The following is a 69,606-nucleotide window of genomic DNA, read 5'->3' on the forward strand; positions in this document are numbered from 1 at the left end:
AGTTAAATTTTGATCAATGCCAATTACATAAAAAATCACAATGTAAACCCTACGAGTCATTTCAAATTTCAATTATTACATCAAGAATTATTAAATTAACTTCCTACACAAGAATTTTAATAATTATTAACGGATGAAATAAATTTGTCAATAAACATAATTTTACCATTGAATTTTATAGATGAATTTTATAATTTAAATTACCAATAGATTTTGTCGATAATTAATTCGTTATAATTAAAATTTGTCGCTAAACTAAAATTTGTTTACATATAAATATTTTTGTCTATAATATATTTGACGGTTAATTTTGTCAATAAATTTCGTCAGTAATATATCGATGATGAATTCTATTAATAATTTATTTTTCTTCGATAAATCTATTGGTAAAATGAGCAACAAATTTTCAAGAAAAAAATCTAATGATATTGTTTTATATATTAAGAAGAGATATATGTGAAAAGAGAAAAAAAAAAGAATAAAATGAGTAATAAAATGAGGAGGGGGAAGAGGAATATTAAGAGGAGAGGAGGAGGCGCCATAGATACATAGACTTGTTTGCAATGAAAGAGGAAAAGAAAAACCAATATATTATCATTAATTAGTTGATATTCTATTATTCATTTTAATTTATTAATTTGTTGCTAAATATTTAAGATGATTTGATCACTTATGTTTTAAAATTTAGATATTGATTAAAAAATATTATGTAAATTGGATACGAAACAACTTAATATCTCTAAATTCTAATAACAGATTTAGGATTGTTATTAGGTTTAGTTCATGCTCATGTTATTATAGATACAATCTGATAATTAATTAAGGAGTTGATTATTAAATTACAGATCTTAGGAGTTTTGTTAATTTAAATTAATCCAATAATTATGAGGATAGGAATAATCTGTAATAAATTTATTTTTCCTTTACAAATCACACTAATATAAATATATCTCAATATTTTTATACGTGTGTATGCTTTGTTTATTTTATTTTATTTTTTATGAAATGACTTATTTATTACACATCTATTACACGATATTTTTTATTGTGGAATTTCCTTATGATGAAATTGTCGTTTTGTACAAATAGTTCAAACCTTGTAGTTGAATAATTGAAAGTAACTTCTTCCGTCTTAAAATGGGTGCCCCACCACCCATTCATCTAAAATCCCAATCAAAAACCAAACGCGTCTCTCCTAGTTGGCTCCAAACCCTAATCAATCATGAACACATAGAAATCATTATCCCTTTAATTTCGTGGGAGGAAGAACTTTCGACAATTATTTTATTAACAATAATCACAGTTACACATTCCTACGCGGTCCCATAATTCAACGTGCCCTCGTAAAATAAAATTAAACAATTGCATCGTGAATTATCAAAACTTATAACATAAGCAGAAACCCACTATACACACGTTAATTGCTACGTTATTATTATGACATGAAATAACAATAACAATAACAATAATAAATATAATATCTATGATCATCTCAAGCACACGAAATACCGATAGCGGCGGTGGCCATAAACCTCTCCGACGCCGACTTTCTCACAAACGAAGCGATCTCCGGCGAAAGCACAGCCACCTCAAATTCCGGAAGTTCAAATTCCGGAAGTTCGGGAATCGTGGAGAGAACGGGTTCCGATTTGTCGTAAACAACGTAGAAACGATCTTTGTTGGAATATTTTTCTGCCACTTGGAAAGTAGTGTTACTGGTGGGGGTGGTAGACCTAGAACAAGAAGTAGAAGAAGTCCTTAACTTGTTGCTGGACTTGAAGACGAATCGAAGGAGTTTGTGGAAGGTTCGAGAGATCTTGAAAGGCTTGTTTTCGGACATGATGGGTGGTTGAGGATGATGAAGTTGAAGTGAGAGACAACGTTCGGGTAAATGAGACATGGAAAGGGTTCTTCTGTTTTTCGGGGAATTCGCTATTGCCGTGTTCAATTCCCGTTTCAAGGAGTTGAGCTCGAAGGAATCGTATAGGGTGCTGCCACAATCCCAAACGTTTCCCTTCGAAACCTGGTTAAGCTTTTCTTCTCTTGATTTCTTCTCCATGTGCTACAAAACAATGTTAGATTTTTCTTAATTTTGGCGAGTGTTGGAACTATATGTATATAGAAGAATGGAGATATGGATATGAGTAAATGGAGAAGAGGATCGGAGAAAGTGACGTTTGACCACTTTTATGTGATGTTTGGTGAAGGATGAAACGCGTTAGTTATGACTTTGTGACTCGGAAAGTGAGGGTTTTTATAATAATTAGGGTTTCATCTCGCAGGGATATTGACCACCATTACCATTAAATCCGTGAGAACACTCTTCTTTTTTCAATTTCTGTGCCAGCGTTGCATTGGGAACATAACTAAATGAATGTGCAAAAAAAAAAAAAAATGTATACACATGATGAAGATAAGTGGGAAAGTATGGGACACTGGGACGTGGAATAAAAGTGGCCCCTTGAAATCTTGAATCATGTGTGTGTAACAATTGTGTCGTGTCGTGTCATATTCATACGTACATACTTGGCTGTGTGCCATTGAGTACAACCTTGGATTATTTTAATTTACTCGAAAGATTATTAAATTCATAATCACGTGGGTGCATGCGGTGGCATTGCTTATACTATATCAAAAATCAACACCTAAAGTATTTGGTTTTCATTGTTTTGTTGGAGTGCTTCTCCATGAAGACAGGAATTATGATGATCCCTTGAAGCATAATACATGTACATTTTTTTTAATTAACAGATCCATATCGTGAGTTTTAATGTTGTTGTTCGTTATTTCTGGAATTAATAAAGAACGTTTAATCGTTGAGTTTCTATGATATATTTTCTCGGGATCTTTGGTGGAATAATTTAGTTTTGATACACTACAATGCATAAAGTTAATATAGAAGTTTGAGCTAACAACCCTAATCTTTGACTTACTAAAAAGAAAAAGAAAACTGATATCTTCTTATACTTTTTGTTTTTTGTTAATTAAGATATTATCAAGTTTAGGTTGTTTTTGGGAGTTGAAATCTGAAATGGCCACGATATCGAGTTAAGAAGGTAGAGTACGCAATAACCTTTAAGCATACGTGGAAAGATGCAAAACGCAGTTATCGGTTTCCAGGTGTATATGAATTCGTGATAAATGTGGCATGGAAAGTAATAATTAATCTCAACAACTGAACGTGAAATAGGAACTTCATTTAATTTGAAGTTTGACTAGGATTAAATAATTCTGACATGAAGTGCAGTTGGCTAGGTTTGAGTAAAAAACTAAATAGGTCATGCTCATGGATATTTATTTTAGTAGAAGGTTACTTTTAATCCTTTAATCACTTTTATGGGAGATTAATGGAAGAAATATTTTTTTTTTTTATGTTTAAGTCGATAAAATATCTTATGAACTTAGGATTAATTTTAATTTTGAGTAAAATTTGAAATTAGTTTTAAATTTTTAGATTAATTTAGTTTTTTATTTTTTAAAATTTTAAAATTTAATTTTTTTAATCAAATTTTATTAAATTTATTTAAGGTTATAAATATATTTCTCAACTAATATTCAAGTAAAAGTGTATAAATGATGTGAATAAGTTAAATGTTATCATATTAATATCGATCACTTAGTTTTCCTATTGATATGAGCTCGGATGTTTAGACTCTGAATTCCTGCCATAGTTATACCGTTAGATTTCAGTTACAAATAATTTAGAATGTACAAACAATAGAAAATACTAGGTATGTTTCTTTTTAATGTTTGATGATGATTTATTGTTGAATGCAGTAATTAACTTTGTCAGGCAATTAACATTAAAATAATTTGTATCTTAAAACTACTTAATTAAATGACATAAAAAGTTGTTGCTTGTGTCAACCAATGCTATTTAATTCGTGAGGAATTAAAAAAGTGTTACTAAACTTTATCTCATGTTTAAACAATCTAACTTCAAAATTAAGGTTTGATCTAATTAAATACATGAAACTTGTTGTTACTAATTAATACACACAAAGATATATACTTGAATTATTTTCAAGTTATTAAAATACATACACTAACATACGAGTTGTTAAAGTACGCACATGTACACGAATTATTTATGGTCTATTAATATTTAACTCATATGTAAACACTTGAGTTAATGTTAACTAAAAAAATCAAAAATAGCGTTTCAGAAGTCAAATTAAGAATATAACTCAATCAATACTTACGCCTCCTCTATATCTCAAATTAAGAATTTGAATAGAATCTTTTCTAATACCTGTTCGAATTAGATATTTTATCAAAAAATCAATTATTTATTTTTCATAAATCCTTAGGAAATTATAGAAGACTAAATTGAAACAAAAAATGTAATGCAGTATAACTCTAAATATTATGAAAGTTTGAAATTAGATATAAATTCTTAAATATTTATTAGAATACATTAGTTGACAGTGTAAAGGCTTTTTGCATTGATATTTGTTAACAGAACAAAACATTAACTCATAATTTGTCAATATTAAGCACTATGCATTGAAGTTTTTAAACATAATTCTTTTCGTTAACGAGTTAATATTTTACTTTTCACGTGATTTATGCACAAAATCAAACTCTACAAAATTTGTAACGAGTTCGCAAATCTTGTAGGTCAAACACAGAACCAAATAAACAGATTGCAAGGTGATTCCGTTGATTGGATCTTGAAAAATGTACCCATATAAGAATACTAACAATTTTCATCTCCAACTCTGATTTTACTGGACATGCTAGTTGGGCTTTGTAGCCCGATAACATTATAAGATTAAGGTCCTTTCTTTTTGTAACCATTGTTTTCCTTCCCACATTTTTGTTGCACATTCTAAACCACCGCTGGGAATGGATTCTTCTTAAACTTCTGTTCGTTATTTTGAAATTTACAAGCTCTCATGAGATTAGTGTATGTTACATGTTTGACAAATTGAAAGAACTTTTGGTCAATCCACAACATCACTGCTGAATAGCTTAAACTGGTTGGCATCAAGAACCAATTTCCTTATGGAAGAGAATGCACCCATGATTCCAACACCCGTGAACACCACTATAATTGAGAGGTTGATCCAGTAAGTTAAGGATGATTTTGGAGGCTTGTATGTCATGTTGTACAGAAGCATTGGCAGAATGAAATCCAAAGGGATGAAACCAATAGCACCAACCACACCATTGATGTCTCCAAAAAACGGCAACATGGCTGCCAAAAACCCACAGCATATCATGTAAATTGTTCTGAGAATGATCCGAGGAATGAGGTTTCTTTTGGAAAACATCCCCTGCCTCACATCAGCTGATTTCTTCTCCATTATCTCATAAGCAACTTGAGAATAAACCTGTGGGACAGACATTGTTAAACCTTTGCTCATGACAGTTTTGTTCATGAAATTTCATTACAGAGAAGTGTGGGGGAGCTTACGAGGCCAATGGCAAAGAGCTGAAGAAGAACAAAGATGATTGCAAGTGCAAGAACCCAGGTTGGGGCCAAAGAAGGTCCACTATCTGGTAGCAGACTCTTTAAAATGTTTGAGCTGGATTTGTTTCCAAACACCCAATATCCAGAAACTGCTGCAGCGTAGAAAGTCACAAAAATTGCTGTGTAACACATAATAAGGCCTTTTACCATCTTCCCAGTGGCAGGGGGAGCCAGAGTTGCCTGTGTATTTGCAATGACAAGGTCAATGAAACATTCAAACAAAATATTTAAACTTAGAAAGAGGAACATTAGATACTTGTATCTCGGGTAATATGCCATTCCCAAATATTGCTGCAAGTATGGAGAGGGACGTGAAGGCACTGAAAGCCCTTGCAGACTTCTTAGGTTCTAAAGAATAGTCCCTTGGAGGGGCATTTTTTGACGTACCTGTAACATAGAATTGTTAACTTCATAACCTTTGAGTTTGTGAGAAATTAAACATTCAGCAATGTTTTAGTTAAAAACTCTATTATTGTCTAGTTAGCATTTGACAACAAATTCTAAATTGTGTCAAATTAACTCAAAGAGAATATACCTGCATGAATACAGGCAACAACCACGAGGAGGGTATAGCCAAGGGCGAAAAGTAGTGAACAAAAGTTGATGTGTCGCAGGGAATGGAAGGAAGGAAGCTGAGATAAAACTATCATCACCACTGTCACCATTGCTATAAAGTGGTACAATTTGAGGGATCCATGAACTGAAACATTGGAGTACATGATCTTCCACGACCAAAAAAAAAAGTCAATAAATTTTTCAAGTTAACAATTAGAAAAATGAAATACTTTAACAGTTGACACGGATATTTAATACTCCAAATAATCATATTCTCTTAAAGCAATAAGCAGTAACACTAAAAGATAATGCAGAAGAAAAAGATTATTCTAGAGTTATCGGTCCAGGCCAAAATGCGTATCATTATGACGTGTGAGCAAAATTTCAATGTTTCAATGAGCAGAATGCGTGACTCAACAAATCACAATTATCTCCCTGTTGCGTTTGCACTGCACTTAACTCCTAGCCTAACTTGTGAAAAAAGCAGTTCAATAATTTGCTATTATTGAATTTGTATCTTTCCATTTTCTCTCTCTTCCTTCATTGAAACTTTGTTATTTTCTCATTGACTACCCTCTTGGCCAGTTTCAGTTTGTCACTACTCACTGTAACTCAACAATTCGGCTAGACCCAACCATGGTTACGTTACGTTAGGTAGAGTTTAAGTTCTGAGTGGAAATTTCCATGACGACTCATCCTCTTAACACTTTAGACGGTACAATTTTTATATTGGAAGTTTGGATCAGTTCAATAACTTATGTACGAGTTAGGAAAGCTCAAAAAAAATCCAAAATAGTTCACAACTTACAATGTTTTAAGTACAATGTCTAATCAATAAGTGAGAACTTGTTGATAGGTTACACGAAAGAAAAGAGGCATAAAAGAGTAATCAGCACTTATTGATAGGTTACACGAAAGAAAAGAGGCATAAAAGAGTAATCAGATGGGAGTAAACGAAACTCTTAATACTATTATATATAATAACACAGGTATACATAATTATAAGCAGTTGCTTTCATCGGTGTAGTCTTTATAATTTCTTTATATAATAATAAATATATAACCTCAAGGCATTCACCCGCAAGCAAGATTGCTCCAACGCCAACGCCAGTGTTGATTGCCGTTTGAATAAAGATTACAAAATAAAACATCCATCCTGACCCTGTTACAAATTAATACTTGTTTTATAATCTTACAAAAATTAATAAAAAAGTGCATAAAATATAAACCTTACATACACCTATGATGTAACCTGAGAAAATAGTATCAGTTTTTATTTTGAGGAATAAAAAGATACAAAGAAGACAAAAAAAACTCCTCATACATTATTTTCCGAGGTATAACATGTGTTGCTTTATTTTTGCGAAAAAATGAAAGGAATTAAGTTGAGTAATAAAAAATATATGAGTCTGTAAGGGATGAATATATGGCTTTGGAAAGTATTCATAGTTAAAGAACAAAAAATGATATACAAGTGAAACAGAATCAGAGTAAAATTTCATTTAAAAAATGTAGACACTATTATCTTAAATTTTCTGATTTAATTTCATACAGAAATTTCAATTGATCCAAAAGATAAATATCCCACCAAACTAAATCTGGGATGGGTGTACAAATTCGGGCCACAAGTATTTTGTGAGCACAAATTATTTGTACAAATTTGTGTAAAATAACCAGATATAGCCCGAAATTTCGCAGCCAAATAATAAAAACAAAAGACCTTGGTAAATACTAAATAAGAAGAAAAAAAAAGTTACCAAAATGTATTATCTGTCTTCAAAATTAAAATAAGAAAGAAAAGGAAAACATTTGACCGAAAACTATCAAACTAAACTTATTTAATCATTAATGTTTCAACAAGTGTATCATAAATGTCAAATGACGTGTAAAAGTTATAATTATCTATATCATATCATACCGTTAAGTAAATATATATTAAACTTTTTATAAAACTGAATTAATTTGCTTACAAAATATTAAATATATCTAATAATGTAATAATGGTCAACATAATATTACAATCAATTATATTTCTCCTTTTTTTAATGTCTCAAAATTCAACAAGAAATAAAGATATTTTAAATTAGTGTAAAAGAAAATTTATTTCTAACAATGAGAAAAAGAAATCCCATAAAGAGAGAGAAATCCATGATGTAGAATATAAAGAATAAAACTGACAAAATATAAGAATTAAAAAAACTCCTATATCAGTTCACCTTTAAGATCATTTTAAATTTGTCACAAACCTCTCTTTACTTAAATTAAAATGTGTGGTTTGTACATAAATTAACATTTTAATCAAGAAACTCACACTTCAAGCAAAGATTATTATTAAAAATTAAGAGATTGTACAACATATATGAAGAAAATTCTTTTGCGGATAAAAAAATAAATAAAAATAAATAAATAAATAAAAAATAAAAAAATTTCATTTTACAATTTTAAATAAGAAACGGTATCACATTTATTTTATATAGTTAGCTCAAACCCATTAGTGCTTAACCTCCATTCATTTATAACTTTCAAAGAAGTATTAAAAAGAGAGAGATAGAATACATGTGAAGTGAACGTTTAACATCTCAACGGAAAAGTGATTTAAAAATAATTAATAATTAATTATTATTGAAGAAGTCAACAAGAGAATAACTGAGGAAGGAGAAAAAGCTCCGGAATCAAGGAAAATGACTGAGAAACAATAAAGACTTGGCGATGACAAGATTAATCAATTAAAAGAATAAAATTCTAGAAAAAATTGCGTCAAAGAAATTCTCGTAAATTAATCACCTAAAACATCAGCGGCTAGCTCTCGGAAACGGATGTGTCGGCGACCAGATTTTTCACAGTAATCGAGAACTTTGGACATGAGGAAGTAGGAGTAGAAGGTAACCACTCCCATCGTCGTTAGGCCTAAGAATCCAAGTCCCCACCCTAATCCTCGGAACGCGTAAGGCAGAGTCAGAATAGTTGGTCCTACGATCGCCGTCGTTAGGTGGAATCCGGCGTGCCACCACTGACCTGTCAATTGGTGATTTCTCGGAGACTTTATCAGCCATGCATGAATGTGGTGGCTACTTTCGATTAACGCAAAACCATTTAAATTCATGAGTTCTGATGTGAATGGTTGTTGAATCGGAGTTGTTTACCTTTGGATTGGAGAACGAAAGCAGCTCCGGCGTCTGCATCCTCGTCGTGGCGGTTATGGATATCGGCTTTTGGTGGTTCCGTCATGGATGAACTGGCCGTGAGTTATTAATTAAGGAAGAAGGAAAATGAAAGCTATACGTGAGTGTGGATCGGTATATATATTAGGTTAGTTGCTATCCTATTATTTTAAATTAATTAAATAGGATATTAATTAATGGGGTTAAATATGTTTTTGATCCCTTAACTTTTAGTGAATTTTGGAATTAGTCTCCATTTTGAAACTTTAGACCAATTTAGTCCTTCATCTTTCGGAATACGTGGATTTAGTCATTTTAATCAAATTTTGTTAGGTTTATTTGATATTTCGTACGCATATTAGGATTGTATTTGAGTTGTTTATACTGTTTGACACATTTTTGCTTTAATGTTAAGTCAAATACTATTGTAAAACACACTTGAAATGTCAAATAAACTTTACAAAATTTGATTAAAAGGACTAAATCCACGTATTTCAAAAGATGAAGGACTAAATTGGTTCAAAGTTTCAAAATGGACTAATTCCAAAATTCACTTAAAATTAAGGGACCAAAAACTAATTAATGAAATAGGATATATTTTGTTTTTTTACAATAAAAAACCAAAATTTTAATATAAAATTTTAAATCAAATAATATTATTTGAATTTTTTTGAGTTAAAATAATTGAATTTGTGATTGATATTTATTAATTGTTATATGTATTTATTAAAATTATGCATAATTAATTTTGAAGAGATTATTATAAATTTTAAATTTATAAAGTAAAAAGATAATTATATATTAATATTATTTTTTTATAAACCATAATAATTACTGTATTGTACATGTTATAAAATATCTTGACTATTTAACCTGAGATGATTTCTGCTTATCTCCAATATTTGACAATTAAATTATGTCTAGATGACTTAGATATCTTAAGTTAATACCATTTTATGTTGGAACACAGAAATAAATTATGGTGAAGAGAAGAACTAAAACATGTTACCATAATATTAAACTAATTAGGGTAAAAGCTAATAAATATATTATAAATAACTATTTATGAGATAAATTAATTACATTTATTATCATAATATTTATTGTTTGTTAACGCACATCTCAATTTGAATGTCAAATTGTCTTTTGCAAAAACATATTTCTCTTGAATCTTACAACATTTTGAATTCAAAGTTAACTAGTGTTAAAAATAATTGCTCGAGGAGTCTTTGCAGAATATTTTTCAATTACCAAAAATATTTCTATCCTAAGAGTAATTTATTTTTAGAAAGTTTAAAAGTAATTTTGTTAGGTAATTAAAAAAGTAATTAATAATTTAAATTTTATATTAATTAGATTCAATCTCCAATGTATTTCTATATTTCAATAACTCTACAATTAATAATTAAGATATGTAATGCTTAATTAATTGATATCACAATGACAACAAAAGGAAAATGTTCACCTTCTATCAATGTGGGTAAGAAGAGTTTATAATAAATAAATATACAGTTAGACTTATGGGTCCTGTGTTTTAAAAAATATATTATAAACATTAGCCTTTTATTGTGTTTGTTAAAAATATGTAGAAGTGTGTATTTGTTAAACTCAATTTGTAATTTGTAAGGTGTCATTTACATTATATTAATCCAATAAATAACAAATAAAGTTTTTATCTAAGTTCTATTTTCAATGATTGAGGTGTATGAAAACTGGGTTGCACGCCTTCTTTCGATTTCCTCATAAAGCATATTTTGACACCGACGACGGAGAATTTCTTGTGTTTGTTGTTGTGTACACACTTTCCAAATCTGTCGTCTTTCAGATTCAAAAAATTTAAAAACAATAATATATATTTATTTATTTATTTTCACTCTAAATAAATATTAAGTAAGTGTTGATATATTTTTATGCTCAGGAATTATTATTTTTTAAATTAAATAGTTTATCCGAAAACGTTCATCAAGCCACCCATCTCGGTCTATCCAACTTTGAACAACTTTTTCTTATTTCTTCATTTCAACTTCTCCACAAATGAACCACATCAAACCAAGTTGTCACACAGTGTGAATATAGATGTTTGATTTGACAAAAAGATTGGTCTCTTTGAAAACCGAGAAAAGAGTCTACATTTGATGCTAAAAAAAACATCACAAAAAAATGCAAAAAAAAAAAAAAAGTTATTTGTTTGTAAATAGGCATCTGGGTAGGCGCAGCCCAGATACATCATCTTACACAAGATACTCAGAGGTGACCATAAAAGACAATGAATTGCATTCAAGAGGCACTACACACGACAACACTCTGGAAAAGTCAAAGGTGTTATTAGCATTTATGGCTCATGTTTGTTGAAAAGGCTTCCTTGCTCAGATAACAACTCTTCAGTGTCAACAAATAATGTTAAATAAATGCGTTGCTTTGGAAAGAGATATTCCACATGAGTGATGCAAACAACTTCTAATTGCATTTTGTTTATGTTAAAAATATTTTAAGAGATTCTTGGAATAGAGTTAGCTTGTAAACATGATTAGGATAACAAAATGAAGTTAAGAGAAATTGGCAGTAGTACTTTTAAATCTAAAAATGAACCAGACATGATTGTTCCATTTTCTTTACAACTCGTGTAAAGAAAATTACGGGTGACAACAAGATTTACGACTAAACTTTCAAGATAAGCATATTCAATATAATTTGAACATGCACTACGAGATTTTTTTTTTCTACATTTATTCTTCAGTTTTCAGCTCCTGGTTTGCAACTGCAGAAAGAGATTTGTTGTATTCCTCCATCTCCTTCTTGTACGCGTCCATTGCATCAGATGCTTGGCTATTCCAGAATTGCCTATCTTCCTCACTCAGTTCCTAATCAATGATAACAAAATCAAATTGAATGATTGTTCTAAGCAAAACCTATATTGATTGTGGAACAAGATATGGTGCAATACAAACAAGATATGGTGCAATACATACCTTCCACTTCAACGAGACAAGTGCACTAAGGGTTGATGTGTTGATTCCTGGTCTTTCATCTTGTAAAGTTTTCCTTGCTTCTTTGCTGAGAGCAGAGAACAAAATTTCAACTTTCTACAACACCATATACAATACTTTGTCAATTTAGTTTAACTTGCAAGTTGAAGTTACCCGAATAGGATGAACGATGATGGAGGCCTCTTAGGCCTGTTTGGATCAGAATTCTTGTCTTCCTTGTTCTGTTTCTTCTTCTGACGATTCTGTTTTGTTTTCTGGCCATGATAGGGTGGGTTAGCATTAGTATAATGACAAGGGTTTAATTTGAAACTGAAAGAGAACAGAAGAAAAATAAAAATACCTTGATTATGTTATCAGTTTTCTCCTTCTTCTTCAGCAGTTGCAAGGCTTCTTGTTTCTGAAGTTTCATATGCTCCTCCTCCTCCTTCATGAGATGTGCAGCCTCGTCATTTTTCTTCTGCTTATAAGCCTCCATTTCCAAAGCATATTTCTCCTTGTTCTTCTTTGCCATCTGAGGGTTACAACACAAATTATTTGTAAGAAATCGATGCCTGTATAAATAAATAATCACTAGAGTTGAGAGACCAAATGAACAAACCTCTTCATAGGGTCTCCTTTGTTCCTCTGTCATGTTTTTCCACTCTTCGGCTGTGATCTTAGGAACCTGAATAAAAGAAGCAACAATTTATGTTTTTTGTTTTGTTTAGAAAGAGTGATGGTTAATGAACAAGAAATGGGAGAAAAAGTACACGCAATTACCTCCAAGAAATTTTTGTTTTCGGCAATAAGAGCTGCACGCCTATCGTTGGTGAACAAGAAATAAGCAGACATGGGGTGCTTTGGTTTCAAAGGATCCTTCTCTTTCCTGGGAAAATGCAATTCGAACATCACTAACCAGACAAGGTACGAAGAGAAGTGTAATATGCACAAACAGCATTGTAAATGGTCTAAGAGGGAGTTTTTAAAATTTACTTGTTCTTCTTCTTGGTGTCTTTTTCTGCCTCTTGTTTGAATTGCATGTACTGTTCAAGCAATTCCATGGCAGTCCTCTGTTTCTGCTCCTCTTCAAACAACCTCATTGCCTCACTCTCACGCTTTTCTTTGGCAATCACTTGCAGATAAGCTTCTTTCTCAGCATGATATTTCTCCTCATAAGGCTTCTTCTCCTCTGCACTCACAGTCTTCCATTTAGCCCCCAACATGTTAGAAGTTTCCTTAAATTCTGCCTCTGGGTTCGTCTTTTTTATCTGCAGCATACATTAAAACCATTGAACCATTGAATTCAAGCGAAACTAACAAATGAAAGAAGGAAATAAAAAAAAATTATTCCACATAATAACTTGGTTTTACCTCATTCCATTGATCTTTCAGCCACAAAATATAAGGTGGGGAAGGCCTTTTCTTCTCAGAGCCTGTTTTCTTCTTCTTGTCCTTCTTTGTTTCATTATCTTTCATCACAGGCAAATTCTACACACACAGAACAGAAACACCCACATAAATAAATAAAAGAAAACACAGGGAAATAAAAAAAAATCAAACCTTTAAAAAAGATTTGCAATCACACAAACATAATGTCTACAAGATCAGTGATCCCGATGAAACCCTAAACATATTTGAAGACCGTGATAAAATTTAAGCATCCGTCAGAGAGATGAACTGAACTCACCATAGTTGGTTTAAACTCCTTCAATTTCTGCAGTTTTTTCAGCTCAACTTGAAGCTTCTCTTGTTCACGGCCACGGTTTTCGAGCTCTGCGTCCTTCTGCTTCAGAGCCTCGTCTTTAACCTTCAGAAGCTCTTCGGTCTTCTCCTTTTCGAGGCGCATCTGCTGCAACATTTCCTGCATCTCGAGCAATTCTTTCTCGAAAGATTGCTGCTTCTTGGAATCTTGTTTCAACGAGGCTGAAATTGGACTCGCCGGAGACTCAGAAACCTTTCCGGCGATAATGTTGACCTCGTTTGTTGATGGGATTTTCTCCTTCAGGGCCTTTCTGCCCCTCCCCCTCTTTGTGGCTACCGGAACAACTGTGTCACCCATCGATGAAGCAAAAGAACAGCGTTTAAGAGTTTTTTTCTGAAGAATTGTTCTAAACAGTGAGTTTATTTTGGACAGTGAACAAGGTCTTATGTAGGATAACTGGAGCAACGGTAGGAATTTTCAAATTTGAAAGAGGGGTGCCTCTGCTTTAATTATTTGACCGTTTTTACCATGTTTGGGGATATTTTGAATTTCTGAAAATCCACATAATTAATAACTATTAAAGGATACTTTTAAACCAGTAAGGTAACTAATTCTTATAATACACATAAAACTTATAAATTGAAATTACATTACTGCTTGGATTTGAACTTTTGAAATGAATGGCTGTTAGTGAAAATAATACCAACGTACTCTTTTGTTGTTATAAATCATTTACGAGACTTGTCAAGATGAGTTTATTTTCTTAAAAATGAAGTCTTGTATATAATTTGTTCTATATTCCGAAAACATTACTTTTATTTTCATTTCTATGACAAGCTTTGATTGCTTTTATATTTTATTATTTTATTTTTCAAATTTATGAAATTAAGAAAATAAATTAATCAATTATACAGCGACAAAACTCAAAACTTTGAGAATATTAAAAGGCAAAAAAATAAATAAATCTTATCCACACGACTTGAGTCCTAATATTTATGGCCGACACCACTCTCTTTTATTTAATCGTATATTTAATCACGACCTTTACAGAGAAAAAAATAATCATAGATTTATTCACGACCTTTTTAACAGAAAAAAATTATTTGTGGTTTAAAATTTCACCTTTCACGTTATTTATCCATAGACACATAGACATGTTTAGTATATATTATTAATTTATTAATTTATATGAGATTCTTTTTTCTTATATGTAGATTTATTTTCTAAATTTATTTTTGAAATAATTATTTTATCAATTTTATTATTATTTTTTAAATTTAATAATTTTTTCGAATTAACAGTTTTTTTTAAAAAATAATAATTTAAAATAATTTTTACAATAAAATTATAAAAATTTTATATATTTAATTTCATAATTATAATAATAGTTTTATTATTGTTATTATTATAAAAAAAAGTAAAACGCATGCATTTTTAATTAACATTAATAAAAGAAATTTTCATTTTCTGTATATATGATTTTTTTTTTAATTTGACCTAGTCAATAAGTATTTTTAGAATTAAAATAACTATTTATAATAAAATTTATTTTTCAATTTTATCTTTTTAGTACTTACTTATTTGAATTTAAATAGTTATTCATTAACGAAAATATATGCATATACGTTACAAAGTGTATTTATTTTTTTTATATTTTTTTATGATAAAAATTAAAAAAGCTATAACTATAAAAATAAATTTCATAATTTTATTGAAATCATTTTTTAGGTAAGTTTTTTATTCTAGATAGCTATTTTAGTTTCAAAAATTATTAATTTTAAAAAAGATCAAATTTAAAAAATAATAATTAAAATTATTAAAAAATAATAACTAAAATGAGTATGATAATTATTTTAGTTTAAGAATCCATTACTTAAAAGGATAAAATGAACAAAATAATTATTTTAGTTTAAAAAAGTTATTTATTAAAGAATATAATTGAAAAAGAAAATAGATATACCTTATATAATAGTAAAGAAATAGTTACATAATCCAGAGATAAAATCATTAATAAAGTAATTTATTTATATCCATATATATATATATATATATATATATATATATATATATATATATATATATATATATATATATGATTTCTTTTGATTGGAAATAAAGAAAGTGAAAAAGAGAATGAAAATAAATATTTTTATTAAAAAAGTCATATTTTTTATTAACATTTCTATCATTATTATTATCATCATAAAAATAAAATAAAAAATATATATAATCAATTACATTATGACCATAATTTAGTAAAAAGTCATACCATTAACATATGTTTTGAAATATTAATTTGACAATAGATGAGGAACCATCTTGTTATGGAACAATAATATTAGAGGCTTAATTTCTTTATACATATTATAGATTAATTTTTTTTATTCATGACTAAACAAAGAGCCCTTACATATCTACAGATTAAATTGATGATTAAGTCATTAATTAAATCCACAAGTTTTCACCTCTTAGAATGTGGAACTAACATACCCTCAAGCCAAGACAAAAGAAAAATCTACAAAAACAGTTGACCAAACAACATGAAAAACAGCATCTCGAGGACAATTTAATATATTTTCTGAATAGGAATAAATAAATAAATACTAAACAAAAAGGGATTTTTCATGCTCATGCACTTGCATATCAAAATTAACTATAAACTAATATTTAGAGTCTCTTTTGCTACATTCAATATATTTGTCTTCAATCTCCATCATCCTTCTGTATAAATATGAATATCAAGAATCAGAGTAACAATTCACTCAATATTCACAAATGTATGGGGGAATTTAACTGGTTTTCTTTTTCTCACCCCTTCACAATCATCTCCATTATTATATCATTCCAAGTGTCTATTGGACCAGGTAAGCACCAATGCAGACAATCATTCTGAACTTGAGCTTTTTTGTTCTTTGCAAATGGTTGAAATTGCCTATATGGACCAGGATGGCCATCAGGTCTCAATTGTGAGAGTGCAGAAAAATCAACAACCTTAAACTTCACACCAGTTTTTGAAGCTTCAGATGCTGCTTTTCCAACCTCATCTAACTCTATGTCACGAAGCATCTGATTCAGATATTTTCTTTCCATCTCACCTTCTTTGACCGGTGCTGTTCTATTGCAAGTTCCCCCACTAAACCACTCCCCGTTTTCAAAATGATCCGCTGTGAATGTCCTGAAAAAAACCATCCCTTTGTGATCTGAAGAAACTACGAAGTTCATCACAGATTTCAAGGCTTTGCGGTATGCGAAGTTAAATCCCAGCTCTGTCAGGTTCCTCTTGGGACAGGAGTGGCAACCTAAGATGGTGTCATTCTCATAGTAGATTGCAGATTTCAGAAACCATTTCCCTGTTGAAATAATGATGTAATCGAAGTCCTGGTATTGATCCGTCCATTTACTGTCCAGTTTGTCAAGATGTAACTCCACTTCAGAACTCGAAACTCCATTTATGTCTTCAAATATAGCAGCTTCCACAAGAAATGGAGACCAAATCACTGATATACGGAAGTTGTACGAGGGAAAGTTCCAGCTTTTGCTCTTGTATTCCTCATCATGGTAGACTAAGACAGGTTGTTCCACCTGAAGGACAAAATAGTTCGTGTGAAGTGTGAATCACTCCTCTTCCAATGGTTCCCGAGAATAACACCAGTATATATGTATATATAGGCCACAATAATTTCTAAAATACATTATACTCTGTAGCATTGTGATCATATTTTCTAGTACCGACAGTTAAGAAAACCAAGATGTACCATGGAGTAGAATAAGTGTTGGAGATCCATCGACAAATTATAGTATATCAGTGGGATATAAACCTTGTGTTACAAATCGGTTTTGTTAGATTGAGCAGGTAAAAACCAACCTACTAAGATTATATTACAGCTTATGTTAACAAAATTATAGTTGCAACCATAGGTGCATGGACTTCTTTACCAAAATCAATAATCGTTCCAATGGAAGTTCAAATCAAGCCTTGTAAACCAAAATGACGCTATTGTGGATGAATTGAACAACGTTTTCAAATATTTGTATAGTATCCAAATCTACAAGACACTAGATTCTGATGCAATTTCAACAGAGCTTGGAAGTAAAAAACAAAGATTTTACTTAACTCTCATGCACTAAATCATAGGTTCATGCCTATAAGTGACTGTAAACATATAACTTCCTAGTACTCAGGCCTACTACATGATTTATTTACGCAAACAAGTGCAGCCAAACAGAAGCATACATCAACAGATTCTTCATTTTAATTTTCAGAGTAAATAAATCCAACCTCCAAGGTTAGACACTGGAACCAGAAACAAGATCTGGTCCAACACAGAAAAACTTAGGTTCCAAAAGCAGTTGTCTGATCCTCATAGAAACAATCGAACAAAAGGGAAAGCAACATTTGGACCTAATGATATGGTAATACATACCTGGGAGAGAATGCAAAGCAGGGATTGAACATGGTTGCGGGAAATGGAATCACCAATGAGTGCCCAGGCTTTGTTCCGCATAATGTTGAGAAACTTCTTTGGATCAAGCTGAGGCAAATCACAGTGTCTAGGAGCCCACCTCCAATACAGAAACTCTCTGTCGGGTCTTCCATTCTTCAAGCAATTTTGAGGAGGTTCAATAAGGTCGCAGCTTTCATTGGTGTAAGCTGGACCAGACGGATTCCGGACCCAATCCCCATTAAAGTAATCACATTGTTCTGCATTCAATCAAGCTCAACTCAGAACCACACATTCACAATCCAACCAGCTTATTCAAAAATTTAAACAACATGTGTGCGAGACCTCAAACTCTACACCACCACCGACTAAGTTAAAATAACCTATTCGTGCTAGTTGACTCCAGCATTGACTTGTTTCTTTCATCTGATTAACTATTCTAAAAGTTACATCTGGTTTCTAATTCGTAAAAACTAGACTCAAAGTACATAAAAAGTAAGCCCATCTACTTAATGTAACACAGATAGCTATTCAGCTTGGTATGGTGCCATAATTAGCCATGACCACGAATATCAGAGTTGTAGATCTAAACGCACGTGCGAATATTGTTCTGACAAAGGGGTTAACACAAAAAGAACCCACCACTCACCTGATTCTGTGGGAGAAAGCTGATCTTCAGTTTCGGAAACGAATTCTAGAACAGGTGGAGGCTCGGGAACACGTCCCAGGTCAGGTGGAGGTTCGGGAACATGTTCCACGACAGGTGGAGGTTCGGAAACTGGTTGTGAGAGAGCTTCAGTGCGAGGAGGATCGTGGGGCTGTGATAAGATGTCTTTTTGAGGAAATGGGGATTCGAGAACAGGGGAAATCTGCGAGGAGAGGGAGTGGAAGAAGAGAATACGGAAAGCGAGGCCTACGAAGAAGAGGGTGAGGAGCAACTTGAGGAAGATGTTTCTGTGGGGGAAGGGAAGGTTCTGCTTCAAATAATCGGTTCTCATTTTTGTGTTTTTTGTTTGGAGAAACAGCGGCGACAGAACATGGAACAGAGGAAGTAGTGACTTCACTTCCTCTGTGTTGTGTCTTTTTGAGGAATGAAAGTGAAGAAGCTAAGGAGAAAGAACAGAGAGAAGATGTGGAATGGTTCGTAGATCCATGTCTGTTACCGACTAGTGTTGACGACAAGACAAGATTCTCAACACCTATTATTTCCCACTTTTTAATTATCAATTTTATCACCATTCTCTGTTAGTTTCACTTCAGATCCATGGAAAAACAATGATTAAAGTGCATTAACAGAGTACTCCTTCTAAAATTGATTTTCTTTTTATTAAATATATTTTTTATCTTAATTTTTACTTAATTTTAAAATTAGTATTTAATATTTTAAGCACATTTTACAATAATTTTAATTTTTCTTTTTCATTGTGTTGAATATTTATTTCTTAATGTTGTGAGATATTTATCTTAATGGGACTTAAACCCCTTCCCGTCCAGTCAATTGGCAACATATTATTAACAATATAACGTATTAATTACGCTTTGAGTTAATACTCTATTCTTTTTTAATGCTGGATTATTTTATATTTATCAATATTTTAAAATTTAAAACAATATTAATTATTTTATATTACTTTTGCAATGTTTTAGCTATTTTTTAACTGATACACCTCTACTTATTTATTACTAGAAAATCCCATAGCTATTTTATTAAAAATAAAAAGTTACTTCTTACTTTTTACCCTAAAACTTATGAAGCAAAACAATACTAACGTCTTGACTTTTATAATGTATGCAAGGTCGCATAAGATGGAAGTAATTAGTCCATTACTTTTAACAAAAGAAAATTAAGAAAATAGTTAGTTATATTTTCTTCAATTAAATAATTACTTATTTAGATGTGTTTAAGAATTTTGTTTCCGATATCTCTTTATTCAAAATAATAATAATAATTATTGTTATTTGTTTATTGTTGTCGTTATTATTATTCTCATTATTATTATTATTATTATCATTATTAAGTTTTAAAAATAAATAAAATCTTTAAAAAATCTCTCAAAATTCATAATGAATCCATTAAGTTGCTTAAAAATAGGTAGAGATGATTTTTAATTGTTTAAAACTTATTTCTCCATAAATATACAATAAATAAATAAATCCACGTAAAACTATAATCTGCGATACTTAGTAATAGTGGATTATTTTGCCTGATTCATCTAAAAATTTTAAATAATAAAATTTAATTGATTATTTCTTTCAATTATCTTATTTATGATAATTGATTATACGTAAAAGTACAGTATGTATTACAAGATAATTTATTATATATATTTTAAAACACCGTTTTAGTTTTTTTAATTTAATTTTTCTTTATGATATACAATGAACATAAAAGGTATAAATTAAAATAAATTTGAAATTAATATATATATATATATATATATATATATATATATAATCTGTTCTTTCCATTATTGTTAAAAAAAAATCTCAAATATATTTTGTTTCCATGTAATTTATCATCACTACAAAACAAACACTTAACTCACTAGCACGTTCAGTGGTGCTTCTTCATTGTGACCTAGGAAGGTGATGGTTTCCCCAAATTTTGTTTTATATTTAGGTAAATTAATATATTTTGTTATATAAATATTTTTGCTTCCATCTCTTTAAGATCAGTTTGTTAAGTACAAAGTTTTTTTATTGTTGCCTCTTCAATGCACTGAGCTTGAATTGATAAAAAAGTCCATCAATTTAACTTTATTATCTTTTTTTTTTTCAAGTAACTTGACTTTTTTTTAAGATTAGTTAGGTCTTGATCTCACAAAACACAAATAAAAAAGCTTTGAACTGAAATTTGTAAACATTATGCAGTTAATTTTGTGATATATATATATATATATATATATATATATATATATATATAAACATTGATAGTTTTGGTTTTACTAAGTCATCCTATATTAATTTCTTAAAATGCTGATTCTTTTCTTATAATAACAAGAACCCTTTTTTCACACTAAATAAGAATTTGTACACAGAACAATAAAAAGGACAAAGGATAAAAAACTATTAAGAAAAAAACATTAGAAAAACCGACACATATTCCAGCGAACGTGGAAGGTTAATACTTTCCAAATTGGACTGTTGTTGAAATGATTTTTTTTTTTTGTGAACAATTAATCTGAAATGTCAAGACATTATTTTTTTTTTTTTTACTGATTATCATATAAAAATTCCAATTTTTATTAAATGCATCGAAGGCACTAAAATAAAGTAACAAAGTTTTGTCTTGTTTAACATTCTTTCATAATCCTCATGTGGGGTTACTAATAATGGCTGGCTCCATCCTCCTGCAGGCTGAGCATTGTACTAATAATGGCTAATTATTGACTAATAAACAGTGCACTGCGAATCTCATTCTCTCTTCTCCAACCTGTCTTAAACATGGATCATTCTAGTTTCTAAACATTTTTCATACAAATATTTACTATTTTTAATTATTAAAGATTATATGTTTTAACATGTGAATTAAATGTTACTGTTTTAAAAATCAATAAATAGAATGGTTTCCATTTTGTTTAAGCAAAAATCTTGAATTTGATATTTATGCATGAAAATATTATTAAAAAGAAGTTTTCACTATAAATAGCGAATCAAGTTCACTAACAAAATTAGTGTCTTGCTCAAACATGCGGAAATTCATGGAAATGTATTGGACATATTTTCTGATAAAAAGGTGCATAAATTGGCACTGGATAGAGACCCTTCTAACTTTTTGGAGAGGGGTTGTTTTAACATATGATTCTAAATGATTTTAAATTATATAATATAAAACCGTATTTTACATTCTGCATGGAGACGGCAAAAGGAACAAGAAACAGAAACAAGCGTTACAGAAATGAAATAATTAAAACAGGAATTTGATACTGGACACTTGTTTCTTTTTTCAGAATATTTACGGTGAACGATTAAGGAGAAAACTCTGTAACATTATTCAATTCAAAAAAATTCAAGAGGAACAAAACTAGCTCTACACGATGCTCCTGATACTGGACAAATTGAATTACAGACACACACATAAAAAGAACAAAGAATCAATTGACATGAAAAAATGAGGTAATGAGAAATTGAACGACCATGACATGATGCATACCTAGTTGAACGAGCTGCGTAGAAAAATGAGGGTTTATGCTGCTCTCTGGCCACCGCGAGTCTTTGATAGAATGTCCTTGAGATAGTCATAGCGACTGCGATGATAATCAATCCACAAACACAGCTGCCTGATGACTTCCCTCTTCTCCTCTCCCAAGTCCAACATACCGTCCTCTTTCTCTTTCATCATTTTCTCCAGCCCACTAACTGTCTTCTTTAGTTGTTCTACAGTTGTTGTCAGATTCATCTTCTCTGATTCCTCCTTGCTACTCTTTGCCTCTAACTTCTCAACTGTTTTCCTCAAAGCCACTTCTTCTTCATTTTTAACTTGCAGTTGCTCCAATAACTGGCTTTTGTCTCTCTTTAGCTGCTCTTTTTCCTTATTCATATCCCTCACATGCCCCTTTGCAATCTCAAGCTCGCGTGAAATGTTAGAGACACAATCCTCGTAATTTTTGCAGTCATCAGAAACTCGACAGCTTACAATTTCTATGCCAGTCATGACACTGTTCACACACTCTCTGACATTAGAGGCAATTCCATCGAAAGCTTCCTTGTTGGCAGTTATTATTGCTGATAAAATAGCAATTCTGTCTTCAAGTGCTCTCTGATCTTGCTGAAACTTTTCCTCAGTCTTCCTAAAGCTTTCTTCTTTCTCACTCAACAATTGTTCTGTGACCCGAAGCTTCTGGTTTGACAGACGAAGCTTAACCTCAAGCATCCGAACATTCTCAAGCAAAGTACTGATTTCATCTCCTTTCTCTTCTAGGTCTCTTCTTAGGTCTTCTATTGTATGTTCCAAATCAGCTACCTTCTGATCTTTCAACTCAATGCGTTCGTGAAACTCTGCTGCCATTTCTTCAATTTTCTTCTCTGCAACTTCAAGCTTGACAACGCATTCCTGAAACAAACCATCAATTTGTTTATATTCTTCATTTAACCTCTGATATGAGTCTTCTCGCTCTTCTAGTGTTCTCGTAAGATCCATAGACCTGCTTGATATGTCATTCTTTTCATTCTCTACCATTACAAGGCTTTCTGCATGTTCTTGACTAATTTTTTCATGCTGGAGCTCCAATTCTTCTTTTGTTTTCTGTAAGGAAAGTAAGTCTTTCTGCAGATCATCAATTTGGGCCGTGAAGGCAGTTACTTGTCCGGAAGCCTCACTCTCTTTTTCGTCAAGCTTTTGCTGTAAAGTGGACAACTCTGACTCTTTCTCAGCTAATGTTTTCTCCAGTGCAGCAATCGTTCCCTGCAAACCCAGAATTTCCTCTCTCAGTTCAGTGTTCTCATGGTCTTTAGCTCTGATTTGCTCTTCAACTTCATCCTTCTGGTTTTGTGTGGAATCCACCTCCATCTTCATCTTTTCACACTGATGTTCTAATTCTTGTTTCTCATTCTGTAGGGACACCAAATTATGTTTCAGATCATCAATTTGGACTATGAAGGCAGATATTTGGGCAGAAGCCTCACTCTCCTTTTGGTGAAGATTTTCCTGTAAAATGGATAAATCTGACTCCTTCTCAGCTAATCTTTTCTCCAGTGCAGTAATTGTTCCCTGCAATCCCGAAATTTCCTCTTTCAGTTCGGTGTTCACATGGTCTTTAGCTCTTATCTGCTCTTCAACTTCACCCTTCTGGTTTTGAGAGGAATCCAGCTCCACCTTCAGTTTTTCACACTGCTGTTCTACTTCCTGTTTCTCATTCTGCAAGGACACCAAATCATGTTTTAGATTTTCAATCTGGACTGTCAAGGCAGTTATTTGACCTGAAGCCTCGCTCTCTTTTTCATGAAGCTTTTCCTGCAAACTGGATAGCTCTGCCTCTTTATCGGCTAACGTTTTCTGTAGTGCAGTAATTGTACCCTGCAATCCATATTTTTCCTCTCTCAGTTCCGTGTACTCTTGGTCTTTAGTTCTCAACTGCTCTTCAACTTCAACTTTCTGGTTTTGTGCGGAATCCAGCTCCATCTTCAGATTTACACACTGCTGTTCTACTTCCCGTTTCTCATTCTGAAGGGACACCACATCATGTTTTAGATTATCAATCTGGGCTATGAAGCCAGTTATTTGACCTGAAGCCTCGCTCTCTTTTTCATGAAGCTTTTCCTGTAAACTGGAAAGCTCTGTCTCTTTCTCAGCTAATGCCTTCTCCAGCACAGCTAGTGTTCCCTGCAATCCCAAAACTTCTTCTCGTAGTCCAGAGTTCTCATGGTTTTTAGTTCTCATTTGTTCTTCAACTTCACTCTTTTGGTTCTGCATAGAATCCACCTCCAACTTCAGCTTTTCACACTGCTGTTCTAATTCCTGTTTCTCTTTCTGCAGTGATGCCAAATCATGTTCAAGATTCTTAATTTGTTCACTGGAGGCCATTATCTGAGCCGAAACTGCTTGCTCTGTGCTAATAAACTTATCCCGGAGAATCAACAAATTTGATTCTCTATCTGTTGATATCTTCTCTATTTCTGCTATTTTTTCATGTAGCTCCAACATTTCCTGTTTCATGTGACTGATCTCATGGCTTTTAGTCCTTATTTGCTCTTCAGCTTCACTGTTTTTGTTCTGAATGGTGTTCATCTCTGATTCCAATGTCTTTAGCTGCATGGCTAAATTTTCTCTGTCTTCCAGAAGTCTCTCTTGTTCAAGGATTTTTCTGTCAATTTCCTCTTTCAGAGTTTGCATTTCAATCATATTCTTGGAATTTTCGTGGACTTTTTCTTCTAACTGAGCTTCCAAGTCAGATTTCTGGTGCTGGAGGGACGTCACTTCTTGCTTTAATGCATTCGCCTCATTTGTAATGTTTTCCACTTGAGTGGAAGCTTCGTTACTTTTAAAAATTATCTCCTCTTCGAGTTCATTTTTTTGAGTATGTAGTGTCCCAATATCAGTTAGCAGCTTGTTTATCTGAGATGTTAAATCTGAAATTTTCAAAGATGACTCATTCTCATTATCTTCAAGTTTCTTCACCATAGCAGATAGCTCTTCTTCTCTTTCTTTGGACTTCAACTCGAGTTGTGATATTTGGTTTTGTAGGCCTGAATTGTGCTCTCCTAGCTCCCTTGCTTCAGTGTTGCTGCTCTTCATTTGTACTTCTAGATCTCTTTTCTGGTTTTTCAGTGATTCTAACTCCAACTCCAGGTTGGTGACCTGTGCCTCAAGTTCCCCAATACGATTTGAGGATTCTTTCTGAAAACCTTCATGCATCTGAGTAAAGGCATTAATTTCCCTTCCACTCTCATCAAGTTTCTCTTTTAACTGACTTGATTCAGCTACAAATTCTTGTATTCTACTCTGAGCCAGCTGAACCTCATTTGAAGCCTGTGAAAGTTGCTCTTTTAAAGATTTGTTTTCTTCCTCAGCAACTTCCAGATTGTGGCTTATACCTGTCATTTTCTGTTCTCCGTGTTCCAACTGCTGTTTGAGAACGGAAAGTTCACCCGTAACTGCCTCTAATTCTTTGCCAAGAGCTAATTTCTCATCTTTCAGTTGATCAACAAGGGTTTTGAGGCCATTAGTAATCTTCTTCTCCTCCTCAATCTGTTGGAGAGCTGTCTCCTTGTCCATGATCAAACTATCTTTTTCTATCTTCAACTCTTCCAATCTTTGACTCAGTTCAGCTTCTTTTTTGCCAGCAATATCCACTTGTTTACTTAGTTCAGCATTCTCTTCATGTGAAATTGTCAACTTCCGATTTAATTCAGCCACTTCTGCATGCACCCCTTCAAGCTCTTGCTTTAAGCCATCGATTGTCTTTTGAAATTCATTTTCCAGTTGTCCGTTTTTGTTGCCTTTGTCCTTTGAAGAATAATCTGAACCTGAATCTGAGTCCGAGCTGGATGAAGAACTCCCATTTTCTCGCTTGCCCTTGATCCTTTTCCTTAACTCAGCAGTTAGATTATCATATTGCGCATGCAGTGATTGGTATTGATTGTGGAAATCTTCAATCAGTTCAACAAGTGGTTCTCTCTTGGAAAGTTGCACTGGGGTACCATCCTCTTCAAGGTTGTCATCTTTAATAAGTTTCAATATTTCTTTCACTTTGTCTTCAATATCTGTAGGAAAAGTACTACAAATCATTGGTTTGATCATCATGGCGTGATATACTTGTAGATCATAGTAAACTATTCATCACTATTTTCAGAGATATGATATCATGCGGTCATAGTAGCAGCTGAATTTTGCCTTTGATAAAAAATTATACCTGCTTTAGCTACGTGGAGCTCTTCTTTATTAGGGTCAATATGACTTCCAAACAAAGATTTGATAGAGTCTCTAAGGCGATGTTTCACCATCTTTTCTTATAGATTTTGAACTTCTTAGAAGGATCACATCAAGATAGTATGTTCCCCACGTTGGTTCCTAGAAGTCAGAAGTGGAAAATTTTAACACAATTCCTTGATACTTTGAGCCCTGTAACCACACAAATTTGTAGATGTTTATGAGAAATATTCAGATACGTCGATAACGAGACTACAAATCTAGGTACTTTTTGAGCCATCAAAATTTTATTTATATCTATCAAACGACTAAAATAAATTATAGGAGACCAACTGAAACATGTAGAACCAGTTCCTGAATTATTCAATTTGGTCACGAGTCCCTAAATGGTAGAAATTACAATCTGTGATCACCAAATCTGCGCTTGGTCATTAATTTCAGTCAGTGATGTCCCAAAATTGTATTGATCTTAAAAGCATAATTTCCAATTTTTTTATCATTAAAGGACTTGTATAATCAACTTCTATCTTTCAAAGACTTGTTTTTTTCTTTTTTTGCTCGTTGTTTTAGTTATAACAGTAGTAAGAGTGCATGTGATATTCGTGGGCACAAAGGATTTTGTTCAACAGCATCTTTGCCCACCAAGATGGTGGGGTGCAATATTTGATGTGTGAACAAAAATATTTAAAGTAAAATATTTTTCCTAGATATCACTAGCAAAAGATGATGCAGGAAATTTACGGTGAGTTTGATAAGAGAGAGAAGGGGAAGAAAAGAGAATTGAGTAGTTTGGTAGTAAAAAAAAAATCACGTGGGACCCAAAAAATGTTTTTCCATAAAATAGCAATGAATAACATGATTGATTATATTATGGAACAGAATCCGATTATTTTGTGCATTACCAATTTTTAGTTAAAAAACACGTTCATAGATTTCGTGGTTCTCAATTGATTGTGGGAGGCTTAGGTTTCTTTTTTTTCTCAAAACTTATTTTTGTTGTAGTAGATAAATAAAGTAATATTAACGATAATAATGATAATAAAACAATATTAATAACTAATATAAATAATATTAATGTTAATTAGGAATAAAAAATTATTATTTTTATTATTTTTTAAATCAAATAATCTCAAAAAGTTCATTTCCACTCTATTGTTTCTTAGTTTCTCTTCAACTAAAAACTATCATTTACACTGTATTTCTCTTCCCTTTCTTCGCTTGTTTTCTCTCTCTATTTCTATTATCTTTATCAAATATATTACAATATAAGGAAAGATTGTACAAGCACAAAGGTTTTATTCAAAACAGAAACTACTATTATTTTGTTAACTCATCAATCCAATGCTAAAAAAGAGAGGCCTCGTGCCTCGTGCTTTAGCGGCTTTATTTCACTTTGTGAGGAAGTGAAATAGGGTTCAATTATGGGATAAACTAAGGGCAAAATATATAATCTACAAAATAACGAGGACGAAAGGCATAACGTGTAATTGTTTGGGCCCAACCTTCAGGGTCAGATTCTCAATAAATAGATGTTATGACTATCATCGCTGTACCAACGTTTTATTCCCTCACCTTCTCAGACTTCAAATTTTCAGAACCAGATATAAAAATGAAATAAATACATACGTATTTTTATGACCATAAGTATTTTATGACTATAAGTACTTTTTTTATTAAAAAAAAGTTAAAAAAGAAGATAAATAGAAATAGAGCAACTAGTCTGGGACAGCAACAATAATCTGACACCACGTCAGCAACTCTTGGAATCACCCCAGAAACAGATTGGAAATCAAACGGCACAGCTCAACAAAAACACTACTTTTTCTCTCAGCTAATTTCAAGTGAATTAAAACAATTGATGAATGAAACTGAGAAAAGGAAAAAAGAAAACCATCTTTGGGAGGGAAAATAGAAGAAAACAGATAGCAAGCACCATCTTGATGTTCAAGATTCGCATAATTGTCATTATTTTGCGAAATCCGATTTAGGTACCTGAGATACGGTTTCCGTTTCCCTTCTACTCTTCTCTTAAGAATCGGCTAAGCTCCAAAAGCAAAATTGCAGCTACCTGTAGAGAAAAATTACAAAAGAGGAAGGGCGAGTGAGCTTCAAATTAAATCAATGCATCACCTGATAATAAAATTACCAAAAAAAATAACTATAGATAATTTTACATAGCAGCAGCAATAGGTTTCTTCCTCTGTCAACTGTCAGTAATATCTAAGCAAATTTATTATTTGTGTCCTTAAAATTCAGAGCATGGCAAAGAACACAGTGGTTCAAGATCGACATACAAAAATAACAAGACAATAAAAATTCATATCAAAGATTAAAGATCAGATAGAGCTACGAAAGTTTACCTTGCGCAACTGCAGAGAAAGAGAAAAAAAGAATCAAAGAAACAGGAGAAGCTGAATTACGAAGTAAACAAAGTTGATCCGATCGAATCCAAAGCTGAAACGGTTCACGGAAACGTAAGAGCTTAAAACTGAAGTGATGGAGGAATTTAAGAAAGACTGAGGATAGGAAATCGACGGTCACCAGCGAAACTAGGAAGGAAGATCGTAGAAGCGGGAGCAGAGGATCGAAACTCTGAGAAAAGAAAAGAGAAGGATTGAAGGGAAAGAAGTGACTGAAAGGGAGCTTCAAGAGAGACAGAGTTTGTTTTGCTTTGGTTTGGTTAAAGTTTGTAAAATTAAATGATAAATAAATAAATATTAATTATAAAAAAAATGTAATGATATCAAAAAGTTGCTTTGTTTTGTTTGGATTATAGCGCTCTCAAGAGACGCCAGCATTTTACACCTTCAAATCTCAGGAATGGAATCTTTGGATTGTTTTTCAAATCTTTACCCTTTTCTTTCTCTCTTTATTACCACAATGCCATCATTATTTGAAATTCTGGACACTGTATTATTAGTGTTTCGGTTTTTTATTTTATAAAATTCATACTAGTATTTTCTAAGATTTCAATTTCCTATTTTTCTTCTATTTTTTATTCATTTGTCCTAATATATATACTAAAATATACAATTTTTTTATTAATATAAACTTCTAATTTATCACGCAATTATTCAAGTAAAAGATAGTCGAATAAGGCCAAAATAGGATTGAGATATCGACTGAATTTTCAGAAAACTTCAAGAACATGAAAATTATAAACTGTTCTCTATTTTACTTTAAGTATAATAATTAGGGTATGGTTATAAAAAGAAAATAAAATGAAATGGGATTTTAAAAAGTTAAAAATACAAACTTTCTGGTCCTTTTTATCAATTCAGTTTATATACAAAATTAATTTTGACTTATAAAGAAATTATGTTCTTCTGGTTTTTTTTCTCTCCTGTATGAAAAAAATTAGTCAAACATATTCTCATTGATTAACTTCAATTTTTTTATATATTTTAAGAATTTTTTGTTTTGAAATTGTATACAATTAACTTTATCAAAATTATTTTTTAACTGAGACGTAATTAGGAAATATACGTGTGGTCCTAAATTTAATTAAATCAAGTGCTTTTCTTTAAAATAGCAGTAATTAATAAATTTAGCAGCTATATATTATTAATGCAAAATTTATATTATCAGATTATTAAAAATTATGTTTGATATGACTTTTAAACTAATAAATATTAAAATCAGAAACTTTATTATACAGCTGTAAAATAAATTCTTTATTCTATCAATGTGAACAAATTAAACCCATAAAATTTACATTGAAGATGTTACTTATTTGTAACAATCTGTAAAATATTAAATCCTTTCATTTAGATGGTGACAAATAACTAGAAATCAAATCCTCTAGACTTCATAGTTTATAAAGCAGATTGTTCTTTGTTTAATTTTAATAAAAAAAATGTATTAGTAGAATAATTTAAACACTTTAAAAAAAAATACCCAACCAAACTCTTATCTCTCTTTGTTTTCAGTTTTCTATTAAATTATTATTTTCTTCAAGTTCGCATCTTGTAACTTTGTACCTAATAGGATCAACTTCTTTGATATATTTTTTTGAAAAATTAGGTTGAGTTTTGAATTCAGTTAAAGTTACAAATAATAATTTATTAAAACTTTTAAATCATTTCAAAGTAATATTTTATTTTTAACTAGTTCAAAAAAAAGATTCGAGTCGACAGAATAATCTTAAATTAAAGTAATGTGAATATGAGTTTGAATATAGAATTGTTATTCATACTAATTTTATTTTATTAAACAAAATTATCTTTTATAGAAAATATGTGATATATAAGAATGTTACTAGTCACTTTCCTTAACTTGTAATGTTTTTTCGTGGATCACACACTACAATGGTCATGTTTCTCGGATATTGACGTTTAAGAAGAGAAAGACTGTTGCTTTGTTTTTTCTTTAACATATTTTCAAGACTATAGAAAAATTGCGTTAATAAATTATTTTATTTCTCTATCAAGTCTATTTAATGAATAAAAAGAAGGAGTTATATTACAAAATATTGGTGTTCCCTCTTAATTTTAAAATATATGCTTATAACAATTATATTTTGAATTAAACAGCAACCACATTTTTTTTTCTCAGAAATCTCCATCGTATTCTTAATAAATAATACACATATTTTTTTCCGGTTTAAAAAGTTGTGTTAATTGTAGTTTTTAAAATAATAATATTTTAAAACTTTAGTTTTTGATTTTTAAAATAGTTTTCTTCTAAATTTTAGTTGATACAATATTTATAAATGAAATAAAAAGAAGTAGTTCTCAAATTATTAAAAATAAAAGGGGAGTGGATATGATTAGATACTAAATATGTTCATTTAGAACTAAAAAGTTAGAAGTGTCAATTAATATATCATAAATTTCCAATAATAAAAATATTAGTTATGATTGAATTGGCAAGTCAAATTTTGACTCTTATAAGGTAATAAACATAAATAAAGAACTACTTGTTTGTAATAGTGCTTATTTTAGAAGTTTCTAGAAAAATAAATTATTTGAGACAATTGCTTAAAATGCTATTGAGTTTGTTTCTAAAAGTAAATCTCCTTCAAGAATAAAAATAATAATATTCTCCCAATCCCAGATAAAGTCTAAATTGTGAATTTTTGAAGTTCATTCAAATTTATTTCGTTCTAACAAAATTAAATGTAAGTTGTTTAACAATTATATAACACACAAAAATTACAAATTGCATTTTTAATATATAAAATAAGTATTGAAAGTTATATATATATATATATATATATATATATATATATATATATATATATATATATATATATATTTTACTAAATATATAACTTAGAAGTATATCTCGGTTTAATCGTTTCAACTTATTTAATAATAAAAGTTTTCTTGTAAATCTTCATGATTTTTGCATAAACTAGCATACACACAAATGTTGTCGCACTTGTGTGCAAGTATTTTTTAAATATAAATGATATTAATATTATATTAATAGGTGAGATAATATAATATTATTAAGTTAATATATAAAATAAAATTATATTTATTAAAAATAAAGTGAAATATATAAAAAAAGTGAGAGAATAACGGTTGATAAATAAAAAAATAAAAATAAACGATTCTATAAAAAAAATTATAAATATAACAGTTAATTTTTAAAAATTTAACAAAAAATGATATTTTAAATGATAAAATTAATATTTGTAAACGTACATACAATAGGAGAAACTCTCTTATGGTTATAGATACAACATAACATAAGAGACTGTTTATAAACCATGGGTAATATAATTATTATTATTATAAATATTTACATAACAATTTCCTTGATACCGACACTTGCATAATTCAATATGAATAACACAATCACTTTCAAATAAGATAAGTACAATAAATATATATATATATATATATATATATATATATATAATTCAATCGGTTAAATATATATTTTAATCAAACAAAATCATATTAGTAAAATATAACAAATTTTAACCAATTCATCCATAGCATATAATTAAAGCATATAATTAAGAGTTTGTAACTTATTCCAACGTGATACTATATGGGTCTATTTAACTTTTCTTATAATACACTTTATAGTTTTATATTACTTAGGAATTAAAATCAAATAATTTTAATATACATTATCCTTTTTAATCTTTTTAGTACCTTTTAAAGATGATAAACAATAATAAGCTCTTCGTTTGAGAATATTTTCCACTTCTTCATGGTATCTTCGTGTTAGTAATATCAAAATTCCTCAATATATATATATATATATATATATATATATATATATATATATATATATATATATAAAAGAAAAACACATAGAAACTAGATTAGATTTGACTTTTTTCATTCTGGAATAAATTAGATGCAACCTAATAATATAGTGCGTGTGTGTGATATACAAGTTTTGTTTGGTATATATAAATTGCATGCTGTAATGTTGGACTTTATTTAAAAATAGACTCAATTAAATTAAATTTATAGTCGTAAATTGAGAATGTTTTTTGCCTCTCATAAAATAAATCATAATTTAAAAAAAAAAGAAAAAAGAATAATGATTTAGGACTGAAATGCCAGAAAGGAGCACGATAGGATGCCACGCTTGGTTGTTTGAATTCCATGTTTGTGTTTGTGGCTGTTTCCTCCACATGCCTGCAATTACAAGTCACACGTCACGTTATTGTAAGCTTTTTATAGATTTATTATTGTTTTTAAAAATATTTTGTACAAGGTACTTCACCGTTTGGTGGATTCTCTTTGCATGTTCCTCGATTTCTCTATTTTTGTTCTTTCTGGTAGCTCAATAATCTATTTTTTTTATAAGCCAATTTTCTCTACGATCTATGCTGTAATGTTTAATCATATAAATGACATATGGGTACTGGAATTTTCAACTCACTTTTTTGTTTTAGTAGGAAAAGAATGAGAAAAAAGTTAAAATTTTTAAGATTATGATAAGTAGAAAATCAAGAATGGTTAAAAAAACAACTTTTTATCTTCTTATACTTTCATTTATTTTTGGGTCAAATATATATATTTTTAATTCGTATTTTTATTAAATATTTTTATTAAATATTAAAGTTAGTCCTTATTGGAAATATTAAATTAATTTAATTCTATTTAAATGTGAATTTAATTTTTCTTTCGATCCAACTTTATTAAGTTTATTTGATATTTCAAACATATTTATTATATTATTTTAATTTATTTACACAGTTTGACACATGTTTGTTTTAATATTAACTAAAAAAATTGTTTGAAATGTTAAATAAACTTAATAAAATTTAGTTTACAAAATTAAATTCATACATTAATAAAAATAAAAAATTAAATTGATTCATAAGAGAAACTAACTTTAATTTTAATGGGTAAAAAACATATTTAATTAGAAAATTTCTTTTATTTTCTTTGCGTTAAGAAAAACACGTAATAGTACGTTTCAACATTTTAATTCGGGTATTGAACACGGGTCACAAACTTGATATTTTTTTTTTGTTTAATTATGTCTTTGGTCTCCATTTTATAGTCAAAATCTCAAAAATAGTACCTAAATTTTTAAAAGTCTCAAAATGGTCCTTTTTTGTTAAAATGTCTCATGTTTGCCCTTTTCGTTAAGTCAAGGTTGACGCCGGGAGTGCCACGTGTCAGTTCCTCGATTTTTTTAATTTTTTAATTTTTAATTTTTAACTTTTAATTTTTTTTTATTTTTGTTTTTAAATAAAAAATTTGTCACGTGTCAAGCTGTCATCGTGTCACGTGACAGTGACACGTGTCAGTATTATGCCAGGTGTCATTTCCTTAGTCTCAATTTGATCCCTTTATCTTAATTTGTCTCAATTTAGTCCCATTTTTTGTAAAAGTTAGCAATTTTGTCCCTCTCCAAATTGAAATCAAATTTAATTTCTATACAAATGTACACAAATATTTCCATCAAAATTGATATTTCAAGTAAATATTTTTAACCAAATTAAGTTCATTTAATTAATATTTTACATTGAACTTTATTTAAAATGCTTTAAAAGTTGTTAATAGAAAATAATGTTAATAGAAAAAGATTCATAAATTAACTAGTTCATGTAACAATAAAACACATATAAATTTAAAATTTGAAAACAATTTTAAGTAAATTTGAATGTGAAACATAATTTTAAATAAACTTAGCTATGTTAAAAATATATAATAACAATATCAATTTGAATAAAATATCAAATTTAATAAAAATATTTGTATAACATTTATATAAAATTAAATTTGATTTCAATTTGGAGAGGGGCAAAATTACTAATTTTTACAAAAATTGGGACTAAATTGAGACAAATTAAAATAAAGGGACCAAATTGAGAATAAGAAAATGACACCTGACATAATATTGACACGTGTCACGGTCACTGCCACGTCACTCTGTCACTGCCACATGGCACGATGACAGCTTGACACGTGACAATTTTTTGATTTTTTTTTAAATTCAAAAAAAAAATTCAAAAAAAAATAAATAAAAAATTCAGAATATCGATGAACTGACACGTGACACTCTCTCTAACGGCATCAACCTTGACTTAACGAAAAAAGAGTGAGACGTTTTAATAAAAAAAAGGACAATTTTGAGACTTTTAAAAATTTAAGTACCATTTTGAGATTTTGACTCCAAAATAGAGACCAAAGACATAATTAAACCTTTTTTCTTTTTCAAAATCGGCGTTTTAAAACAGTGAAGTTTCTGAAAATCATTTTAGTGCATTATTTTCTGTTTCAAATTTCAATACGATTCCCCGCTCTTATAATTATCGTTTAATTTTTTTTTCTTCGAAATAAAAGAAAATATTTTTAATATAACTTTTAGTAAGTTTGTTATCATTTTTTTTTTCATTTTTCTTATTTCAATGTATATTTATGTGTTATTACAAATTTTTTATGAGCATAAATAATTATAATAATATACAATATTATTGAGTTCATCAGATCAACTGTAGAATTATAGGAGATTAGAATAATAATTATAGAATTGTGTGTTATTGTATAATATTAATTGTGCATTAAATAACATTTATGGAAGGACTTTAGTCATTATTTTATATAAGGAGGTGCGCTTTTTGTTTAAAGACGGGTTTGAATTAATTTACAAGTGTTAATGAAATTTAAATTATGTTAAACTTGAATTTATTTAATAAGACGGTAAATGCGGTGCATGCGCTTTGAATGGTGGTGTAAATAGTAAATAGTTGCTGAAGATTAAGTTGTTAACTTTTTGTGTTAAAACCAAATAAAGGTGGGGGGGGGGGTGAACTTATAAATAAAATAAGTGTCTTTAGAACTTGGAACTTATAAAGTTTCTCGTTCAGTCACTCTTATGGTGTTTAAGTGATGGTCCTTCATTTAAGTTTATGACTTATTGATTGAAATAAAAATTATGGGACAATTTGATGTTCGAGTGTACCTTGATTTGAGTGTAATGTTAGTAAGATAACATGAATTAATTTATGACCTTTTTCGAGGCAAATAATAAACTTATTAATGTGTTCAAATATTTTAGTGTAGATTTTATATAATGGATTCACACATTTTGTTAACTCACCATGTGTACTTTGAGTTTTCATTTTATTTTTTTTCAAATTATGATGATCAGGTGTTTACTTGACACATGAGTAAATAGTAGTTCAAGTGCAATACAAATACCTAGGAGAGATGTATATCTGTTTACTTAAAGAAATTTTATTTTTCATCTTTTTGAATCACATATATAGATATATGTTATTTTTTTAGTCTGTAACTCATGTGTTCATATCATTATATCATGATTTTAATTTATTTTAAGTAATTATAGTGAGGTTAGAGACATTTTTTTTCATTTCCCAAAATTTTATATTATTTTATAATGTTAAACATATTTTTAATATTTATATGGTGGATATTTTTATTTTTATTTTTTTAGTCTGTAAACTTTAAAATCCTTTATTAAAATTTTATACAAGAAGTAAATTTTGATTATTTGATTTGATTTTATATAAATATCTATTTGTTTTCTTTTAAAATTTATTTATTTAAAATGAAATTTTGATTCACATTATTATTATTATCGTATCTATGAGTAATAATTAAGGGTGACAAAACCTATCAAATCCATCTTTAGTCCATCAAAAACAAGTTGATCGGACTGATATGTTACTAAACTCGCTCCCCCAACATGGTGCCAAACCTATCACATACTTTCATATTTTTAAATAATTTTATAATTTTTTTTGTTTTAGTTTTTATCTATAAAAGTTATCTGTATAGATACTTTTATTTAAACCATATTTAATTATATAAATATTTTCTAAACTTTTAATTGATCAATTAATATTTTTAAATAGATAAATTAAAATAATTATTATATTTACATGTAAATTATTCTATTATAACTAATCATTCAAATTTAATTTGCAAGTGTTAATGATTTAAATTATAATAGTATTACATATATACATATATATAAAAATTTAAAATTTAATAATTAAAACAAATAAATAAATAAATAAAAATGGACTAATGGGTCTGGGGCGAGTTGGCCTGCTAATTTAACAAATCTAGTCTATAATTTATAAAATATAATTTAAATTAGAGGTATCAAAATGATATGTGACCTACAAAAAATGAATTCTCCATATATATATATATATATATTGAGGAATTTTGATATTACTAAGACGAAGATACCACGAAAAATGAAAATGTTCTCAAGCAAAGAGCTTACTATTGTTTATCATCTTTAAAAGGTACTAAAAAGATAAAAAAAGGAGAATGTGTATTAAAACTATTTGATTTTAACTCCTAAGTAATATAAAACTATAAAGTGTATTATAAGAAAAGTTAAATAGACCCATATAGTATCACGTTGGAATAAGTTACAAACTCTTAATTATATGCTATGGATGAATTGATTAAAATTTGTTATATTTTATTAATATGATTTTGTTTGATTAAAAAATATATTTAACCGATTGAATTATATATATATATATATATAATATATATATATATATATATATTTATATTGTACTTATCTTATTTGAAAGTGATTGTGTTATTACCATATATATAATAGCATATTTTATGATATTACCAATGATTTAATCTAAAAAAAGGCTATTGTGTTTAAATACTTGAAAATGAGTATATTTTAATAAATAATAAATAAAAATATTAAAAGAAGTAAAAATAGTCAAGTATGTTTTCTGCAAACTATTTGATTTAAAAAAATTAAGGTTATTTTTTCTCAAATGTAATATCATTTGAAAAAAAAAATGTATAATCAAATTTTTCTAGAAGTCTAACTCAAATTTATAGATATTGAACAAGTCAAATAATAAATGATATAGTTTTTCAATTAAAATAAAAAATAGGTTAAAAAATAGTAAAATTAAATTTGTTAAGTTACTTATTAAATTATGAGTGAATTAGTATTTAAAACGAAAATGATTGTGAAGATGGAAAACGAGTACATAAAAAATATGAAAAGAAAACGAGACAAATAGGTACATCTTTATCATTATCTATGCTTCTAATTTAAAAAACTAGATATCAAGCATAACAATACTCATTTTCAATAATACATGAATTCAACATAGAAGAATTTAGTTATCATCAGAATGCTATCTTATTAACTAATACCATGTTATTAACTAACACAATGAGTTAATCCTCACCTATAATATCATTTTGTTGTCATCAAAATTTTTATCATTAGTTTTATTATTATCGTATCCATTATTGATATTAATAATTATAGGAAATATTTTTATTTAATTAACAATGATCATCTTGATTGTTGTTGCTATCACTATGATTCTATTGGCAGTACTATAATGGTCTTAATCAACATCATAAATTCATCCTCAATTATATTATTATTTTCTCACCAGTTTTATCATTATTTTTAGTATTATTGAATCCATTATTGATATTAATATTCATCGTAAATTTTATTATTATTTAGTTAACCATAATAACCTTGATTAATTCATGTTACATTTATTTTATCTTATTTGATTTTGCTATTAGTTTATTATTTTTTTAATTTATCAATTTTAATTAACTATTACCACCACCAAATGAGTTTGATTAAGTAAGAAAAAAAGAAGAAGAGAAAGATCGGTGTGGTTTATTTATAAAATTCAAAAACTATAAATTATAAAAAAAAATAAAGCACAAAACTCAAAACATTTTTTATTTAATTAATGAAAAACCTAAAGAAAAAAGAGGGAAGTTATTTTGTTTTATAACATAAAAAATAAATAAATTTTTAAAATTATATTTTACATTAATATATAGTTTTTTTAAACCAATGTATATATGTATTTTTACTTCCTCACCTTGTTTTCTTTATTCATGAAAACAACATACTCTTCTACTGTATTTTTCTTTTAAATTAGAGAATTTTATTTATATATTTCCTATTTCATTTATTTTCTATAAAATAATTAATTAAATTATCAGTTTTACGTTCAATTTCTCCTGATAACATTATCATGCAAACAAAATCATAGTATTTTCTATTTATGATGTCATTTTTAATAATGCATATTAAATAAAAGAAAAATAATCATCTATTAAACAAATATACAATTTCTATTTGTTCTTAAATAAAAAATTATTACAAATTAAAAATACAATTTAACAAATTCTTACTACACAATTAATTTTGTGTGAAACAAAAAAAAAGTTGAGTATAAAATTCAATATACAAGTAGTCTTAATTTTTTTATTAGTGTAGGTGATCAATGTGCCGTATACACCATGTACAATATATTCTTCCATTTTTCTTTCTCAAGTTTATGTGATGTTATTGACCCTATTTTTTGTAGCCATATCCTTTAGATAGTTACAACGATCTCTATGAAAATCAATCACAAAACAAAGTTGCCTTATTGCTTCCCTTTTCTTCTCCCCAAGGTTATCTAGCTCTTCATCCTTCTTTTTCACACTCTTTTCTAAATTTCCCACTTTCTTCTCCAATTGGCTCACTTCTTTTCTTAGGTTCAACTTATCCCCTCCTTCCTTGCTCACCTCTGCCTCCAATTTCCATAAATTCTCCCTTAACAATAATTCTTGTTCTTCTTTTTTATCCAACAACTCCCTCAGGTAATTCACATGATCTATTAGTTCTTTCACCTCTTCATTCTTTTCAATCATCCGATCCTTCACAAACTTAATCTCACATATCATCTTAGTCACACGAGCTGCATAGTCTTCCACATGTTGAATTGCTAAATCTAATCCATTTAATGTAATAAATTCAAACCCATTTGGAATATATGTCGTTGTTTCATCTTTATGATTAGCAATTTTCTTTCTTATATCTTTATACTCTTCCTCGTACCTTTGTTTTGTTATTTTGTAAGTGTACTTATTTTCGTTATTCAGTTGTTCTGCAACGTGGATCCTCTGGTGCAACAACTTGATATTGTCTTCCATTTTCCTTCGAAACTCTTCTGCCAATTCATTAATTTTTCTTTCGGCAGTTACCTGAACAGTTCTCAATTTACTAAACACAACTTTAGCTTGTTTGTTCTCCTCATTAAGTTGTTCAATCATTTTCTCTTGATCTCCTATTTGGGTTGCTAACTTGGCATTCAAATTTTCCATTCTTGCTAGGCTTTCAACATATTCTTTTTGACTTCGTTCGTTTTGTTGCTCCAATTTGTTCTTTTGTTCGTGCATAGTGTCCAACTCAAGTCTCATTTCGTTAAGTTTTGCTTTCAAAGTCATAATTTCCATGGAAGCTCCATTTTCATGGTCTTCATGTTCTCTCAAAAAATTAGATAACTCTTCCCCTTTTTGTGTCATTGTTGTTCTTAGTTCATGGTTTCTTTCTTGAAAGACCTTATTTTCCTCTGTAAGTTCTTTAATCTCATAATTCTTGTCTCTTAATTTCTCTTCCAATTCACTTTTCTGACTCATTTGACTTTCCAAATTTAGTTCTAGATCCTTAAGCCTATAAAGAAGCCTATTTTTCTCTGCCGTCATATGTTTCTCAACCAATCTCATATTAGTTAAATTGTCCTTTAGATTATTTATCTCAAAAAAATCTTGAGAAATTTGTTCCCCTTGGCTTTCCATCTTGGCTTCTAGTTCTTTGTTCACACTTTCCATGACATTCAACCTTTGTTGCACCATGTCAAGTTTATCCATCAAATCTTCTCTTTGGGTTGATGATTCACTTTGCTCACATTTTATTTTTTCTTCCATTTCATATTTTTGTGTTTGCAAAGACTTGATCTCTTGTTCCAACTCACAAATCTTTGCCATCAAATCTGCAATATTGGGCTTTTCTTGGTTCTCATTGTCATTTAATTGTGCCTCCAAATCGAACACCTTATCTTTCTCCTTTTTCAACAACAAATCAAGTTCGAGTATTTCATCATTCAACTCAGTGTTCTTTGAGGCCAAATGTGTAACTTCATGTGTTTGGTGTTCAACCTCTTGTTTTAGATCACCCTTTTGTTTGCTCAAGCTCTCAACCTCTTTCATTAGCATAGTTAATTGTTCTTCAGCTTTTTGTGCTTCAACATTAGTAATATCATATGTACCATCACCTTTATCAAATTCTTGCCTAGGAGTTTCAAAATCAGATACATAATAATGTTCTTTTTCTGACCTTCTTTTATAACCATCTACTTCTTCTGAGGAAAAATATTCAGATTCAGAGTCAGATGAAGACACTTTTCTTTTATGAGAAACAGATTTCTCAAACTCTTCAGTAATACGATCATACAAGGCATACATCGATTGATGATTCTTGTATAAGTCTTCTATCAACCCCTTAAACTCTGTCCATTTTGTGGAATGTTTGAGATTTCCATCTTCTGTATTATGACTTTCGTTCTTAATAAATTTTAATATCCCAGAAATATTAGCTTCAATATCTGAAAAAAAAAGTAATACATATATAATTACAAATATTTTAATACTAAATTACAAATACAATCAAATTAAAAGATTTTATAATAGTTATAGTTATACATTTTCATACTTAAGCTTTTTTAAACACTTCTCCTATTTTTTTTCCCCTCATATCAATTTTGATATATAATAATTCAATATTTTTTTCTTCTTAACTCATTTTTAACAAGTCTTGATGTATCATATTAAATCTAAGAATCATGGTAACTTTTATTCTAGTGGTGATAAAATTTTCAAATTTGAATCTTGTATTTGAAAGGAATAATAATAAATATAGGCAGCTTGCAAGTGGATTGATAGTTTTATTACATAAGGTGATTGTTATACTTTCATAACAAGAAACATCAATTATCTATCCATTTCATATGTAAGACAATATTAACAATAAGTTATTTTATATATTGTAGCATTAAAAGCTTTTTTCAGATTCTAATTTATTGAAATAACAAAAAACTATTCTTTATATTGTAACAACAAAGACATATTTGACCTCCATCTTAAATTAATTATAATTGCAATATACAATTAATTTACTTCATTAAAATCAATTATTTCAATCACCTTCATGAGCTTTTGAAAGGCCTTAAGCTTACATTATATTAGACCCGGTAGTTTTAAGATACATCAAACTTCCAACAATTTATTTAAAATAAGTATTATCCATAAATATACCACCTTGTTAATATTAAACTAGGTAAATTATTGAAGCTTTGACTTCACTCCAAGTTTCTTGAGGAGTGATGCCCTTCACAACAAGTGTTGGACATCAATTCAACAAGTAGCATGTTCAATCTACAATTTCAACCCAAAAAGATTTGGGAACCCTTTTAGTCAAGACCATGCAACATACAATATTTATCACTATTCTATTTTTGCATTTTGTTGCCCTATTTTGGTGTGACATATATGTTGCATTAAGTTGTCCTTTTATTCCTTTTTTTTTTCACAAAATGATTTGAAATTGTGAGAGTTAAATTCTTCTCCTTTATTCTCTCACAAACACTTGATAGATGCCTCTATTTCATCTCTCACTAATATCTTGTAAGTCTTGAAATACTCCATGATTTTTATTTCACTAATTTCTTGTAATTCTTGAAATCATTAATGGAGTACAAAAGATAACTCTTTCTACATGTTTTATACTTTATTGGTTGTGACTATCTACATCTATATGAGTTCCAATATCTTACTAATATGTCATTCACTTTTTTTAGGAATAATAATATTAGAGTATTGCTTACTAACAAAACAATTTTCACAAGAAACATTTGAGACTTCCAATTGAGGTAGTCCATGTACTATTTTCATTGTTTGTAGTAGCTTCAATCCCTTTTAGCTTAAGTGCTCATACTTTTGACGCCAAAGATAAGTTAGTTATTAGGAAATATGTAAGCATTCTTCGATAGGAGTATTGATGTTGGATCTTTCATTAAGGAAAAAAACACATTAGATTGGTATTTATTTTCATATGTACAATTTACTTAGATGATAGATTTTGCATACCTGATTTTTAATGAGAATGACAAAACATTTTTCTCATAACTAACTAGGGACAACTCAAGTATTTGAGAGACCTAAAACAAATTTAAAAATAAGATCTTTCTTATTTAATAATAAAATAATTAATGTTAAAATGTATAATACTTTATTTAAAATTTATTATCAAACTTTCTGAGACTTTTTTACTTGGAGGCCTAAAGTAATTAGTACTAAAACAATTTGTTTGAGGCCTTATTTTTAAGCTTAAACCAATTAGTACTAACAAAATTTTTGAAGCTTTTTTTGGAGGCCTAAAGCAAGGGTTTTATTAAGTTAGCTTAGTGACTAACCCATAAATTATTTTGAGGCTCATACACATGACATACATTTTGACAAAGGAAAGTAGTGTCATTAATAACCAATCTTGCATTACCTTTCCCATCTACGCACATTCTAAAGTTATTACCACACTCAACAAAATGTTTACATTCTTCTACCACTTCTTGTTGGGTAAACTTAAATGCGTGTAGTTGGAAGTTGCTATATTAATTGTCTAGGAGATTGCAAAAGGTTGAGAGTGAGTCTACCATTGATTAAGTATGCAATAGAGTTCATTAATTGTGGGTTAGGTAGTAGTTATATTTAATAAATGTAGTTGAAGGATAATGTCCAGAGACCTATAAAATAACCATGTAGTACTTTATTGTAAAACACAACAAATCTGAATATAGAGAGTGTTTATCTAAAGAGAGACTTGTTTATCAACACTTCTATCATGTTAGAGAATATTTCTTTGTCTCCACGCATATAATTGGAACATCTTGAGTACGAGAATCATGCATCATTCCTTTTAACTTTATTTTCTTCTACAAAAGTCATGAAAAGAAGCTTTTCTTATTCATCCAATAATTCTACGTAATTTGATTTTTTGTTCCATCTTGGATATTCATATTGAACATGACCTAAATTATGATACTTGAAGCACTCCATTGTGACATTTGAGAAAGATTTTATCCTTCATTCTGGTATATCTTATAATAACATATATCTTCTTTTGTATTATTTCGTGTGCATACTCTATAATAATAAAAATTTAATATATTCAATAAGGAAAACTAAAGAAAATGATTCGACATTTTTTAATCTTACTCCAATGCTCATAACAAGAATGTGTACAAACCTGATCTGGTTCTTTGGAGGTCTTCAACATTTTCAGGACCGATTAGACTTCCAAAAAACTTGATCGCTTTTCTTGAGTGATGATTTGTCATCTTTTCTATGGAACCATGAGCAAATGATACACTTTAAAATAAATTCCTATCAGAGGAACTTTTGTTTGTTCTTCACAAATGACTAAAAATCCTGAAATAAAAAAATATGACAATTTCAAATTATGAATGCATCTTTTGCTTTATAAAAAGATATTAAGAGATCAATAAAATTTTAATGTATTTAACTATTTCTCTAATATACGTAAAATTGGTTTATTTTCTGATATACAAGAACAGAGATAACATAAATTTGTATAGAGCCTAGAATTTGGCCAGATCAAAGGACCCATTCTGTTAAACAAAATCGAATGAGGGAAATGAAGAAAGAACAGATCTAATTAATAAGATTTATGTGTTTGCGATGTGAGAAAAATACCTGGGATTGGAACTTGACATGCAGAGATATTGGGAAAGAAAAGCAGAAGATAAAAAGTAAAAGAGTATAATGAAGAAAAGAAAAAGAAGAAAATTGAAGGAATATCTTGCGCATTTCTTTGATGAGTGGAAATGAAAAAGCAGTGGTTATTGTCTTGTCTGGTGAGGGTGATAAAGTAATTTGGGGTTTCTTTCGAATAAAATGCCCTTTAAGGATTCAAATTATTACGATTCAGAAGAATCCCTAGAATGTTTCACGCATGATTAACAACATCTAAAAAAAGGTTCCATACAAAATTGTCTTATTGGTACGTTTGAAAGGAGGTGAGAGGGAGGAACGTGGAAGAAAGAGAAAATTCACAAAGAAAAAAAAGAGTTAATTATTGTTTTTTTTTTTTCTTCCACAAAATTTAAAGAAAAACTGTTAATTATTGTTCCAAAGACACTAGCTAAAAAGTTAATATTTTAATTTTAAATTAAGGTTAGGGTTGTGAGGTGATACACTCAATTCCAAAAAGATTTTAAATAGTTTTTTTATTTTTTATTTTAACGTTTGATCCAGGTTTTTCTTTTTCCGTTTATGTTTTGAATGTTTTAATTGGAAATTTAATTTATTGTAACAGTCGGAATTTGCGAGGTCTGATAATGTAAAAATGTTTCTGGTAAATAAAAGAGCAAATTAATGAGATTAATGTAGATAAAAAATCAGGGTTTAGAAGGTAAAAGGTCACGAGGTAGGAATTAGTGATCGGTTTAGGAGTTTCCATATTCCTTATTAGAAGAATTATATATTATACTTTGCCTTGACATTTTTATTAATTTTTTTATGATAACGTAACGTAGTAGTATTCTGTAGCTTTTATATTTTATTGATTTGCGAGAGAAAATTATGTCAACTAAAATGTAGTGAATAGATTCGGCATAACGGACTCAAGTATTAAAATATAGGATAAGAGTACGAGATTAATCACTTGAACAATACTTTTGTTCTACATTATTTTAAGGTAGCGTTTGATCAAATATTCTTTAAGTATTTCTTTGACAGAGGAAGTTAGGCCAAACACTTCTAAAAAAATAGATTAAAAAACTAAGAAGCTTATTATAATGAAGACAGGAAAAAAAAATCTGTGTTTTGCATTGATTTTAGTGATTTACGGTTCAATTGATTCCAAACGGCATTAGTGTTTACTAATCTAGTTTGATTGTGAGAAGTAATGTTTAAATGAAAACATAGGTTAGGTTGTTATCTTTCCGATGAAGAGTAACATTTTCATGCTTCTCTCATAATTTCTTCTTCTACTATATAATTTTATTACTCAAAAGTTGTGAGGTATGTAGTGAGCAAAAACAATCATTTGCATCATCATGTAATTATCTAATTTATGTTTAACAGGAAAAAAAAATGTAAACAAGGTGCGATAGCATTTTTTTAACTAAGTTAATGCACCTTTATCGACAAACATAAAACATATAATTTATTTCGATATTACGTAGATTGTCTATTTTATATCAGTCAATAAAGTATTCAATGTATTTGTTAAAATTTATGTCAAAGTTCTCTTCTTCATTTCTCAGTCCACAATGCTTTTTTTTTTAGTTAATGTTTTTGTTCTTTTATATGAAATAGTGTTGGATTTGGGTTTATTTCTTGTCAAGTATTTTCCTTTTGTTGTGGACTTATTATGAGGCATTCTTCTGTCCGATTTGTTTTATGGTTGAAGTTTGTTTACTAAATGTTACATTTTTATTTGTGATTCTCAGTATATTTTGTGAAATTCAGTCATGATTTTGTATGAATGTCTTTTTGTATGTATATTGTATTTGTCATTGGAAAGATATGTTGTAGTGCCAATAAAAGTTTATATCTTTTAGACTTTCATCACATTTAAAATCAATGTCATTACTTTGATTCATTTCTACCACCAAACAAAAAATTGCATTGAATTGAATATTTTTGAACTTGTTTTAGATTTGTGTGTTGCGTATCAAACAAAATAATTTTAATAAAGTTAAGGAAGAGATGGTGAGTAGAAAAGTCAAACTTACAATCTGTGTGAAATATTTAAGGTATAATTATTGATTTAGTCCTCATTTTTTGGGTTTAGTTTAATTTGTTTTCCTTATGATTGGTTTGTTTAATTTAGTCATTCAATTATTTTAAAAGGTTCAATTTGGTCCTCTCCTTTAACATTGTGTCCGTAAACCTGATTTTTTTATTTATTTTTGTATTTTTTTAATTTTTTCTCTAAAAATTTATAATCTGCCACGTGTTACTATCATGCCACATGATAGTTTATTGTCTTGACATGTACTAGTGATAATAGTTGTTTTCAATCTAGTCTCCTATTTAACTTTTGTTTAAAATGATCCAATCTTATCTTTTCCAATTTGAGACCAAATTATTAAATAAGTTTAATTACAACCGTTATATAATGTTACGATTATTTTTTTTAATATATACATCAAATCACAACCGTTATATAAGTTTAAATACTTAAATTATTTATTTTTTTTATATTTTTAAATTTAAATAAAAAATAAAATTGAAAATAACAGCCATCACCTACCTGTGTTACGATCTATTTACAACTTTGTTATTATAAGATTGTAAAGTTTAAACAAAAAATATTAATTAATGGATTTGAATCTTGCATTTATGATATTCCAACTAGCATTAAAGAAAAGGAAAAAATCAACTGCGGCGCATAGCAGGTTTAAAGGGACCCAATTGGAACGTGGCACTCTGAGAACCACAGACAAAGAGTAAACAACGAGTTCGAATACTGTTTTTGTTTTGACCAAAACTGGAAATAAAGTAGCAAATATCAGGAACTAGTGGACGTGAAAGGATTATCGTGCCCTCCAATTTTGCATGTGCACTGTTTCATACCACATCAACGTGGATCATTTATTGCCAGTTCTTAATATTTAAAAAATACCTTTTAAAACTCCAAAACAAATTCCCTTAAAAACCCAAAATTTTAATTTAACTAGTTTCATTTTCGAATAATTCTTTATTTGTGTCCCTCACCGTTTATAATATTTGGATAACATAAAAAAGTGATAAAATGACATGTTTCGATCGGATAATATTTGGATATTTGTGGGTTATTTACTTGTTTTCATAAATGGTTATAGTAAATTGGTTTAAACAAAATTAAAAATTAGGCTAGGTAATTTTAACAGTAACTGTTACAAGTTAACAAACTTCAGAAGTTAAAACGTGTTTGCGGGTGATGAAGCCAACGTTGACTTGGAATTTAGCATGATGTGAATCACGAAGATTTATTTGTACGAAAGAAAGAAGTCGTGAATTTGAGTTGAGCATAAATAACGTCTTCTATTCTAATTCTACCAACTTACGAAGGGCCAAACAAAGCTTTTATTACCAGGTAAGCGGTGGAAGAAAAACCCACTCATAACAATAAAACCCTTTTCAGCTTTTCGTTTCAGTAGTTTCATTTCGAACGTTTCGGTTTCGTAACCGAGTCAGAAAATCGCGTTTCTTCCCAAACAAGTATTTCTGTTTCTGCGGTAAGCTTTTCGGTTTCCGCTTCCTTCCTTCAGGTTAGTGAATTGCTCTGATTGTTCTTGAATCTTGATTAGTTGATGTCAACATATCTCGTGTATGTTTTTTTTTTTTTTTTTTATGTTGCTTGCTTGCATTTCGTTTGGGAAGCATTCGAGAAGCATGTTTGTGTATCGTGTGTCTGCAATTGCTAATTGTTTAAGTATATCTTTGGCAGAACTTGAATCGCTCTGAAAGATAATTTCATGTCACGTGGTGAGGGGCATGTGGAAAGATAATTTTGACGGCATGGACGAAGAATTGGAGATTGGTGAGGGTGTGCAAGTGCAACATCAAAACAAAGATGATGGCTATTCACTAAATCCTGAATTCCCCGGAATATTAAAACCCCAAGAATATGATGAAATTCCAGAAGATAAGAATATGGCTGAAGGAAGGGAACATTTGCATCCAGGTCTATTTTCTGATGGCGGCGGTGTCATGGTTGAAGAGTTAATGGTGAAAAGTTGCAACGGTTCTACCCTAGAAATCGGTACTTTGAACAGTCCAGGGTCTTTGCATGATTGCCGGAGTCCATGGCGGCATAATTATCAGCCGTTTGCTGATTCGCGTGTGGGAAGGGATCGCATTATAGCTAGAAAGAGTGTTCAAGCTACATCTAGTGCTACGGAGGATTTTGGGCCCATGTCTTCCCGAGAGATATTAGCTAGAAAATCAGTCAATTATGATCATGGCAGTGTCGTGAAGCACTTGTCCGCTGATGAGCATACAGCCGAGCAAAAAGAGGATGAAGGTGATGCTCGCGAAGGAATGCAAACAAAAACTGCACACAAATCAGGATTTGCAGAGTATTTTAGTAGAAGTACATTGAAGGGAAAGGGTATTGTATGTAAAGGTCCATCTTCTAATGGTTTATATGTTGAGTCCAGAGATCAGAACCTCATGAAGTATGGCATTGATATCCAGACGGATTCTAATGCATTCCCGATCTCCGGTTTAAAGATTGCAAAGTCTCCACATAATGCTACCGTGCCAGGATTTGGTGAGTCTGACACTGATGGTGTGACTTTGAGAGAATGGTTGAATTCTAGGCACCACAAAGGAAGCAAAACAGAGCATTTAAGTATATTCAGAAAAATTGCAGACTTGGTTGGCGGTTCTCACTCGCAGGGAGTTGCAATGCACAATCTGTACCCTTCTTATATTAAATTGCTACCATCCAACCATGTTATGCATCTTGGGTTGCCAACTCAGAAACACAAATTAGATAGCGTTGCGAATTCTGAAGTTCTTCAGCTAGAGAATTCCCTTATTAGAAAAAGGCTGTCGGAGAAAGTAAAATCTTCCTCTCATAATTTGCGGATGAAGAAACAGAAATTCGCTGATAATGTTAGAGTTGCCGGTGATCAGAGTCAGTGCCCTCCTCGGACTGACTTGTATTATCAAATTGCCAATGATATTAAAGTCAATGCAGCGGTATCACAAGATCATTGCAATCAATACAAGGAAGATATCCAATTTTCTAAGCATAATATTCGGAGACCGTCTCGCCTCCCTCACATATCTAATGCCGGTCAATTCCAATTGAATTCCTCAAACGAAGGATTGGAAGAAGAATGGTATACAAGTCCTGAGGGTGGTTGCACAATATTATCAAATATCTACTGTCTGGGAGTCCTTTTTTTTGAGGTGCATAGTCCAGATGGTGGATGCCCTCTTTATTAAATTAATTCAATGTTCCCTTTCTCTGCTATATTCTTGACTTCTTAAAATTAACGTGTTTCTGAGAGTACACGTGTAGGAAACATGCTTTGTCTGTACTTGGGGGGCAGGGTGGGGGGTATGTCTTCCCTTCTTTTTGAAATTTAGCTTGCAAACATTGTTGCTATGGAATATTGGTACTCTGTACCCTTTCTCTATAGGAAAACCTAGAGATGATTCGAACTTAAATAACTAACTGCAGAGATTACTTATGCTTGTTCAGTGTCAACTGCCAATATATTTGAATTCATTTAACATTAAGTGAATAATGAGACAATGGGCCTGTAATTTACTGTTTGTTTTGGTCTACTTTCGTGATAATTTACCGTTTGTTTGCACTTTAAGCAACTGCAATTTGTAGTCTTTATTTTGATGCCTTTTTATTCCTTATTTACACTGTCCCTTTCTCAGTCATACATTAGTATTGCCCTCTCGTTTGCATCAGCTATCTTTATAATGTTTTGGTATGATTTGAACTGGATGCTGAATATTTGCTAGATACAATGTTACTTCCTCTTTCGAAGATGCTATGCCGTGAAATTTACTGTGTACAATTATTGTTGTTGTTTATAATTATTTCCTTATTAATGGTCCTGATTATCAGCTGATTTATTGTAATCATTTCCTTATGATTAGATTAGTTTTCCTAGTTACTTTAAAACAGTGATTTGATCCCAAAGTTATGGGATCATTTTATTTTATTTTTTTTTTTACTTTTAGATCAGTTGAGGTCACAATGAAAAAAAACTCGGTCTTCCTACTTTGATCACGTCCAGAAAACAAAGATGGCACGATTTACACCCAAATGAACATTATTTAGTAACATCTTAAGCCATATATTTATCTTTTCATTCTGTTAATGGTTGTCTTGACGACCATGATTATTTCTTGCCTATTCATCCAATCATCCCGCCCTGGTTATCATTAATTGATTTTTGTTTGTATGTTATTGTCTGCTTTGAACATTGCTATGTCATTCTGGATTCATGAAACTGATAGTTCTGGTGTTTACCTCAAACCTTTGCAATCAATTAACTGTTGTAGTAAATTTAACCCGTTAATAGTTTTGACTGGTTTTTTTCTATTAAATACTAATTCTTGGTCAATTCATACTGAAAGAGTACAGCAACATGAGTTTACATAAAGTTAAGGACTGATTATATTTTCGGTCTTTCTTTCAGTTATTTAATCATTTTGATTCAGAAAGAGCACATACTGCTGCGATGTCTGCTCTTCGTGGTAGGATTCTTCCCTCAGCTTTCCTATCAGAGTATCCTAAGGAAGCTGGATTTTGCCTTTGGATGCTGCATCCTGAACCATTATCACGTCCAACAATAAGGTAAGGCTGAAATCTTTTGTATTAAGTTATCTAAAATCTTGTGTATCATAATTACCAGACTTCGGAGGTCTTACCAAAAGAACAGGTAGTTATGGAGTGAAGGGGAAGCAATGAATTGGCCTGCTGGGCAGCTTGAGAGAGGAGAGGCAGATAAAAAGATTCTGAACACATGCAAGTAGTAGGTGATGTAGATTAGAGGTTTCTGAATATTGTATGTCAAAGAGATAATAAAGACATGTGTGTTATTTTTAGTAAGACATTAGAGTACAGTCATAAATACAAAAGGAAATCAACGAAACCCCACATTTAAATTCATAGCTAGATACAAATGTTACATGCTATTTAACGTGATAGGATGGGAGAATATGCGGAGAGAGAAGGGAGGACTAATAGAAATTGAGCTCTAAAGGAGGTTTACCTTGGGCTCAATTTTGTGAGAGGACTTCTTTCTGATCTTGTTCTAGATCTATTTATGGGTTTTGTAAGGAAATTCCATTTCTTTACATGCTATATCTACCAAAGACAACTATGATATCCTGACGTGATGACTTATTTTGCATAACAGGAAGATCCTACAATCTGAAGTGATAAATGGAACAAAGGTGGTGGACTGTGAGGAATTATTATCAAGTCTTAACCAATATGATGCAGAATCAGAATTGTTATTGCATTTCCTCATCTCACTGAAAGAGCAGAAACACGGGGATGCCCACAAATTGGCTGAAGAAATCAGATGCATGGAATCAGATATAAAAGAGGTGGAGAGAAGGCATGATTTGAGACTATCCTTGGCTCCTTCGAGCTTGAAGAACAACTCATCCTGCGGAATAGAGGGTGTATCTCTTCTCAAAGAAGCTTCAAGTGCAGAAATATTACCACCAGTATACACAGTTTCCAAAGAAAATGAACTGAGACTGATGAAAAATATGTCCCCACTTGAGAATGTTTACTTTTCTACGAGATCTACAATTAAGCTTCCTGGAACAGAAACAGCAACCCGCCCAGATAAAGATGTGCTGAGAAATTCTGACAACTTCTGTGTAGCTCAAAAAGACATGGAAAAACATACAGATACTTTAGGAGCTTTCTTTGACGGTTTGTGCAAGTATGCGCGTTATCACAAGTTTGAAGTGCGGGGCATACTAAGAACTTCTGATTTTAACAATCCAGTAAATGTAATCTGTTCTCTGAGTTTTGATAGAGATGGAGACTACTTTGCTGCTGCTGGGATATCAAAGAAAATAAAAGTTTTTCAGTTCGATGCAATTTTCAATAACTCTGTCGACATCCATTATCCTGTAGTCGAGATGGTAAACAGATCAAGGCTAAGTTGTGTTTGCTGGAATAGCTACGTCCAGAACTATCTTGCCTCCACAGACTATGATGGTGTAGTTAAGGTTTGTGTGGCTTGCTCACTAGATTTGATACCATTTGAATTATTGCTAACATCATTGCCATACATTCCTTGCTGTATCCGTGAGTTACAATCTGGCATATGCAGTTTCGAACCAGCATGTAATGGTTTTATCTCCATGGGTCTAATAAAATTTTCACTTGCATATTTGAGATTAAATTTCTCCAATGGGTGAGTTTGTTATACCTTTAAAGATGGGACCCATACCTTGTGGATAAAATTTAAGAGAAAATTTGTATGGAAATATAATTTTTCGTTCCCGTTTTCAAGATGTCGACCTAACCCTAAAGGGACGAGTGGAGAACAAAAATTTAATTTTCTCCAGATTGGCATCCAAATTTTAATTAGATGATTTGACCTCACGTTTTAAGGATGATCATGTCCGATGGCGGGCTTTATTTTAATTCAAAGATGAATTGCTTTTTAACTTCTTTATTGAAGTATCCTAGAGTACGGGTCCTATCACGTAGAGTTTGCCTGATAACAAGAACGATATCATCACTTCCTCCTCTACCAAAAAAAAAAAGTTTGAAATTTTTCCTGTAGTACGAAAAATGCTACTATTTCTTGATGAGAGATATGTTCTTATTTTCAGCAGTACTAATTGCGTTGCCTAAATGGATGCATTTTCAGCTATGGGATGCCAATACAGGTCAAGAGTTTTCTCGTCTCACCGAACATGAAAAGAGGGCCTGGTCTGTTGATTTCTCTATTTTATGCCCTACTAAATTTGCCAGTGGGAGTGATGACTGTTCTTTGAAACTGTGGAGTGTCAATGAGGTACGCTTAATCTCTTTAACCTGCATACACAGGTCAAGGCAATTCTGCTTAAACTGCGAGAATTTGCTTGACTGAAAAACGGTAGTATTGTTTGTTGTTTTCTCTCAAGTTGTTATGGCATTTATGAATTAATTTCTGCCTACAATTGATCCGGAGCTAATCAAATGTAAAATTATTTTGCAGAAAAACAGTTTAGGCACAATAAGGAATGTTGCTAATGTCTGTTGTGTTCAGTTCTCTGCTCATTCATCTCATATGCTGGCCTTTGGATCCGCGGATAATTCGGCTTATTGCTATGATCTTCGCTTTCTTCGAAACCCTTGGTGTGTGTTGGGTGGTCATCGTAAATCTGTAAGTTTTGTCAAATTCTTGGACTCTGAAACACTAGTTTCTGCATCAACCGATAATACCTTGAAGATCTGGGATCTCAACAGAACCTCTCCTGTGGGTCGGTCAACTAGTGCTTGCAGCTTAACTCTGACTGGACATACCAATGAAAAGGTTAGATTTTATATTTTGTAGCTCTGATTGTAAATTATCTCCATGGCCTCTCTCTTTAAGGGTCTGTTTGTCACACACCTCCAAAATTGGATTTAGAAAAGGAAAAGAAATTCACTTTTTTACGGTGTTAGATGAAGATTGTGGTGGACTGACTAAGTAGTGAAAAGCAAATTTAAAAATTCAGATTTACCTGCCAAAATATGATTTTGTTAACAACTCTGGTGGACGACTCGTGTGGATTCACGTCAGAAAGACTGAGTTAAGTACACCTCTTGCTATTACAGAATTTTGTGGGCTTATCAGTTGCTGATGGATATATAACATGTGGTTCAGAAACAAATGAGGTATGCATTATTTTCCATTATAAATTTGTAAGACGTTCTTTTAAGTTGCCAAATACAAAAAAGTGTTATACTATTATTATCCATTTAGGATTTTTTAATCATTGAAATGAGAGCACACACATCCTATTCCGTAACTTGTATATGCACAAATTTTGCAGTGATACCTATGTATGGTCTTGCAGGTCTATGCCTACTATAAATCTTTTCCCATGCCAATCATTTCGCACAAGTTTGGGTCCATTGATCCTGTTTCTGGTAAAGAGACTGATGATGACTATAGTCAATTTGTTTCAAGTGTGTGCTGGAGAGGGAAATCAGACATGCTTATTGCAGCCAATACAAGTGGATGTATAAAAGTTCTACAGATGATTTGAGGGGAAGCTTGCCCTTGATAAGGGGGGAACTTTACTGTTTTGTACAGTCCAATATATAGTTTTAGTGTTTCACCCTTGACACTCAAGTCAATCCCATTAATTTTCTCGCAGTTCATCGAAAATTCTTTTGACGGCACGACTTCTCGTAGTTCAGGCATAATTATGAAGAGAAAAAGTCAAAATATTAACCAGATATTTCAATTTGAAGGCTGAGTTTTATCCAAGATTTCAGTCTGGCATTTGTTGGAAAAGGCTTGTTACACAGAGAAAGTAGAGGAGGATGAATCTAAACAGGAAGCAGATTCATTGTGTAAAAGATTAACACTTCAGAATGGACATGGCAGGAGTTTCTACCAACTTTTAGATTCAAGATTAAACTCTATATCTCTGCATGAAGGGTGAAGTGTATGCTTGAACTAGTAATGTGCTCCTGTAATGAAATGTTCGTAGCTTGCAGTTCACTAACACTCACAGTTTTCGAAGGAAAACCATCTTGAATTTCCCCTGGTATTTTGTTAGTGATGTTCGTAGCTTAAAAACAGTTCACTAATACTATTTGGATTGGATCTATTGCGGCCATATTCATGACTTAATCCAACAAGGTGTTGCTATATTTTTCTGTTAGAACTTATGCATTCTAATCCATTTTTTATTAATTAAATTATAATAGGTTGAGTTATAAGTTGTATTTTTTTGCTAAAATGTGTAGTTTCAAAATATTTTGTATAATATATTTTTTTTAAAAGATTATGCTATTTAATATTTAAAGAATTAATAATTTATATATATATATATACACACACACATTTTAAGATAAAGTAATAGAATAAATTAAACAATAATTATACTATTATTAACTAATGAAAACGCCACTGTTTATATGTGTATTGCCTTTTATTTAATGATAATTGAGGGTAAGATAGAAAAATTATACTATTACTCTTATTTTTTTATTTTTATCTTTTGCTCCCTGACATAGTTTAGTGTAAACTACATTAAAAGGTTAAAGGATGAGGGTAAGAAATATGAGTTATAGTATCATTGGTCATTATCTCAAATTTATCTGAAGGTGTATATAAATCAAGCATGTATGTGTGTATATAAGTACTGTACGGCTACCTTTTAATTTAATTTTTTTAATTTTTACCTGTTTAGTATCTAAATTACACAAATGTATTTCAAGAAAAAATTAAAAAAAAAGGTTTTCTAGTATGTTAATATAAAATTAATAAATTTTTATTTAAAGCAATAAAAGTGTCTTATAATACTCAAGTGTTAATTTGTGATATTAACAGAGACACTCTCATAAAAAAACTCAAGTACTCACTAATGGTGGCAACACATAAGCTAATAGGATCCATAAATTATCAGCTTGAATTTCAATTGGCAATACAATAAGTGAGCGTCATGTGATGTGATATTTTCGAATGTCAAGGCATTGATATAACAGTATGGCATGTTTCTTCAAAAGCACCGAGTGGTATCTCTTTGCAACGTGAAGTAACCACAATAATCTAGAGAAAACGGTTAATATTTTTGTTTTCTGTAAGTTTCAACTTGTATGAATACTTGTCTTGGTGTGGTATTGATGAATCATCATATGATCCTTGAAATTGTTATAGTTATGTAATTTTTGTAAAAGTTAATAGAATAACAGTGTCTCGTGAGTTTTGATTCGTTTGCCTTTTAAAACATTGGAACAGATACGTAAGAAAATAATAATAGAATTTTGGCGTAGAATAAAATGAATGAGAGAGATTAGAATGATGGGTTTCCGAAACATACGGCCCACAATAGAGTGGTTTTTTCCTGTTTTGTCTCTCCCCCACAAAACAACTCTAATCACCTTTTTAAACGCAACAACCTCTTCCTACGCATATCACATTACCTTAACACAACACAAATCCCACCCTCTTCCTCTCATTCTCTCACCTCCATCTCCTTTTTCTTTTCTTTTCTCTCTCTCTTCCGCACCAAATAGAGGAGAAAGAGAGAGAAAAAGAGAAGCGACTGTAATTTGGAGATGGCAGGTGTTTGCAAGCATTCCTTGGGATTGGGAGTTATGGCCATGGTTGCCACTCTCATTCTTGCTCTTTCAATGCCTGCTGCTGTTCAGGCTCAAACTGCAGCCCCTGCACTTGCCCCTTCCAGTGACGGTACTTTTCTTCTTTATTATTAACAACAACAATCCATAGGATATCTTTTAAACCTGAATTGTTGTATTTTTAATTCCTGATCCAATATATTAAAAAGTTCAATCTAGTAATTCTTTTTGTGTTGTATTGTAATTCAGGTTCGTCTATCGATCAAGGGATAGCATATACTCTGATGTTGCTGGCTCTGGTACTCACATACATCATCCACTCGGCCTAAATTTCCTCCAACTTCTGAATTAGGAGCAGAAAGCTGTGTTGTGTTCGTTATGATTAACGAGTAGGGAGAGAAGTGAGGAATGTAATGCTGGTGTGAGTTAGAAGAGTAGGTGTTTTGTTTATTCATGTTGGGCCATTTAGTGGCTAGTGTTTGCAGTCGGAACAGATTTCAGACTGCTTATGGTTTTCTCTTGGTAATATAATGGTTGTCTTGCTTTTGGCATAATCAGATTATAGCTCATTGATTAAGAACAATAATCGGCAATGAATTAACAATTCTGTAATTCAGGAAATAAAAAAATTACTAAAAACAATTAACTAGAAACACATCATCAATCAAATACAAAATATTTTTTCTTCTACTGTACCGATAAAAGTTCTCTTATAAAGCCAGAGAACCCATCCATTAAAATGCTATACTTGTATTCGCTGTTAACTAGAAACACATACATTTAAAACAGATCATACATTCCATCCCATGTAGCAAAAGTGTTCAGTGTTTAAACTGAACAAGGTAAAGAGGAAATGTTTGGTTGTATTAACCTCAGGCCATAATTACGATTAAGGTGGCCAGGTTAGGAAAAACTTGCACAACATCCGATGATGAGAGATGCAGAGCAAGCAACTTACTTAACTTCCCTTTCAACTTACACTTGAAATCAAAAAAACTGTCTAAATCAAAATTATTTGTGAATATTTGAAATTCAAATTTGAAACTGAATAGCTTCTGGTACATAAATATATGAATTAGAAGGCATTTGTGAAGCAGTGATGATACCAATCTATAATCAAACCTTCTGATTACTGGGTTCAGTTTTCTGTTTTTCTTGTCCAGCTAGGGAAAAGTTCTTCACTTTCTGTCGAGGCAGAAAACGAAAACCATTTTTAAAAAAAAAAAAAAAAAAGCAGAAGAAAGCACAACTATATTTAAACATCCGCAAACATAAACGCAAATATATCCAGCAATCAAGTTTGGAACATAAAGGCAACTCCGAAGTGAGTAATTATGGCTGAATCAACAGAATACACATTCTGATGAAGTGCAACTCCAATCAAAATGTCATATAAGAACTTACTCAACATCTAATGGAAGCGTAAAATAAGTAGTTTCAGTTACTAATAAGAAAATCATTAGTTGATATGTCATCACATGCATGATTGGTTATGTATGTGTACCTACCGAACAAATACCAACTCTTAACTTTTCCACTAATGAAAAAATAAAACCAGCAAATCGACAATTGCAAGGGTTCTCAAAGAAGAATAATTAAAATTCGAACCAGAAAGGAAGAAATCAAGAAAATATAATGATTAAAGAAACACAAATTCAGCAAATTGAAAAGTGTTGTCTACAGGCCAAACCAAACGATTACAACTTACTTATCGTCATGATCATTCGTTCAGATACCATCGAAAGAATGGATATAAAACAACGATTAGAGGAAATGCGATTCAGTAATTGAAGAGTTGGGTATTTGAGAAAGAGTACCTTGGCGAGGACGCAGTCGCGCAAAGAATGCAAGAGGTGAAGGCATTTGTTTTCATCGTAGGGAGATTGAGTGACGCAATTGAGAAGAGAAAGAGCTTCCTCTGCACACACCGCTTTGGCTCCGCCTTCTTGCATCTTCGGTTTTCAATTAGGGTTTTAGGGCAAAGTGAATGTCAAAGTAAAACCCTCGTGTTCTTGTTCGTGATAAAGGTTCTTTACTTGGTAATGGAAAAGGCAAGTTTTTTCTAACGCGGCAATTGGTAGTTTTAACAAACCACGGCTTCGTATATATTGCTCCTGTGTGCTCCGGCGGTTTCTGTCACTCTTCTTACTTAGGTTTTAGCCTGAAGAAAAAAAAATGTTGTTCCTGTTTTTATTTTCAAAGGTTTTAAAACAAATAAAAATAACTATTTTTTGTTAATGTTTCTATGTACAACATTTTGAATAAAACATGGTAAGAAAGAAGCATTTTTAATTAATAAGAAAATACTACTTTACATTTTTAATTAAAAGTTTAAACGTACCATATATTTTTCGTTCCTAGATAATAATAGATGCTTAAATTACACTAAAATAATTTAACGACGGTTATTGTTACTTAGCATGTTATGTTTGATGATGAAACAATTGTTTTAAATGAAATGTATATAATAAAACATCACAAATTAGTGCTAATGATATTAAAAAGAAGGCTATAGAAAAATCAAAAAGTCATTTAGAGAAACTTTCGGAACTATTCATCGTAATTAAGAGGTTTATTTTAAGGAAAAAAAATGTATATTTTAAAATACGTTTTTTTTTTAAAAAAAAAGAGACATTTAGTAAGGTTTTCACCTAATTTATGTAAAATTTCCTAAAACATTCCTTAAGATACATTTTGAAAAAAAAAAAAAAAAAAACTTAATTAGAATAAAGAACTAATTTTTAAAGTGAACACCACCTTCTGACGAGCCTTATAAACCTTACATTTTACATGTGTATATATATATATATATATATATATTATAATTTGATGTTTTTTCACTTAGAATCTCAGAAAGGTAAACTAGTTTATTAACTAACGGTCAAATATATTAAAATAAATCATTATGCTAAACTATTACAGATAATTAAATATATCTACACAAGCATTGCAAAATTTGCTCACTTTATTTAAATTATTCAATTTATTTACTCAAATTAGGAAAAACTTGAAGTGTTTTCTGAATAACAAAAAGTCTCGTGAAATAAAATGGCACACACACTGAAATAGGGTGGTTGTTGTGTGTTTGGGGTAACACTGAAAACACTCTCATCTCTTTAATCGGAACATAACAAGGGAATCAATCATCCTCATTTGAAAACTAGAACAAAAAAAATGAATCGTTCATGTTCATCCAATAATTTGACTCGGTCTCCATAATAACTTCACGAGCTTGTTGGAATTGGCAACCTAATTTTTGGTTGGATCGAGTATCATCACATTTAAGTTAACCAAGAAAGGCAACACTCAGAGAAATTGGAAAAAAAAAAAAAAGAAAGAGAAGAAAAGAAAATGAGCGTGAAAATGAAGCTTGGTTTGTTGGTGTTTGGGACCATTGGGTCGATGCTATTGGAATTTGTGAGTTGCAAAACTGTTCATATTGTGGGAGACCAATTGGGCTGGAACATCCCCACCCAACAAACTTTCTACGATGATTGGGCCAAGAAAAAAGCCTTCGTCGTTGGTGACCAGCTTGGTACGTCGTTTACTATATTCTTCAAACTATTTATTATATATTTATTGGTTAAATATATTTTCGTTTCTTTGTTTCAGTTAATTTTAGAATTAATTTTTTCTTTCAAAATTTTATATTAATTTAGTTTTTTATTTTTAGAAATACGTGAATTTAGTTTTTCTTACCAAATTTTGTTAAGTTTATTTAAAATTTTAAACGCATTTTATGATAATATTTTAATTAATATTGAAACGAAAATGTGTCAAACAGTGTAAACAATTCAAATATCATCCTGAGATGCGCTTGAAACGTCAGATAAACTTAAAAAATCTGGTTAAAATGACTAAATTCACGTATTTTTAAAGATGAAAGACTAAATTGGTCAAAATTTTTTAAGAGAGACTAATTCTAAATTCCACTAAAACTTAAGAGACCAAAACATATTTAACCTTATATTTATATACATATTTTCATATAGGAATTGTAGTCATCGTGTGAGATTGTGGTTCTATATATATGATATTGGTCTTACGTATAAGATGTTTGACTTTATTTTTAACTCAAAATCTTAAGGCAATGAGATTATGGGTCTTTATTGTTTAAATTTGTTTTTTTTTATCCTATATGAGATTATTTCCAACAACAACAATGTTGTTGGATGATGAGAAAAGTAATCTAATAGAAAGATGGAAAAAAAAATGCAGTTTTCCAATACCACCCAGGGCTTAACACAGTGGTGATGGTAAATAAAGAGGATTACGAGCATTGTTCAACGAGAAATGTTCTTCACACCTATTTCAAGGGCAACTCCTCTGTTACTTTGGAGAAAGTTGGTGACTATTATTTCTTCTCTTCTGTTGGCAAGCATTGCGAGGCTGGCATGAAGCTTCACGTCACTGTTACTAATCCCCTCAAATCCTCTCAGTAACTTCTGCATATACTATTCAAAGGATTTATTCACTTTAGATTATTTTTAAGTTTTAACCCTTCTTATGTACTTAGTAAATGCCGCGACTACGATGACACACATTTTAAAACTCTATAAATTCACAATAATATTTTTATAAATTTTCTGTTTTTTTGGTTTTAAATGTATCAGTATACTCACATCTACTATTTCATGTGTACACATAGAAGAGCTTGTTAGAGTATCCTTTTCAAAATATTACAGTGAAGAAAATATTATATAATATATATCTATTGTATTAAAAGCTGTAAATAATTAGTATATTCAAAATTTAAAGTAAGAGGATGTGGTATTATATATTAAGAGGATGTGATATTTAATCTAATGTAACATTTAAATATTTGTAAGTAGTCTAAATATCAATAAAAATTTTAGAGCACAGACAGAAATTTTAAAATTATAGAATCTTATTATATGAAATCGTAAGCTTATTAATCATAATACTTTTTTTTTTACGGTAAAAAACTCAATTCTAACTGTAGTATGATTATGAGTTAATGACACTGAAAGTATTTTAACCAAAGAGTATGAGCACTCGTTAGCTAAAACATTTAAAAGTATTATATCTATTTTTCATCTATTGTATTTATTTATTTTTTTGATTTAGTTTCTTGACTCTTTAATTTATAATCTGACAACATTTAAGTACATTTAAAAATATTTCTCACTTTTTTATTGTTTTATTAAACCCATTCATCACACTTAAATATATTTTTTAACTCCTTACATCCATTATCATAATGTTAAAAATATAACAAAATTAACCTACCATTCACGTATAAATAGACCCAAAATTATCATAATAGACCAAATAACATTGAGTTTAATGACTCAACGAACATTGGATATACTACCGCATGGTTTCGTCTTAATCTATCACACTAAAAACTAAAAAAAAAAAAATGTATAAACCTCTTCCAAAATAGGCTATTTTCACTTAAAGAATTCATAATGTCACCCATATATTAATCCTGAATTCCCACTACTTGAAGCACCCACCAATGTTTTATGATACTAACCTTATTATTGTCTGTTTAACAAACAAGTTTTACTTTGGAAATTCTTGAATTGATTGCCTCAAACATCTTTGTCAAATTTGGGAGAAAAACACATAATTTTTTTAGCCTTTAAAAAATATATTGCATATTATAAATCATCGTTATAAGTAATTATCGGAAATTTTAAACAATAGAAAATTTTAGTTGCACTTTTCAAACAACAATTAGAAATTTTACTTGCATTTCAGGATCAATGTTCAAAAATTATACTTGCATTTTACTAGTATCGATCAAAAATCTTACGTGCATTTTACAAAAAACGATAAAAAATTTTACTTTCATTTTACAAGTATCAATCGAAAATTTTACTTGCATTTTACAAAGAACTGTCCAAAATTTTACTTGCATTTTATGAGAATCGATAGAATATCTTACTTGCATTTTAAAATTGAAAATTTTATTTGCATTTCACAAGCAATAATCATGAATTTTACTTGCATTTTACAAGTATCAACCGGACATCTTACTTGAATTTTACAATATCGATTACAAATCTTAGTTGAATTTTATAAGCAAAGATCGAAAATTTTACTTACATTTTACTAATATCCATCGAAAATCTTACTTGCATTTTATAAGCAATGGTCGAAAATTTTACTTGCATTTTACACAAATAGATCGAATATCTTACTTGCATTTTACAGGAAATTTTATTTGCTTTTTACAATCAATGATCCAAAATTTTACTTGCATTTTACAAGTATGATAAAAAAATCTTGCTTGCATTTTATAAGCAAAGATAAAAAATTTTACAAGCAACGATCGAAAAATTTATCTGCATTTTATAACTATCGATTGGAAATCTTATTTGCATTTGACCAGTATCGATCATAAATCTTACTTGCATTTTACAAGTATGGATCAAAAAATTTCTTGTATTTTACAAACAACAATAAAAAGTTTTACATGCATTTTACATTTTTCCAAAATTTGATCGAAAAATTCTCATTTATGTTTATTGTTCCTAATTTCGCATAGACTCTTCCAACAATTGCCTCGACACCACATTCTTACATTTCAATTCTTTTTATTTTGTCTTCTTAATTCTTCTATCATGTCTATCAATTGAGTCAGAGTTAGACCAGCCGACTCTTTTCTTAATACCTTCTCTCTTCTTTTTTCTTATATATGACCCAATCAATCAGCATCAGGTCTACCATCACAAAAAAAAAATTTTATATGAATTTTTTATTTTTTTCAAATTTGACTACGAGAAAATGTTAGATGGAAGATATTTTGGCAATTTCCCGATACCAAATAAGCGGAGATCTGTTGTTTGCGTGTGTTAAAAGAGGAGACTAATCAATCAAAGTTCTGAGTATAGCATTTATTGTAGATGAACCATACGATGATGCTGATAAATGCAAACATGCACAATGCGAAGCCACACACCTAATTGCTACTCCTATAAATGTCACCCAAAACCCATCTGGGCCTCCCTTACCCATCATGTCTTCCAAAATCCCACTCTATGTGAGATTGTGGGCCAGGCCCTTTACTTTTCACGCAATACACGCATGCATTGCAATTGCACATCTTCAAATTCTTCTTTCTTTCTCATAACCCACTCTTGCTATAAAAAAAACTACTCATATTTATCAATAAAATATTTCACTTATTACAAACGTTTATTTTTCTAGACAAAAAATATTATCTGTAAATACTTAAATAAAATTTTGTATAGAAACAAAATAATTAGAAAAGTGAAGATTATCTTCAATTTTGTCCACGTTAACTTATATCCCTTTCTGCTTTTTCATGTGGTTAATGGCAGCGTCATAAAAAAGTATTCAAGCATCGTGCCACTTGCTCCTCTCTGTTTCTGTCAGAAAAAAAAAAAAAAAAACAAACACAACTGCACCTGGTCGGTTTCCTTATTCAAAGGCCAAACCGCATTTCCATGTTCACTTTCTTCCAACACTCAAATATTTCTCTCATTTCATATACTATTCCGTGCTTATCACCAAGATTATAAATATTAATTAAAAACATGGCAATATAAATAATTCCCATTTCACAACTTATCCTAAATATTTTATTTTCTTTTGCTTTTCTCGGGAAGCAAGTCTCAATTCGGCCAAAACCGAAAATGAAAACGGAAAAGAAGCTCAACAGTGCGTTTGGTAGGGCTTTTTTTTCTTTCTTTTCATTGCTTTTAGCATCGGAACAGCAAAAAAGAAAGTTAGTGATAGAGTTTACTTTCAGATTTGACAAGGTGCAATGTTAAAAAAAAAATGTTAAGAAATCTAAATATAAGCCTAATAATTCCGTAAGAATGAAAATCTATAACTCATAATCTTGAAAATTTTAGGTGAAAGGTAATATGAATATTTTATGTAAGTTGTAATGGGTGGCCCATATATCTGTGCAGAAATGAGCCAAGATACGTTATGGCTTGATTTGAGAAGTAATGAAGGAGAATAGGAGGTAGCAAATTTTTCTGGTAAGAGTGGTTTTGCAGGGTTTGAATATCCGGTGAAGTGTGTAGGTGATGCCATTAATTTCACTCAATAGCAAACACTAAAATAAACAGTACAAACTTTTCTGACCACATCTACTATACGTTCTCTTCTACAGTTTATGTTAGGTGTCGCCGTTACTTGCCAAATTCATTTCTAACTACATTCTCACTCAATACACTTAATACCAATCTAAATACATTCTTATATATGTCTCTATAAAATACTCATTAAACAATCTCTTAAAAGCAAACAAACTTTCAAATATATACTTAAAAAAATAAAACACATAATAGGAAGTTAAAAATTAAGCACCACTTTCATGTTTGCAAAATTATACTTTAAATATCATTTTTTTTTACTTTCATATTTTATTATTTGACCTGATTTAATGTAGACCGTTAATTTTTTTTAAAAAAGTAATGGTATATTAATCAATTACCGATCTCAAGTCACGTAAGAATTAATAAAAAAATGAGATGAAGATATATGACTTCCGTAGAAGAACATTATTTAGAGAAAAAAAAAAAGATATTAGGTGAAATGAAAAATTATCACGCTGTGATTTAAAGAGAAACATAATGCTCAGTGTAATTGAATGGTGAATATTTGGTTTAGGAAAAAAAAGGGTTGAAACTAATTGAAACATGTATGCACTTAATAAAATCAATCGGTAGATTTACAAATTTCATACCAACATCATACATTTTTGTTGTTTGTGAATTTGAATGGTTTAGTTTTATTAACCACACTAGGCCAATATTATCCATTTTGAACCACGTTGTTAAATTTATTTAAGTAATCTGAAGTCTAAATCTGGCTGAAGTTTGTTAAAAATATAGTAATAATATCTTAGTTAGTTTAAAATGTTTTATGATCTAGAATAATATATAAAAAAAATTCTTTCTCTTGTGTCTATGTTTCAAAATATCAATTTTACCATTTAAAATATAATTATTTATTAAAATTTTTAAAATTGACCGTTACTTTTACAAACTTCTTTATAAAATCGTCTATATATACTTTTCTTTTTTTCTCTATTTATTTATCAATAATTATTTACTCATATTTTTATATATAATTTACTTTATTTTTAATAAATATAATTTTATTTTATATAATAATTTAATAATATTACATTATAATATCACGTATATTTATGATATAACATTACATTATAATATCACATATATTTAAAAAAATATAATATCACATATATTTAAAAAAATACGTACGTGAGACTAGTGTAACTAAAGAGCATTTTTATTAATATTCTAGAGAAGTAACAAAATAATTATATACTACTTTGTCTTTGTATAGTCTCTTTCACGTTCAAACATCTCCTTCTTTTCTTCTTAGTGAATTTCTCCTTTTTTTTAGTCACTCTCTTTGATAAATACTATTGGTTAGACAAAATTTAGAGATTGGATGTAAATTTGATGGCTTGCACTATACTTTTTTTAACGTATATCGAAAAGATAATATCAAGTCTTGTTTTCAAAACGAAATTTCCTAAAATCTATTTATTTATAATTTTATAAACATTTATTCATGGATGGTAAATGACGGAATAACCAACAAAATTAGTAGTTATGAACATTATTTATTCTATCTACGCCATTTTTTTGAGTTATATTTATTTATACGCTTCAGTGGAGTTATCAGTAGATTATACATTTCTGAATTAGAAAAACAATCATTCACCAAAGTGTCTTATGCATTCCATAATTAAATGCTATTCGTTGTATTTTTGTTATTCGGTTTTATTACCGAAAATGTTATTCTCAAATTATTTTATCAGCTTTGGAGATTTCTTTCATATCTATTGCAAAATTTAAATAAATATTCATGATTTTTCACCATAGTCTAAATTAAAACAATAAAACACTATGCATATAAATTTTAACAAAACACAACAAATTTCTCTTAACAAAATCTACTTAATAACGTCACATATTACTACATTATATCTATTACTTTAAAATGTATATATATAATCTTATATATGTTTCATGTTATTTAAAATTGTATAATCTATTACATGGTATAAAGTGTTAAATTCTTTTGAGGTCAATTGTAAATAAAGAATGGTATCAGAAATAACCATTCTAGCGAGGTAAAGACAAAATTAAACAGTGAAGACCAGTAGATATGGATGCATGAGCAATAAGATTACATATACCTGCAAACTCGTGTACCAAGAAGGTAAATAACACCATTTGCTGGTAAAAATAAATAAATAAAACAAAACGGGTAACTTATGAGACAGAAGAATTTTATATATAATATATAAGACACAGAACAGAGGTAGCACCGTGGGACGCACGGTTTTACAACTGGTGTTAATAAACATATGCTGGAATAGAAAATTACAAAATAAGAAAATAAGAAAATAAGAAAATAGAAAATGTCTCTCCTTACAAAAATACTACCACCCATGTCGATCGAAAAACGAAAAGGAAAATTAAAGAAAAAGAAAAAAAAAAAACATGTTTTTTTTTTTCTTTTGCCTAAAACCCCAGAAAACAAAACTGATAGCAACCGAGTCTGATACAAAAGTTGCTGATTTTGGTTGTTGGCAAGAGAATTAGAAGACGAGAATGGTGTCTGAATCAAAGAGCGACAAGAGGATCCCAAACAAACAAATCCCCAATGTCTTGGAAATTATCGCACTCTCTTTGCCAACTCGTAAACCCAAAACCAAAACCAAAACCCAAATCTAAATTCTCTTTCTCGCTAACAAAGCATCCAGACAAATCAAATTCTTCGCCCAGGAATATACCACTGCTCTCTGCAACGTTGTTAACGCACTCCTCGTCAAACATATCCAACGTGCTTTCAAATCCGAATACCACGTCCTCAGGAATACCAAACACCGACTCATCTTTCAACTTACTGTCCTCCGACAACCATGAATGTTCGCACTCGCTCGCCGGACCAGCCGCTTCGTTTGCGGTTACCGACTCAGCTTCCTCGGAACCCCAACAGCACCGAAGAACCGAAGTGGGGGAACGCAGCTCCTCGTTGGGCGACTCCTCGCCGGAGCAGCAACCGCTTTTTCCGCCCTCCGCCGGCGGCGTTATGAAATTGGTGAGCGCGTCGGCGCCACGCAGCTGAATGGCGGCGTTATCGTACACAATGGCGGCTTCCTCGGCGGTGTCGTAGGTGCCCAGCCACAGCCGCACGCGGCGCGACGGGTCCCTTATCTCCGCCGCCCACTTCCCCCACGGCCGCTGCCTCACTCCGCGGAACTTCCTCGTCCCCGTCCGCCGCGCGCCGCCTGACTTTACCTTTCTTTTCCTGGAAAGAACTTTTACTCCGGCAGCGCCATGGGCGCCATGGATGGTAATCTCGTTGACGAAGCTTTTGACTCGGCGGCGCGTGGAGGACACGGAGGGCTGGTCGTCGTCGCTGGAGGAGTCCGTGGCGTCGGCGTCGGTGACACGTATTCTGACGAGTTTGGGATGGTGATGGTTTTTCGAAAGGGTGTGTTCTTGGAGGAGGAGTGTGGTGCGGTTAAGGTGTTGTGTTTGCTTGATGGGCGATGAAGCCATAACAGCATTGAAGGGTGACGGTGGAGAGGGTTGGTGAAGTGATAGGGAAAAGAGAAAGGAAGAGAGAGATTCCTTGGAGAATGGAGAGAGTGGACACGAGCGGGAAGGGGTGGGAGAATATAAATAAAGAAGAGAAAGGAAAGAGAGAACACGTCAGAGAGAAGCTTAAAAGGGAGAGAAATCAGAAACTGAGCGTCAATATGGGTTAAATAGTGTTTCTAAAGTTATTAAAGAACGAGAAGGTTCAACGAAAGTTACGTTTAAAAGGAGAGAATAACAGCGTGCATCACTGCTCCAGCAAAAGAGATGTAAGAAGAAATGTTGTAAGCTTAGAACCCAGCACCCTCCACATGTACCCTCTGGGACCAAGAAAAAGTGTACATTTTTACGCTAAAGATCTTCAATTTTAACAGTTTATATTACAGCAAAAGAGAATAATTAATAAAACTGCTGCAAAATAACAAGATGAGGTATGAAAAGTTAAAAGAGATGAAATGGAAGAAGGATATTTGGGCAAAGAAAATCTAAGAAAAAGTACTGTTTCTTTTGTTACCTGAAACCTATTTTGCATAGGTTCCAACAGACCTATGAGTTACACTTATTCTGGGTTTAAATGACATTTATTTTAATTGTATCAATGAATGCGATTTACTTACTTTAATGTTTTTTGGCTTAACCTCTGGTGAGGTGATGTATAGATACATAGAAAATGTGACAGAATAAAGGCAAATAATAAAAGGACACGTGGGAGGACAGAAGGCACACCGATCACGTGAGGTGAGACACTTTGGCTCAGGTCAGCCATTCTTTGACTGAAAAGAGGTCTGGTCTTCGTCCTTCTTATCCCAAACTCAAATTTTAATACCCTTCTTACCTCTTCTCTAACGGTTAATTCAATTTTTCAATTTCGTTTGAATGGCCCTTTTATGTTAGGTTCTGCATAAGTCATTTTGGGACGTGATTCAGCAGCAGTAGCAGAATCAATTCAGAGCTGTTTTTGCCTTTCTTTTTTTCACCCTGAAATACCAGATACCAAAAGAAGCACGCTGAGGAAGTTCTGGGTCATCATCATTATTAATTCATTGCAAATATTTGTTTAGTTAGATGCATGGGGAAAATGAAAAATTAGTTCCTTACTCGTATGCATGCCTTGAGCCACAAAACAAACAGAACCTTCTTTCAAACACACATAAACACTACACTATCATATTCATAAAAGTCAAATGGGCCCAGTCACCAAATCACCACCTTTCTTTTCACTCTCTTCTTATTATTAAATTAT

The 69,606-nt window shown here is 30.6% G+C and overlaps 10 protein-coding genes and 1 long non-coding RNA gene across 19 annotated transcripts; 3 read left to right on the plus strand and 8 right to left on the minus strand.

Annotated features, from left to right (window-relative positions):
* Positions 1-1,142: 1,142 nt before the first annotated feature.
* Positions 1,143-2,231, minus strand: LOC114176053 (uncharacterized). Its single transcript, XM_028060959.2, has 2 exons — positions 1,533-2,231; positions 1,143-1,212 (listed from the first exon to the last, which is right to left on the minus strand). Exons 1-2 carry the CDS (start codon positions 2,057-2,059, stop codon positions 1,158-1,160), a joined length of 582 nt encoding a protein of 193 aa, XP_027916760.2. The 5' UTR covers positions 2,060-2,231; the 3' UTR covers positions 1,143-1,157.
* Positions 2,232-4,638: 2,407 nt separating this feature from the next.
* Positions 4,639-9,316, minus strand: LOC114175997 (Transmembrane amino acid transporter family protein). Its single transcript, XM_028060875.2, has 7 exons — positions 9,175-9,316; positions 8,816-9,046; positions 7,096-7,193; positions 6,012-6,198; positions 5,733-5,863; positions 5,420-5,656; positions 4,639-5,336 (listed from the first exon to the last, which is right to left on the minus strand). The coding sequence occupies exons 1-7, from the start codon at positions 9,257-9,259 to the stop codon at positions 4,947-4,949; spliced, it is 1,359 nt and encodes a 452-aa protein (XP_027916676.1). The 5' UTR covers positions 9,260-9,316; the 3' UTR covers positions 4,639-4,946.
* Positions 9,317-11,738: 2,422 nt separating this feature from the next.
* On the minus strand, positions 11,739-14,286 carry LOC114176468 (high mobility group B protein 13-like). The gene is made up of 9 exons (XM_028061516.2): positions 13,846-14,286; positions 13,530-13,646; positions 13,152-13,426; positions 12,939-13,044; positions 12,778-12,843; positions 12,520-12,690; positions 12,333-12,433; positions 12,162-12,246; positions 11,739-12,053 (listed from the first exon to the last, which is right to left on the minus strand). The coding sequence occupies exons 1-9, from the start codon at positions 14,215-14,217 to the stop codon at positions 11,919-11,921; spliced, it is 1,428 nt and encodes a 475-aa protein (XP_027917317.1). The 5' UTR covers positions 14,218-14,286; the 3' UTR covers positions 11,739-11,918.
* Positions 14,287-16,415: 2,129 nt separating this feature from the next.
* On the minus strand, positions 16,416-19,474 carry LOC114179188 (protein trichome birefringence-like 23). Its single transcript, XM_028065429.2, has 3 exons — positions 18,952-19,474; positions 18,285-18,562; positions 16,416-17,442 (listed from the first exon to the last, which is right to left on the minus strand). The coding sequence occupies exons 1-3, from the start codon at positions 19,298-19,300 to the stop codon at positions 16,669-16,671; spliced, it is 1,401 nt and encodes a 466-aa protein (XP_027921230.1). The 5' UTR covers positions 19,301-19,474; the 3' UTR covers positions 16,416-16,668.
* Positions 19,475-22,270: 2,796 nt separating this feature from the next.
* LOC114178248 (uncharacterized) lies at positions 22,271-29,364 on the minus strand. Of its 4 annotated transcripts, none has more exons than XM_085670730.1 (5): positions 29,212-29,364; positions 29,031-29,124; positions 28,663-28,738; positions 26,654-26,811; positions 22,271-26,504 (listed from the first exon to the last, which is right to left on the minus strand). In XM_085670730.1, the coding sequence occupies exons 4-5, from the start codon at positions 26,742-26,744 to the stop codon at positions 22,489-22,491; spliced, it is 4,107 nt and encodes a 1,368-aa protein (XP_085526856.1). In that variant the 5' UTR covers positions 26,745-26,811; positions 28,663-28,738; positions 29,031-29,124; positions 29,212-29,364; the 3' UTR covers positions 22,271-22,488. The 4 variants fall into 4 exon arrangements, with proteins under 4 accessions (XP_085526856.1, XP_027919852.1, XP_085526855.1 ...); XM_028064051.2 differs by having other exon boundaries at positions 26,654-26,862; positions 29,212-29,363; XM_085670729.1 differs by having other exon boundaries at positions 29,031-29,350.
* Positions 29,365-39,246: 9,882 nt separating this feature from the next.
* On the minus strand, positions 39,247-44,846 carry LOC114178300 (uncharacterized). The gene is made up of 3 exons (XM_028064126.2): positions 44,688-44,846; positions 44,221-44,402; positions 39,247-41,524 (listed from the first exon to the last, which is right to left on the minus strand). The coding sequence occupies exons 2-3, from the start codon at positions 44,309-44,311 to the stop codon at positions 39,432-39,434; spliced, it is 2,184 nt and encodes a 727-aa protein (XP_027919927.2). The 5' UTR covers positions 44,312-44,402; positions 44,688-44,846; the 3' UTR covers positions 39,247-39,431.
* Positions 44,847-47,936: 3,090 nt separating this feature from the next.
* On the plus strand, positions 47,937-55,341 carry LOC114177815 (protein SPA1-RELATED 2-like). 6 transcript variants are annotated; one of them, XR_003603229.2, is made up of 9 exons: positions 47,976-48,253; positions 48,433-49,904; positions 51,158-51,315; positions 51,881-52,712; positions 53,363-53,509; positions 53,693-53,860; positions 53,944-54,010; positions 54,295-54,354; positions 54,537-54,814. XR_003603229.2 is itself a non-coding variant. In XM_028063370.2 (8 exons), the coding sequence occupies exons 2-8, from the start codon at positions 48,480-48,482 to the stop codon at positions 54,726-54,728; spliced, it is 3,132 nt and encodes a 1,043-aa protein (XP_027919171.2). In that variant the 5' UTR covers positions 47,937-48,078; positions 48,433-48,479; the 3' UTR covers positions 54,729-55,341. The 6 variants fall into 6 exon arrangements, 5 of the variants coding, with proteins under 5 accessions (XP_027919171.2, XP_085527005.1, XP_085527006.1 ...); XM_028063370.2 differs by having other exon boundaries at positions 47,937-48,078; positions 53,693-54,010; positions 54,537-55,341; XM_085670879.1 differs by having other exon boundaries at positions 47,975-48,253; positions 53,693-54,010; positions 54,195-54,354; positions 54,537-55,341.
* Positions 55,342-56,592: 1,251 nt separating this feature from the next.
* Positions 56,593-57,326, plus strand: LOC114176357 (arabinogalactan protein 41-like). The gene is made up of 2 exons (XM_028061384.2): positions 56,593-56,884; positions 57,022-57,326. The coding sequence occupies exons 1-2, from the start codon at positions 56,752-56,754 to the stop codon at positions 57,099-57,101; spliced, it is 213 nt and encodes a 70-aa protein (XP_027917185.1). The 5' UTR covers positions 56,593-56,751; the 3' UTR covers positions 57,102-57,326.
* Positions 57,327-57,381: 55 nt separating this feature from the next.
* On the minus strand, positions 57,382-59,027 carry LOC114176358 (uncharacterized). Its single transcript, XR_003602994.2, has 2 exons — positions 58,590-59,027; positions 57,382-57,957 (listed from the first exon to the last, which is right to left on the minus strand). It is a non-coding gene; the product is annotated as an uncharacterized LOC114176358 (long non-coding RNA).
* A 924-nt stretch (positions 59,028-59,951) lies between these two features.
* LOC114175708 (stellacyanin-like) lies at positions 59,952-61,367 on the plus strand. The gene is made up of 2 exons (XM_028060493.2): positions 59,952-60,307; positions 60,991-61,367. The coding sequence occupies exons 1-2, from the start codon at positions 60,124-60,126 to the stop codon at positions 61,212-61,214; spliced, it is 408 nt and encodes a 135-aa protein (XP_027916294.1). The 5' UTR covers positions 59,952-60,123; the 3' UTR covers positions 61,215-61,367.
* Positions 61,368-67,028: 5,661 nt separating this feature from the next.
* Positions 67,029-68,504, minus strand: LOC114179225 (ethylene-responsive transcription factor CRF2-like). Its single transcript, XM_028065486.2, has one exon. The coding sequence runs from the start codon at positions 68,322-68,324 to the stop codon at positions 67,383-67,385; it is 942 nt and encodes a 313-aa protein (XP_027921287.2). The 5' UTR covers positions 68,325-68,504; the 3' UTR covers positions 67,029-67,382.
* Between the last annotated feature and the right edge of the window lie 1,102 nt (positions 68,505-69,606).

The sequence above is a fragment of the Vigna unguiculata genome, chromosome 3 (genome assembly GCF_037176805.1).
Source record: "Vigna unguiculata cultivar grain cowpea cultivar isolate G323 ecotype 2 chromosome 3, ASM3717680v1, whole genome shotgun sequence".
Classification (NCBI taxonomy): Eukaryota; Viridiplantae; Streptophyta; class Magnoliopsida; order Fabales; family Fabaceae; genus Vigna; species Vigna unguiculata.

What these genes read in the sequence shown, in the direction of transcription:
- LOC114176053 (XM_028060959.2), bottom strand. Translation starts at nt 2,059, where the DNA reads ATGGAGAAGAAATCAAGAGAAGAAAAGCTTAACCAGGTTTCGAAGGGA. An exon ending in AGAAAGTCGGCGTCGGAGAG is followed by an intron (nt 1,213 to 1,532) that starts GTTTATGGCCAC and finishes ATGATTGATTAG; the next exon opens with GGTTTGGAGCCAACTAGGAG.
- LOC114175997 (XM_028060875.2), bottom strand. Translation starts at nt 9,259, where the DNA reads ATGACGGAACCACCAAAAGCCGATATCCATAACCGCCACGACGAGGAT. An exon ending in TTGCGGGTGAATGCCTTGAG is followed by an intron (nt 6,199 to 7,095) that starts GTTATATATTTA and finishes TGGTCGTGGAAG; the next exon opens with ATCATGTACTCCAATGTTTC. An exon ending in TGTTGCCTGTATTCATGCAG is followed by an intron (nt 5,864 to 6,011) that starts GTATATTCTCTT and finishes TCTATGTTACAG; the next exon opens with GTACGTCAAAAAATGCCCCT.
- LOC114176468 (XM_028061516.2), bottom strand. Translation starts at nt 14,217, where the DNA reads ATGGGTGACACAGTTGTTCCGGTAGCCACAAAGAGGGGGAGGGGCAGA. An exon ending in AAAGGAGACCCTATGAAGAG is followed by an intron (nt 12,691 to 12,777) that starts GTTTGTTCATTT and finishes TGTAACCCTCAG; the next exon opens with ATGGCAAAGAAGAACAAGGA. An exon ending in TTGTCTCGTTGAAGTGGAAG is followed by an intron (nt 12,054 to 12,161) that starts GTATGTATTGCA and finishes ATCATTGATTAG; the next exon opens with GAACTGAGTGAGGAAGATAG.
- LOC114179188 (XM_028065429.2), bottom strand. Translation starts at nt 19,300, where the DNA reads ATGAGAACCGATTATTTGAAGCAGAACCTTCCCTTCCCCCACAGAAAC. An exon ending in GCTTTCTCCCACAGAATCAG is followed by an intron (nt 18,563 to 18,951) that starts GTGAGTGGTGGG and finishes GATTGAATGCAG; the next exon opens with AACAATGTGATTACTTTAAT. An exon ending in TGCTTTGCATTCTCTCCCAG is followed by an intron (nt 17,443 to 18,284) that starts GTATGTATTACC and finishes TTTGTCCTTCAG; the next exon opens with GTGGAACAACCTGTCTTAGT.
- LOC114178248 (XM_085670730.1), bottom strand. Translation starts at nt 26,744, where the DNA reads ATGGTGAAACATCGCCTTAGAGACTCTATCAAATCTTTGTTTGGAAGT. An exon ending in GCTCCACGTAGCTAAAGCAG is followed by an intron (nt 26,505 to 26,653) that starts GTATAATTTTTT and finishes CTTTTCCTACAG; the next exon opens with ATATTGAAGACAAAGTGAAA.
- LOC114178300 (XM_028064126.2), bottom strand. Translation starts at nt 44,311, where the DNA reads ATGACAAATCATCACTCAAGAAAAGCGATCAAGTTTTTTGGAAGTCTA. An exon ending in CCTCCAAAGAACCAGATCAG is followed by an intron (nt 41,525 to 44,220) that starts GTTTGTACACAT and finishes TTTTTTTTTCAG; the next exon opens with ATATTGAAGCTAATATTTCT.
- LOC114177815 (XM_028063370.2), top strand. Translation starts at nt 48,480, where the DNA reads ATGTGGAAAGATAATTTTGACGGCATGGACGAAGAATTGGAGATTGGT. An exon ending in AACTGTGGAGTGTCAATGAG is followed by an intron (nt 53,510 to 53,692) that starts GTACGCTTAATC and finishes ATTATTTTGCAG; the next exon opens with AAAAACAGTTTAGGCACAAT. An exon ending in CTGGACATACCAATGAAAAG is followed by an intron (nt 54,011 to 54,294) that starts GTTAGATTTTAT and finishes TTGCTATTACAG; the next exon opens with AATTTTGTGGGCTTATCAGT.
- LOC114176357 (XM_028061384.2), top strand. Translation starts at nt 56,752, where the DNA reads ATGGCAGGTGTTTGCAAGCATTCCTTGGGATTGGGAGTTATGGCCATG. An exon ending in ACTTGCCCCTTCCAGTGACG is followed by an intron (nt 56,885 to 57,021) that starts GTACTTTTCTTC and finishes ATTGTAATTCAG; the next exon opens with GTTCGTCTATCGATCAAGGG.
- LOC114175708 (XM_028060493.2), top strand. Translation starts at nt 60,124, where the DNA reads ATGAGCGTGAAAATGAAGCTTGGTTTGTTGGTGTTTGGGACCATTGGG. An exon ending in CGTCGTTGGTGACCAGCTTG is followed by an intron (nt 60,308 to 60,990) that starts GTACGTCGTTTA and finishes AAAAAAATGCAG; the next exon opens with TTTTCCAATACCACCCAGGG.
- LOC114179225 (XM_028065486.2), bottom strand. Translation starts at nt 68,324, where the DNA reads ATGGCTTCATCGCCCATCAAGCAAACACAACACCTTAACCGCACCACA.